The 72,089-nt window shown below is 48.8% G+C and overlaps 1 protein-coding gene across 1 annotated transcript; it reads right to left on the reverse strand.

Annotated features, from left to right (window-relative positions):
- Positions 1–24,912: 24,912 nt before the first annotated feature.
- On the reverse strand, positions 24,913–26,175 carry LOC307112498 (ubiquitin carboxyl-terminal hydrolase 17-like protein 6; the record flags this gene model as incomplete). Its single annotated transcript, XM_079793238.1, has 1 exon — positions 24,913–26,175. The coding sequence occupies one exon, from the start codon at positions 26,173–26,175 to the stop codon at positions 24,913–24,915; it is 1,263 nt and encodes a 420-aa protein (XP_079649364.1).
- Positions 26,176–72,089: the final 45,914 nt, after the last annotated feature.

The raw sequence follows: 72,089 nt of genomic DNA on the forward strand, positions 1-72,089 counted from the left end.
TTTCAGCACCAGGGACAGAGGCACAGCGTGTTATTCCTGAAATGGCCACAGGAGGGCAGCAAAGGAAAGCTTTTGCCTGACAGCTTCCTTGTGAGGTCCAGTGGAATAAGTATATGGTTCCATAGACAGACGTGTACAGTATAATCAGTAACTTACTTGAAAGAAAATGAAAACATTTACCTTATAAAACCACTGTATAACCCTGCTCTATGATTACATTCTGATAAATCACAAAATAAGGAGGACTTACTATTAGCACATTGCTATAGCTCCCTGCCAAGGGGACGGAGGCCTCCAAACCCCTGGCTGCCTCAGTAGAGGCGACCTGCACCTGACGGTCCACCTGCGTAAAGACCCTGGGCTCCGTACTGACTACGTTGTTAGGGGGCGGCCTTTGCCTTACGGAAGTTCTTAGTCATGGCAGCCTGCAGCGTAAGACATATGTCCAATAAGGCGACCTCTCGCGAGCACGCTGCGTCTCGCGGGACTCAGCACCACCTAGCTGCACGGACTGGCTGCCTCAACAATGGCGGCCTGTACCGTACCCACTGCCGCAGCCAGAGCGGGCTCCGTAAAACTGCCTGCCACGAGGACGGCCGCCTCCAACGCCCTGGCTGCATGAGTACAAGAGGCCTGCAACTGCCAGTCGGTCAGGGTAAAGGCCCCGGGCCCCATACTGGCTGCCTCGTGAGGGGGGGGGTGCCTACGCCGTGCGGAAAGTCTCAGTCATGGCGGCCTGCAGCGTATAGCTTGTGTCAATTAAGGCATACAGCATGCGTCAATTAATATTTCTCTCTCATCGATGTTTCTATCTCTCTATCCCTCTCAATTCCTCTGTGAAAAATCATTAAATATATTTTTTAAAAAGAAAAAGAAAATCTAATATATCTAATCAGTAAAAATCCCATATACTAATACCATCAGTAAAATCCCATCACCCTAATCCCATCACCATAAACCCATCACCCTAAAGCCATCTCCCTAAACCCATCAACCATAATCCCATCACACTCCTGGAGTGGGGGCCACGTCAGCCGGGTCATGACCCTCACAGCCCTGGGGCTGCCTGGCTCTGGCAAACTGGGAACACCCTGCCACTCACGTCCACGCGGCTCCACCCTCAGCCTCTCTGCACAGCGGTCACCGCAGGCTCTGGGTAACAGGTCTGTGTACCAGGAGGGCATTCGGTCCAGGGAAGGAGGTATGGGCCCCGGGGGGCGGTCTCTTACATCACCTGGACATCTGGGTTGTGGAATGTTGGTCTGGGTTACAGATAGAGAACTACACCTCTGATACAAGACTGGATTCTGTGTTAGAAACCTGGGCCCCGGGATAATCTCAGACCGGCCATGATGGTCTGGGACCCGGATGTACGTCTGAACCCCAGATAGAGGAATGTGTTCTGAGAGGATCATTCGGGCCAGGGTGGGAGGTCTGTGCCCCGGGGGGCAGTCTGGTACCTCACCTAGACATCTGGGTTATGGAATGGTGGTCTGGGTTACAGATAGAGAACTACACCCCTGAAACAAGACTGGATTATATCCGTAATCCCTTATATCCCTTATATCCCTATTTCCCTTATATCCCTTATATCCCTATATCCCTTATATCCCTATATCCCTTATATCACTATATTCCTATAACCCTATATCCCCTATATCCCTATATCCCTTATATCCCTATATCTCTTATATCCTTATATGCCATATACCTATATCCCTTTATCCATTATATCCCTTTATGCCTTTATCCCTTATAACCCTATATCCCTTATATCCCTATATTCCTATAACCCTATATCCCTTATATCCCTATATCCCTTACATCCCTTATATTTCTATATCCCTTATATCCCTATATGCCATATACCTATATCCCTTTATCCATTATATCCCTTTATCCCTTTATCCCTTATAACCCTATATCCCCATATTCCTTATATCACTTATATCCCTTATCCCTTTATCCCTATATCCCTGTATCCCTATATCCCTTATATATCAATATCCACATTTCCCATATCCCATATCCCATATCCCTTATGTCCCTTATATCCCTATCCCTGGTGAATATTAACCAAAAAAGAAAAAAAAGGCAGCACTCGCACCTGGGGTGGGTTGGGCCCCAGGGGCATGTGGCAGCCTCTGCAGCTCTGTTACTCCTCGAATGTGTTGGATACAGGCCACAGATGCTGCTCAACACCCTGCAAGGCACACAGAGGCCACAGTTCACAACCGGATTATATGTTAGAAACCTGGGCCCAGGGATAATCTTCTCGGACCCGACATGATGGTCTGGGACCCGTTGTAGGTCTGAGCCACGGATAGAGGAATGGGTTCTCAGAGGATCGTTCGGTCCAGGGAGGGAGGTCTGGGCCCCGGGGGGATTTCTGGTACCTAACATGGACATCTGGGTTATGTTATAATGGTCTGGGTTACAGATGGAGAACTACACCCCTGATACAAGACTGGATTCTGTGTTAGAGACCTGGGCCCCGGGATAATCTTCTCGGACCTACAATGATGGTCTGGGACCCGAATGGAGGTCTGAGCCACGGATGTAGGTCTGGGTCCTAGGAAGGCAGTTTGGGCCAGGGAAGGAAGTCTGGGCCCCAGGGAGCGGTCTGGTACCTCACCTGGACATCTGGATTATGGAATGGCGGTCTGGGTTGCAGAAAGAGACCTACACCCCTGATACAAGACTGGATTCTAAATGTTAGAGTCCTGGGCCCCCGGATAATCTCAGACCAGCCATAATGGTCAAGGACCCGGATATAGGTCTAAGCCCTGGATAGAGGAATGGGTTCTCAGAGGATCATTCAGGCCAGGGAGCAAACTCTGGGCCCCCGGGGGAAGTTCTGGTGACTCACCTGGACATGTGTTTATGGAATGGTGGTCTGGGTTACAGATAGAGAACTACACCACTAATACAAGATTGGATTCTGTGTTAGAAACCTGGGTCCAGGGATAATCTTCTCGGACCAGCCATGATGGTCTGGGACCCGGGTGTAGGTCTGAACCCCAGATTAAGGTCTGGGTACCAGGAGGGCATTTCGGGCCAGGGAGGGAAGTCTGGGCCCCGGGAGGCGGACTGGTACCTCACCTGGACATCTGGGTTATGGAATGGTGGTCTGTGTTACAGATAAAGAACTACACCTCTGATACAAGACTGGATTCTGTGTTAGAAACCTAGACCCCGGGATAATCTTCTTGGCCCTTTCATGATGGTCGAGGACCTGGATGTAGGTCTGAGCCCCGGATTGAAGTCTGTGTTCTAGAAGGACAATTCGGACCAGGGATGGAGGTCTGGGCCCCGAGGGGCGGTTTGCTTCCTCACCTGGACATCTGGGTTATAGAATGGTGGACTGGATTACAGATGGAGAACTACACCCCTGATACAAGACTGGATTCTGTGTTAGAAACCTGGGCCCCGGGATAATCTTCTCGGCCCCGTCATGATGGTCTGGGACCCAGATGTAGGTCTGAGCTCCGGATAGAGGAATGGGTTCTGAGAGGATCGTTTGGGCCAGGGAGTGAAGTCTGGGCCCCGGGGGAGGTCTGGTACCTCACATGGACATCTGGATTTCATTATGATGGTCTGGGTTACAGATGGAGAACTACACCCCTGATACAAGACTAGATTCTGTGTTAGAAACCTGGGCCCCTGGATAATATTCTCGGCCCCACCATGATGGTCTGGGACCCGGATGTAGGTTTGAGCCTCGGATAGAGTTCTGGGTCTTATGAGGGCAGTTCAGGCAAGGAAGGGAGGTCTGGGCCCCTGGGGGGCGGTCTGGGACCTCACTTGGACATCTGGGTTATGGAATGTTGGTCTGGGTTACAGATAGAGAACTATGCCCCTAATTCAAGACTGGATTCTGTGTTAGAATGCTGGGCCCCGGGATAATCTTGTCGGACCCGCCCTGATGGTCTGGGACCCAGATGTAGGTGTGAGCCCTGGATAGAGGAATGGGTTCTGAGAGGATCATTCAGGTCAGAGAGCGAAGTCTGGGCCCCGGACTCCATTTTTCTGACTGCCTCCAGGAAAGCAGCCTCCAACCTCTTGCCTGCCTCAATAGAGGAGGCCTGCACCTGCCTGCCTGCCAGGGTAAAGGCCCCGTGCTCTGTACTGGCTGCCTTGTTAGCAGGCGCCTCTGCTGTACTGAAGGTCTCAGTAATGTCAACCTACTGCATACGGACTGCCTCAATAATGGCGGCATCTCAAGAGGACTCTGTATCTCACAGTACTCAGCAACTCGCTGTATGGACTGGCTGCATCAATAATGGCGGCCTGCTGGGTACCACAGCAGAAACCCCAAAATGGCTGTGTCGAGGCCTGTGTCCTCCAATCTCCTGGCAGCCTCAGTAGAGTCAGCCTGCACCTGCCTGCCTACCAGTGTAAAGGCCCCGTGCCCCACACCGGATGCCTTGTTAGATGGGGGGCCTCTGCCATACGGAAGGTTTCAGTAATGTCGGCCTGCAGCATTTGGCCTGCTTCAACAATGGCGGCCTGCACGATACCCACTGCCACAGCCGAGTGGGCTCCGTAAAACTGCCTGCCACGAGGACGGTGTCCTCCCACCCCCTGGCTGCATGAGTAGAGGATGCCTGCACCTGCTGGCCTGACAGGGTAAAGGCTCTGTGCCCAATACTGGCTGCCTGGATAGCAGGGGCCTATGCCATAGGGAAGGTCTCAGTCATGGCGGCCTGCAGCGAATAACATGAGTCAATTAAGGCGGCCTCTCGCATCCACGCTGCATTTTCAGTCTTAGCACCTCGCTGTTGAGACTGGCTTCCTCAATATTGTTGGCTTCTAGGTTTCCAAAGGGTTCATGATGTCAGCGCAGCAACCGAGGCCTCCCTTTGCAGGGAGGGAGCAGGAAACGGTGAAGAACCCACAACTATGAATGCCGCCCTGCCAAGCCTCGCTGATCTTGTGACCCTATTTTCCTGGGTAGAATTTTCGGTAGAGTTCACAGGGCTTTAGCTGGAATGTCAGCACCAGGGACAGAGGCACAGCGTTTTATTTTTGAATGGACACAGGACAGCAGCAGAGGATAGTTTTTTGCCTGACAGATTCCTTTTGAGCTCCAGGGTAATAAGTATATAGTTCCATAGACAGATGTGTACAGTATAATCAGTAACTTACTTGAAAGAAAATGAAAGCGTTTATCTTATAAAACCAGTATATAACCCTGCTCTATGATTACATTGTGATAAATCACAAAAGAAGGAGTCCTTCCTCTTAGCACATTTCTACAGAATTATTTTATCTTTCATTCTAAAAGAGACAGGCATAGGTATCAAACAGAACCCCTTAAGTTACACGAACACGTTTCAAAATGACTGTATTGCAACACCAAACTATTAACTAGAATATTTTAATCAGAAAAAAAACTTGTTTACAACTAATTTACTAGAATAAACAAGTGCTCAGTAATAATAACTTTAATAACAAAGAAGTAACTTGAAAAAATATGGAGCAATGTTGGAATTTACTAGCATCCTGGAAAGAGCGACTCATTTGGATGCTTCTCAAATACAGAGTCATTCACATTTTGCAACACAAATTCCCCTTTTACCCTTCAAATTCATCTTTAGCAAATCAAAGTCATCTTTTATCAGGTCCAGCATGATGGGTTGAACTGGGCTGAGGTAGGGAGGTGGGATTTCAGAAAAGAAAGGAAGACAGGACAGCGGGATTCGGGAGGTGCACAAACTCTCGAGGAGCTCTGGCAACTTTTATTAGTAATACAGTGCTTTTTATACATAAGACACTAAGCAGGGAATCAATCACAAGGAAAACATTCTTTCTCACTAGTTGGATACATATTTCTTGGGAAGCCATGAAACTACCTCTTATCCTACTAATAGCAGTCATATAAACAAACCCTGGGAAAGCTCTGTAGGCAGGGGCTGCTCTCGTTATACTGATTAGTTGCCATACAAGCAGGCCTGGGAAATCTGTGTGGGTAGGGTGCCAGGCTTGCTAGCCCCTACAGATGCAAGGACCGTGTCACCTTACATCTCTTTCCCTACATGAAGCAAAACTTTCCAGTGGGGTCTGGCTTCCGCCTGCCCTTGCACACACACGTCACTGTCCATGCCCGGCCACCTGCCTTCTTTCCGGCTTGCTCTGCCCCAAGGCCTTTGCACATGCCACGGCCAGTTGTGGCGCTGCCTCTTCCTTCCTCCCACACCTGGTCACTGTATTCACCCTTTGTATCTGAGCTCACACAGGCCCCTGGGCCCCACTCAAGGCTCAGTGTCAGGTAGATGCCCACACCTCCAGTGGCAAAGCCTCCAGAGCACCTTCCCGGGCAAGTCTGTATGCCTCCCGGGACGCCCGGGTCTTGTTCACCATCCGGTGACACGGCCCCATGCTTCCACACCGGCTGCCGGAGGGCCTGCGACCAGTCGATGGTCCACCGGGTGTCAGGTGTCCCCGAAAGGGAACTTCAGGCTTCGCGTCCATTTTAAGGGCTGCCAATGCCTCCCAGGTGGACCAGGAGGTAAGTTCCAGACCCCGCAAAGCTCCCAGAATGTTCCTCAGTCGCTTTCCTCAAAAGGACTTTGTCCCAGACTTTTGGGCTGGCCTCCCAGGTCCAGATGGGGTGGGTCGGGGCGGGGGTGGGGCATCCCTGAGCTTCCCGTGAGGACATGACCATGGCCAGGAGGAAACTTGAGGTAAGGGACCGTCGCCTCGATCAAGTCCTGGGATGCAGGGCTACCCCGATGCGCTGCGCCCCTGTCCACACTCCCTAACTTACTTTTAAAAATGGTGTTGGCCCTGGCCGGTGTGGATCCGTGGTTAGAGCATCCTGTACATCGAAGAGTCTCCGGTTTGATTCCCGGGCCAGAGCATGTGCCTGGGCTGCAGGCTTGATCCCTGTCCTGGTTGGGGTGTGTGCAAGAGGCAAACAAACCATCTCTCTCTCTCTCTCTGTCACCCTCCCCGCTACCGCTGTCTCTCTAAAAATCAATGGAAAAACTATGCTCGTGTGAGGATTAACCAAATGTATCATTTAGCCCCATCACCTGGCCCCATCATTTGTCCCCATTATTTGTCCCCATCGTATGGCACTATCATTTGGCACCATCATATGGCCCCATCATATGGCACCATCACCTGGCCCCATCATTTGCCACCATCATTTAAATTAGGTTGATGGGTTCATGCTGATAGGATTAGGTTGATGGATTTATGGTGATGGGGTTAGGGTGATGGGCTTTGGTTGATGGGTTTAGGGTGATGGGATTTTATCGATGGGATCAATATATGGGATTTTGAATGATAGGATTACATATATCTGCTTTTATTTTTTTATTTTTTAAAAAATATATTTTATTGATTTTTCACAGAGAGGACTGGAGAGGGATAGACAGATAGAAACATAGATAAGAGAGAAACATTAATTGACGCTTGCCATACGCTGCAATTCGCCATGACTGAGACCTTCCCTACGGCGTAGCCCGCCCCACCCCCCCACGAGGCAGCCAGTAGGGGGCCCGGGGCCTTTACCCTGACCGACCGGCAGTTGCAAGCCTCCTCTACTCATGCAGCCAGGGGGTTGGAGGCCGCCGTCCTCTTGGTAGGCAGTTATTGGCAGCCCTTTCGGGATGCGGTAGTGGGTACGGCGCAAGCCGCCATTTTTCAGGCAGCCAGTCTGCCCAGCGAGGTATTGAGGCCCGGGAGACACAGGATGCTCGCGAGAGGCTGCCTTAATGGACGCATGCCATCTGCCACTGGCCGCCATGACTGAGACCTTCCGTATGGCGCAGGCCTCTTCTACCCAGGCAGCCAGTCCTGGGCACAGAACCTTTCCCCTGGCAGGCCGGCAGATGCAGGCCTCCTCTACTCATGCAGCCAGGGGGTGGGAGGCCGCCGTCCTCGTGGCAGGCAGTTTTAAGGAGCCCGCTTGGGCTGCGGTACAGGCCGCCATTGTTGAGGCAGCCAGTCTGTGCAGCGAGGTGCTGAGTCCCGCAAGACGCAGCGTCGTCATCGGGAGAGCCGCCTTAATGGACGCATGCGCTATGCCACAGGCCGCCATGAATGAGACCTTCTATACAGCGCAAGTCCCCGCTATCCAGGAAGCCAGTACTGGGCACAGAGCTTTTACCCTGTCAGGCAGGCAGGTGCAGGCCGCCTCCACTGAGGCAGCCAGGGGGTTGGAGGCTGACGTACCCTTGGCAGGGAGTTATAGCAATATGCTAATAGTAAGTCCTCCTTATTTTGTGATTTATCAGAATGTAATCATAGAGCATGATTATATAGTGGTTTTATAAGATAAATGTTTTCATTTTCTTTCAAGTAAGTTACTGATTATACTGTACACGTCTGTCTATGGAACTATATTCTTATTACACTGGCCCTCAGAAGGAAGCTGTAAGGCAAATACTATCCTTTGTTGCCCTCTATTGGCCTTTCCAGGAATAACATGCTGTGCCTCTGTCCCTGATGCTGAAATTCCAACTAAAGCCCTGTGAACTGGACCAAAAATTGTACCCAGGAAAAAAGAATCACAAGATGAGAGAGGCTGGGCAAAGCGGCATTCATTCCATGCCTGGATGGACCGAAGTCACCGTTATGGGTTCTTCACCGCTTCCTCCTCCGTCCCTGTAAAGGGAGGCCTGGGCTGCTGCGCTGACATCATGAACCCTTTGGAAACCTAGAAGCCAGCAATATTGAGGCAGCCATTGCGAACAGCGAGGTCCTGAGACCCGCGAAAAGCATCGTGTATACAAGAGGCCAATTTAATTGAATCTTGATATTCGCTTCAGGCCGCCATGAGTGATACCTGGGATTAGATATATGGGATTATATATATTGGATTTCACAGATAGAATTACTATATTGGATTTTACTGATGGTATAAATATATGGGATTTTTTACTGATGGGATTAGCATGTGAGAGATTTTTTACTGATGGGATTAATATATGTGGTTTTTACTGATGGGATTAGTATATTGGGATTTACTGATGGGATTAAATATATGGGATTTTCTTTTATATTTTTTTAAAATATATTTTATTGATTTTTCAGAGAGGAAATGAGAGGGATAGAGAGTTACAAACATCTATGATACAGAAACATTAATTAATGCATGACATACGCCACAGGCCGCTGTGACTGCGACCTTTCGTATGCCGTAGGCTGCCCCCTCACGAGGTGACCATTACGGGACCTGAGGCCTCTACCCTGCCAGGCAGGCAGGTGTGGGCCTCCTCTACTGAGGCAGCCAGGTGGTTGGAGGCCGCTTTCCTGGAGGCAGACAGAAAAACAGAGGCCGCTCAGGTTGCGGCAATGGGTACTGGGCAGGCCGCTAGGAGGTTGGAGGCTGCTTTCCTGGAGGCAGGTAGAAAAACGGAGGCCGCTCAGGTTGAGGCAATGGGTACTGTGCAGGCCGCCATTATTCAGGCAGCCAGTAAGTACAGCAAGGTACTGAGTACTGCAAGATGCAGCGCCCTCCCGAGATACCAATGTAATTGAGGCACGCCATACTCAGCATGCCGTCATTACTGAGACCTTCTGTACGTCGAAGGCCCCGCCACCACCCCTGCTAACCTTTTACCGGGTCACTACTTATTGGTTTACTACTTACCAGTTGACTGGTTACCAGGTGACTGGTTACTGGTTACCAGGTTACTGGTTCCTCGTTACCAAGTTACTGTTATGGCCATTCAAGAAATAGCATCGTGTGCTTCTGTCCATGGTGCTGAAATCCCAGCTAATGCCCTGTGAACGCAAAAAATAATTCTACCCCCAAACAAACAAACAAACACCCAGAAAAAAAGAAAATCCCTCAAAATCATCAAGTCTGTCCAGGGCGGGAGTCATTCCTTCCCTGGATGCACTAAAGTCACTAGCCTGGAGTTTGCACTCGATCACAGCCCAGCCCTGCAAAAGGCTGCTGCACTGACATGGTGAACGTGTGCGTTCACTACGTCAGTCCATACCCTAAAGGCAGCCATTTTTGAAGCACCCAGAACCGGTGAGGTCACCGTCCTCGAGGAATCCAATTACACGGAGCCCGATAGCATTGCAGCAGTTGGTACATTGCAGGCCGTGATTATTGAGGCAGTCAGTCCTTACAGCGAGGTACTGAGTACCAAGACAGGCTGCCATTATTGAGGCAAGCCGAATGCTGCAGCCCGCTCAGGCTGCGGCAGTGGGTACGGTACAGGCCGCCATTGTTGAGGAAGCTAGTCTGTGCAGCCAGGTGCTGATTCCCGCGAGACGCAGCGTGCTCGCCAGAGGCCGCCTTCATGGATGCATGCCTTACACATTAGGCCGCCATGACTGAGAATTTCCGTAAGGCGAAGGCCGCCCCCTAACGAGGCAACTAGTACGGGGTTCGTGTTCTTTACCCTGGCAGGCACGCAGGTACAAGCGGCCTCTACTGAGGCTGCCAGCAGGTTGGAGGCCACAGGGCTCTAGGCAGCCAGTTATTCGAAGTTTTATCAGGTTGCTGCTGTGGTACCCAGACGGGCGCCATTATTGAAGCAGCCAGTCTATACAGCGAGGTGCTGAATTCTGCGAGACGCAAAGTGCTCGTGAGAGCCTGCCATTATTGAGGCAGGCCATCTGCTGCAGGCCTACCTTATTGAGACCTTCAGTACAGCAGAAGCCCCTGCTAACAAGGCAGCCAGTATGGGGCACGGGGCCGTTACCCTAGCAGGCAGGCAGGTGCACGCCGCCTCTACTGAGGCAGCCAGGAGGTTGGAGGCTACAGTCCTCCCGGCAGGCAGTTATACGAAGCCCGCTCTTATTTTGGCAGTGGGTATCGTGCAGGCCGCCATAATTGAGTCAGCCAGTTCGTACAGCAAGATGCTGAGTACTATGAGACACAGCATCCTCGCCAGAGGCCGCCATTATTGAGGGAGGCCGAATGCTGCATGCCGACATTACTGAGACCTGCCGCACCACAGAGGCCCCCACTAACGAGACAGCCAGTACGGGGCACGGGGCCTTTACCCTGGCAGGCAGGCAGCTGCAGGCCTCCTCTACTCAGGCATCCAAGAGATTGGAGGCCGCTTTCCTGGAGGCAGCAGAAAAACTGAGCCACTCAGGTTGCAGCAATGGGTACGGTGCAGGCCGCCATTATTCAGGCTGGCAGTCTGTACAGCGAGGTGCTGAGTACTGCGAGATACAGCGTCCTCATGAGAGGTTGCCATTATTGAAGCAGGCCGAATGCTGCTGGCCGACATTACTGAGACCTGCCGTACGACAGAGGCACCTGCTAACGAGACAGCCAGTACGGGGCAGGGGGCCTTTACCCTGGTAGGCAGGCAGGTGTAGGCCGCCTCGACTGAGGCAGCTAGGAGGTTGGAGGCTGCTTTCCTGGAGGCAGGTAGAAAAACGGAGGCCGCTCAGGTTGAGGCAATGGGTACTGTGCAGGCCGCCATTATTCAGGCAGCCAGTCAGTACAGCGAGGTACTGAGTACTGCAAGATGCAGCACCCTCGCGAGATGCCGCTGTAATTGAGGCACACCATACTCAGCATGCCGTCATTACTGAGACGTTCTGTACGGCGAAGGCCCCGCCACCAGCCTTGCTAACCTTTTACCGGGTCACTAGTTATTGGTTTACTACTTACCAGTTGACTGGTTACCAGGTGACTGGTTACCAGGTTACTGGTTCCTAGTCACCAAGTTACTGTTGAGGCCATTCAAGATATAACACCGTGTACTTCTGTCCATGGTGCTTGAATTTCCAGCTAATGCCCTGTGAACGCAACAAATAATTCTACCCCAAAACAAACAAACAAACACCCAGAAAAAAAGAAAATCCCTCAAAATCATCAAGTCTGTCCTGGGCGGGAGTCATTCCTTCCCTGGATGGACTAAAGTCACTAGCCTGGATTTTGCACCCCTTCACAGCCCAGCTGTGCAAAGGGCTGTTGCACTGACATTGTGAACCTGTGCGTTCACTATGTCAGTCCATACCCTAAAGGCAGCCATTTTTGAAGCACCCAGAACCGATGAGGTCACCGTCCTCGAGGAATGCAATTACACGAAGCCCTATAGCATTGCGGCAATGGGTACGGTGCAGGCCGTCATTATTGAGGCAGTCAGTCCTTACAGCGAGGTGCTGAGTACCAAGAGAGGCTGCCATTATTGAGGCAAGCCGAATGCTGCAGGCCGAGATTACTAAGGCCTGCCGTACAGCAGAGGCCCCTGCTAACAAGGCAGCCAGTACGGGGCACGGGGCCTTTACCCTAGCAGGCAGGCAGGTGCAGGCCACCTCTACCCAGGCAGCCAGGAGGTTGGAGCTTGCAGTCTTCCAGGCAGGAAGTTATAGGAAGCCCGCTATTGTTTTGGCAGTGGGTATCGTGCAGGCCGCCATAATTGAGTCAGCCAGTTCGTACAGCAAGATGCTGAGTACTATGAGACACAGCATCCTCGCCAGAGGCCGCCATTATTGAGGGAGGCCGAATGCTGCATGCCGACATTACAGAGACCTGCCACACCACAGAGGCCCCCGCTAACGAGACAGCCAGTACGGGGCACGGGGCCTTTACCCTGGCAGGCAGGCAGGTGCAGGCCTCCTCTTCTCAGGCATCCAAGAGGTTGGAGGCCGCTTTCCTGGAGGCAGGCTGAAAAACGGAGCCCGCTCAGGTTGTAGCAATGGGTACGGTGCAGGCCGCCATTATTCAGGCAGCCAGTCTGTACAGCGAGGTGCTGAGTACTGCGAGATACAGCGTCCTCACGAGAGGTTGCCATTATTGAGGCAGGCCAAATGCTGCAGGCCAACATTACTGAGACCTTTCATGCGGCAGAGGCTCCCGCTAACGACCCAGTTAGCAGAGGGCACGGGGCCTTTAACCTGGCAGGCAGGCAGGTGTACGCCGCCTCGACTGAGGCAGCTAGGATGTTGGAGGCAGCTTTCCTGGAGGAAGGCAGAAAAACGAAGGCCGCTCAGGTTGCGACAATGGGTACTGTGCAGGCCGCCATTATTCAGGCAGCCAGTCAGTACAGCGAGGTACTGAGTACTGCAAGATGCAGCACCCTCGCGAGATGCCGCTGTAATTGAGGCACGCCATACTCAGCATGCCGTCATTACTGAGACCTTCTGTACAGCGAAGGCCCCGCCACCGCCCCTGCTAACCTTTTACCGGGTCACTAGTTATTGGTTTACTACTTACCAGTTAACTGGTTACAAGGTGACTGGTTACTGGTTACCAGGTTACTGGTTCCTAGTTACCAAGTTACTGTTGTGGCCATTCAAGAAATAACACCGTGTGCTTCTGTCCATGGTGCTGGATTTCCAGCTAATGCCCTATGAACGCAACAAATAATTCTACCCCCAAACAAACAAACAAACACCCAGAAAAAAAAGAAAATCCCTCAAAATCATCAAGTCTGTCCAGGGCGGGAGTCATTCCTTCCCTGGATGCACTAAAGTCACTAGCCTGGAGTTTGCACCCGTTCATAGCCCAGCCCTGCAAAGGGCTGCTGCACTGAAATGGTGAACGTGTGCGTTCACTATGACAGTCCATACCCTAAAGGGAGCCATTTTTGAAGCACCCAGAACCGATGAGGTCACCATCCTCGAGGAATGCAATTACACGAAGCCCTATAGCATTGCGGCAGTGGGTACGGTGCAGGCCGTCATTATTGAGGCAGTCAGTCCTTACAGCGAGGTGCTGAGTACCAAGAGAGGCTGCCATTATTGAGGCAAGCCGAATGCTGCAGGCCGAGATTACTAAGGCCTGCCGTACAGCAGAGGCCCCTGCTAACAAGGCAGCCAGTACGGGGCACGGGGCCTTTACCCTAGCAGGCAGGCAGGTGCAGGCCACCTCTACCCAGGAAGCCAGGAGGTTGGAGCTTGCAGTCTTCCAGGCAGGCAGTTATACGAAGCCTGCTCTTGTTTTGGCAGTGGGTATCGTGCAGGCCGCCATAATTGAGTCAGCCAGTTCGTACAGCAAGATGCTGAGTACCGTGAGACACAGCATCCTCGCGAGAGGCCGCGATTATTGAGGAAGGCCGAATGCTGCATGCCGACATTACTGAGACCTGCCGCACCACAGAGGCCCCCGCTAACGAGACAGCCAGTACGGGGCACGGGGCCTTTACCCTGGCAGGCAGGCAGGTGCAGGCCTCCTCTTCTCAGGCATCCAAGAGGTTGGAGGCAGCTTTCCTGGAGGCAGGCTGAAAAACGGAGCCCGCTCAGGTTGTACCAATGGGTACTGTGCAGGCCGCCATTATTGAGGCAGCCAGTCAGTACAGCGAGGTACTGAGTACTGCAAGATGCAGCACCCTCGCGAGATGCCGCTGTAATTGAGGCACGCCATACTCAGCATGCCGTCATTACTGAGACGTTCTGTACGGCGAAGGCCCCGCCACCAGCCTTGCTAACCTTTTACCGGGTCACTAGTTATTGGTTTACTACTTACCAGTTAACTGGTTACAAGGTGACTGGTTACTGGTTACCAGGTTACTGGTTCCTCGTTACCAAGTTACTGTTGTGGCCATTCAAGAAATAACACCGTGTGCTTCTGTCCATGGTGCTGAATTTCCAGCTAATGCCCTGTGAACGCAACAAATAATTCTACCCCAAAACAAACAAACAAACACCCAGAAAAAAAAAGAAAATCCCTCAAAATCATCAAGTCTGTCCAGGGCGGGAGTCATTCCTTCCCTGGGTGTACTAAAGTCACTAGCCTGGAGTTTGCACCCGTTCACAGCCCAGCCCTGCAAAGGGCTGCTGCACTGACATGGTGAACGTGTGCGTTCACTATGTCAGTCCATACCCTAAAGGGAGCCATTTTTGAAGCACCCAGAACCGATGAGGTCACCATCCTCGAGGAATGCAATTACACGAAGCCCTATAGCATTGCGGCAGTGGGTATGGTGCAGGCCGTCATTATTGAGGCAGTCAGTCCTTACAGCGAGGTGCTGAGTACCATGAGAGGCTGCCATTATTGAGGCAGGCCATAGCGGACAGGCCGACATTACTGAGACCTTTCGTACAGCAGAGGCCCCTGCTAACAAGGCAGCCAGTACGGGACACGGGACCTTTACCCTAGCAGGCAGGCAGGTGCAGGCCTCCTCTTCTCAGGCATCCAAGAGGTTGGAGGCAGCTTTCCTGGAGGCAGGCTGAAAAACGGAGCCCGCTCAGGTTGTACCAATGGGTACTGTGCAGGCCGCCATTATTGAGGCAGCCAGTCAGTACAGCGAGGTACTGAGTACTGCGAGATGCAGCACCCTCTCGAGATGCCGCTGTAATTGAGGCACGCCATACTCAGCATGCCGTCATTACTGAGACCTTCTGTACGGCGAAGGCCCCACCACCGCCCCTGCTAACCTTTTACCGGGTCACTAGTTATTGGTTTACTACTTACCAGTTAACTGGTTACAAGGTGACTGGTTACTGGTTACCAGGTTACTGGTTCCTCGTTACCAAGTTACTGTTGTGGCCATTCAAGAAATAACACCGTGTGCTTCTGTCCATGGTGCTGAATTTCCAGCTAATGCCCTGTGAACTCAACAAATAATTCTACCCCAAAACAAACAAACACCCAGAAAAAAAGAAAATCCCTCAAAATCATCAAGTCTGTCCAGGGCGGGAGTCATTCCTTCCCTGGGTGTACTAAAGTCACTAGCCTGGAGTTTGCACCCGTTCATAGCCCAGCCCTGCAAAGGGCTGCTGCACTGACATGGTGAACGTGTGCGTTCACTATGTCAGTCCATACCCTAAAGGGAGCCATTTTTGAAGCACCCAGAACCGATGAGGTCACCATCCTCGAGGAATGCAATTACACGAAGCCCTATAGCATTGCGGCAGTGGGTATGGTGCAGGCCGTCATTATTGAGGCAGTCAGTCCTTACAGCGAGGTGCTGAGTACCATGAGAGGCTGCCATTATTGAGGCAGGCCATAGCGGACAGGCCGACATTACTGAGACCTTTCGTACAGCAGAGGCCCCTGCTAACAAGGCAGCCAGTACGGGGCACGGGACCTTTAGCCTAGCAGGCAGGCATGTGCAGGCCTCCTCTATTCAGGCAGCCAAGAGGTTGGAGGCCGCTTTCCTGGAAGAAGGCAGAAAAATGGATCCCGCTCAGGTTGCAGCAATTGGTACGGTGCAGACCGCCATTATTCAGGCAGCCAGTCCGTACAGCGAGGTGCTGAGTACTGGGAGATACAGCGTCCTCGCGAGAGGCTACCATTATTGAGGCAGGCCGAATGCTGCAGGCCGACATTACTGAGACCTGCCGTACGGCAGACGCCCCTGCTAATGAGACAGCCAGTACGGATCACGGGGCCTTTTTCCTGGCAGGAAGGCAGATGCAGGCCACCTCTACTGAGGCAGCCAGAAGTTTGGAAGCTGCAGTCCTCGAGGCAGGCAGTTATACGAAGCATGCTCTGGTTTCAGCATTGGGTATCGTGCAGGCCGCCATAAATGAGTCAGCAGGTTCGTACAGCAAGGTGCTGAGTACCATGAGACACAGCGTCCTCGCGAGAGGCCACCATTATTGAGGAAGGCCGAATGCTGCAGGCCGACATTACTGAGACCTTCCGTACAGCAGAGGCCCTCCCCACACCCCTTCCCGCGAACGACACAGCCAGTACGGGCACGGGGTCTTTTTGTTTGTTTGTTTGTGTGTTTTTTTAAATCTAATTTTAGACGTAATCCTAATCCTAAACCTACCCCTAACACTACCCTAACCATAAACCTAACCCTAAATCTAAACATAACACTACCCATAAATCGAGCCCTCTTCGTAACAATAGCCCTAAATCTAACCCTAGCCCTAGCCCTAGTCCTAAACCTAACCTTAACCATAACACTAGCCCGAACACTAACCCAAACATTAATCATAGCCCTAAACCTAATACTAACCCTATGCATAGTCATTACCCTAGCCCTAGCCCTAACACTAACTTTAAGGCTAACCCAAGCCCTAACCATAAACCTAACCCTAACCCTAGCACTATCCATAACCCCAACCATAACCCTAGCCCTAACCCTAAAAATAACCCCAACCCTAACCCTAACCCTAGCACTAGCCTTAGTCCTGACCCTAGCCCTAACCCTAACCCTAATCTAAACTTAGGCCTAAACCCAGCCCCAACAATAGCCTTAACCCTAACCCTAACCCTAAACCTACCCCTATCCCAAGCCCTAAACCTAACCCTAAACCCAACCCTTACCCTAGGCCTAACCTTAACCCTAAAACTAGCCATAACCCTAGACCTAAACTAAATTTTATTTATGTATTTATTTTAATTTCTTTATTGATTGAGGTATCACATATTTCTCCTCATCCCCCCATTCCCAGCCCACACCCCTCCCCACAAATGTCCCCACCCCCCTGTTGTGGGCACAAGGTCTTTACACTGGCGGGCCGGCAGGTGCAGGCCGCCTCTACTGAGGCAACCAGGGGTGTGGAGGCTGCTGTCCCCTTGGCAGGGAGTTATAGAAATGTGCTAATAGTAAGTACACCCTATTTTGTGATTTATCATAATGTTTATGATTATAGACCAGGGTTAAGCACGACTTTTATCAGATAAATGTTTTCATTTTCTTTCAAGTAAGTTACTGATTATACTGTACACGTCTGTCTATGGAACCATATACTTATTCCACTGGACCTCAAAAGGAAGCTGTCAGGCAAAAACTATCCTTTGCTGCCCTCCTGTGGCCATTTCAGGAATAACACGCTGTGCCTCTGTCCCTGGTGCTGACATTCCCGCTAAAGCCCTGTGAACTCCACCGAAAATTCTACCCAGGAAAAAAGGGTGACAAGATCAGAGAGGCTGGGCAGGGCGGCATGCATTCCGTCCCTGGATGGAGCAAAGTCACAGTTGTGGGTACTTCACCGCTTCCTGCTCCCTCTTTGCAAAGGGAGGCCTCGGCTGCTGCGCTGACATCATGAACCCTTTGGAAACCTAGAAGCCACCAATATTGAGGCAGCCAGTCTGAACTGAGAGGTGGTGAGACCCGCGAAATGCAGCGTGGATGCGAGAGGCCGCCTTAATTGACTCAAGGTATTCGCTGCAGGCCGCCATGACTGAGACCTTCCTTACGGCGCAGGCCCCCACCATCCACGCAGCCAGTACTGGGCACAGGGCCTTTACCCTGGCAGGCCGCCAGGTGCAGGCCTCCTCTACTCATGCAGCCAGGGGGTAGCAGGCAGTTTTACAGAGCCCGCTCGGGCTGCGGCATTGTGTACGGTACAGGCCGCCATTGTTGAGGAAGCTAGTCCATGCAGCGAGGTGCTGAGTCCCGCGAGACGCAGCGTGCTCACCAGAGGCCGCCTTAATGGATGCATGCCTTACGCCGCAGGCCTCCATGACTGAGAATTTCCGTGAGGCGAAGGCCGCCCCCTAATGAGGCAGCCGGTACGGGGCCTGGGGCCTTTACCGTGGCAGGCAGGCAGGTGCAAGCGGCCTCTACTGAGGCTGCCAGCAGGTTGCAGAACACAGGGCTCGAGGCAACCAGTTATCCGGAGTTTTATCGGGTTGCTGCTGTGGTACCCAGAAGGCCACCATTATTGAGGCAGCCAGTCTATAAGGCGAAGTGCTGAATTCTGCCAGACGCAGAGTCCTCGCGAGAGCCTGCCATTATTGAGGCAGGCCGTCTGTTGCAGGCCGACATTACTGAGACCTGCCGTACAGCAGACTCCCCCGCTAATGAGACTGCCAGTTGAGGTCACGGGGCCTTTACCCTGGGAGGCAGGCAGGTGCAGGTTCACTCTACTAAGGCTGCCAGGAGTTTGGAGGCCACAGGCCTCGACACAGCCAGTTATACAGAGTTTTATTGGGTTGCTGCTGTGGTACCGAGCAGGCCGACATTATTCAGGCAGCAATTCCGTACAGTGAGGTGCTGAATAACGTGAGACACAGCGTCCTCGCGAGAGGCCGCCATTATTGAGGCAGGCCGAATGCTGCAGGCCGACATTACTGAGACCTGCCATACAGTAGAGTCCCCTGCTAACAAGGCAGCCAGTACGGGGCATGGGGTCTTTACCCTAGCAGGCAGGCAGGTGCAGGCCGCCTCTACTGAGGCAGCCAGAAGTTTGGAGGCTGCAGTCCTCAAGGCAGGCAATTATAAGAAGCCCACTCTGGTTTTGCTAGTGGGTATCGTGCTGGCGCCATAATTGGGTCAGGCAGTTCGTACAGCAAGGTGTTGAGTACCACGAGAAGCACTGTCCTCACGAGAAGCCGCGATTATTGAGGCAGGACGAATGTGGCAGGCCTACATTACTGAGACCTTTCATGCGGAAGAGGCCCCCTGCTAATGACACAGTCAGTAAAGGGCACGGGGTCTTCATCCTGGCAGGCAGGCGGGTGCAGGCCTCCTCTACTGAGGCAGCCAAGAGTTTGGAGGCCGCTTTCCTGGAGGCAGGCAGAAAAAAGGATGCCACTCAGGTTTTGGTAATTGGTACTGTGCTAGCTGCCATTATTCAGGCAGCCAGTCCGTACAGCTAGGTACTGAGTACTGCAAGATGCAGCGCCCTCCCGAGATGCTGCTGTAATTGAGGCACGCCATATTCAGCATGCCGTCATTACAGAGACCTTCTGTAAGGCGAAGGCCCCGCCACCGCCCCTGCTAACCTTTTACCGGGTCACTAGTTATTGGTTTACTACTTACCAGTTAACTGGTTACCAGGTGACTGGTTATTGGCTACCAGGTTACTGGTTCCTAGTTACTGTTGTGGCCATTCACGAAATAACACTGTGTGCTTCTGTCCATGGTGCTGAAATTCCAGCTAATGCCCCGTGAACGCAACAAATAATTCTACCTCAAAACAAACAAACACCCAGAAAAAAAGAAAATCCCTCAAAATCATCAAGTCTGTCCAGGGCGGGAGTCATTCCTTCCCTGGATGGACTAAAGTTACTAGCCTGGATTTTGCACCCGTTCACAGCCCAGCCCTGCAAAGGGCTGCTGCACTGACATGGTGAACCTGTGCGTTCAGTATGTCACTCCATACCCTAAAGGCAGCCGTTTTTGAAGCACCCAGAACCGGTGAGGTCACTGTCCTCGAGGAATGCAATTACACGGAGCCCGATAGCATTGCAGCAGTGGGTACGGTGCAGGCCGTCATTATTGAGGCAGTCAATCCTTACAGCGAGGTGCTGAGTACCACGAGAGGCTGCCATTATTGAGGCAGGCCATAGCGGGCAGGCCGACATTACTGGGACATTCCGTACAGCAGAGGCCCCTGCTAACAAGGCAGCCAGTACTGGGCACGGGGCCTTTACCCTGGCAGGCAGGCAGGTGCCGGCCGCCTCTACTGAGACAGCCAGGAGGTTGGAGGCTGCAGTCCTCGAGGCAGGCAGTTATACGTATTCCGCTCTTTTTTCGACAGTGGGTATCGTGCAGCCTCTGCAGTTGTGTTGCTCCCCACACTTGTTGTATACAGGCCACAGATGCTGCTCAACACCCTGCAAGGCACACAGAGGCCCCAGTTCCCAACCGGATTATGTGTTAGAAACCTGGGCCCCGGGATAATCTTCTTGGACCCGCCATGATGGACTGGGACATGGATGTAGGTCTGAGCCCCGGATAGAGGAATGGGTTCTGAGAGGATAGTTTGGGCCAGGGAGCAAAGTCTGGCCCCGGGGGGAGTTTTGGTACCTCACCTGGACAACTGGGTTATGGAATGATGGTCTGGGTTACAGATAGAGAACTACACCCCTGATACAAGACTGGATTTTGTGTTAGAGACCTGGGCCCCGGGATAATCTTCTCGGACCTGCCCTGATGGTCTGGGACCCGGATGTAGTTCTGAGTCCCGGATAGAGGAATAGGTCCTAGGAGGGCAATTCGGGACAGGGAGGGAGGTCTGGGCCCCTGGGGCGGTCTGGTACCTCACCTGGACATCTGGGTTATGGAATGGTGGTCTGGGTTAGAGAACTACACCCCTGATACAAGACTGGATTATATCCCTAATTTCTTATATCCCTATTTCCTCTATACCTCTTTATCCCTTTACCCTTGTATCCGTTATATCCCTTTATCCGTATATACCTATATACCTATATTTCTATATCCCTATATTCCTTATATCCCTTATATACCTTATATCCCTATATCCCCTATATCCCTATCTCTGGTGAGGATTAACCAAAAAAGAAAAAAATGGCAGCACTCGAACATGGGGTGGGTTTGGCCCCGGGAGTGTGTGGCAGCCTCTGCAGCTGTGTTTCTCCCCACACATGTTGTGTACAGGCCACAGATGCTGCTCAACACCCTGCAAGGCACACAGAGGCCCCAGTTCCCAACCGGATTATGTGTTAGAAACCAGGGCCCCTGGGTAATCTTCTGATGGTCTGAGACCAGGATGTAGGTCTGAGCCCCAGATAGAGGAATGGGTCCCAGGAGGGCAGTTCGGGCCAGGGAGGGAGGTCTGGGCCCCAGGGCGTGGTTTTTTACCTCACCTGGACATCTGGGTTATGGAATGGTGGTCTGGGTTACAGATAGAGAAGTACACCCCTGATACAAGACTGGATTTTGTGTTAGAGACCTGGGCCCCGGGATAATCTTCTCGGACCTGCCCTGATGGTCTGGGACCCGGATGTAGTTCTGAGCCCCAGATAGAGGAATGTGTTCTGAGAGGATACTTCGGGCCAGGGAGCGAAGTCTAGGCCCCAGGGGGAGGTCTGGTACCGCACATGGACATCTGGGTTATGTTATGATGGTCTGGGTTACAGATGGAGAACTATATCCCTATATTTCTTACATCCCTTATATACCGTATATTACTTTTATCCCTTATATCCCTATATTTCTACATCCCTATATCCCTTATATTCCTTATATCCCTATATTCCTTTATCGCTATATCTCTATATCCTTATATCCCTATATTCCTTATATCCCATATATACCTTATATCCCTTATATTCCTCATATCCCATATATACCTTATATCCCTTATATTCCTTATATCCCTATATCCCTTATATTGCTATATCCCTTTATTGCTATATCCCTATATCCCTTTTATCCCCATTTCCCATGATCTTTATATCTATTATATCCCCTATATCCCTATCCCTGGTGAGGATTAAACAAAAAAGAAAAAAATGGCAGGACTAGCACCTGGGGTGGGTTGGCCCCCGGGGGTGTGTGGCAGCCTCTGCAGTTGTGTTGCTCCCCACACGTGTTGTATACAGGCCACAGATGCTGCTCAACACCCTGCAAGGCACACAGAGGCCCCAGTTCCCAACCGGATTATGTGTTAGAAACCTGGGCCCCGGGATAATCTTCTTGGACCCGCCATGATGGACTGGGACATGGATGTAGGTCTGAGCCCTGGATAGAGGAATGGGTTCTGAGAGGATAGTTCGGGCCAGGGAGCAAAGTCTGGCTCCGGGGGGAGTTCTGGTACCTCACCTGGACATCTGGGTTATGGAATGGTGGTCTGGGTTACAGATAGAGAAGTACACCCCTGATACAAGACTGGATTTTGTGTTAGAGACCTGGGCCCCGGGATAATCTTCTCGGACCTGCCCTGATGGTCTGAGTCCCTTATAGAGGAATAGGTCCTAGGAGGGCAATTCGGGACAGGGAGGGAGGTCTGGGCCCCTGGGGCGGTCTGGTACCTCACCTGGACATCTGGGTTATGGAATGGTGGTCTGGGTTACAGATAGAGAACTACACCCCTGATACAAGACTGGATTTTGTGTTAGAGACCTGGGCCCCGGGATAATCTTCTCGGACCTGCCCTGATGGTCTGGGACCCAGATGTAGTTCTGAGCCCCGGATAGAGGAATAGGTCCTAGGAGGGCAATTCGGGACAGGGAGGGAGGTCTGGGCCCCTGGGGCGGTCTGGTACCTCACCTGGACATCTGGGTTATGGAATGGTGGTCTGGGTTACAGATAGAGAAGTACACCCCTGATACAAGACTGGATTTTGTGTTAGAGACCTGGGCCCCGGGATAATCTTCTCGGACCTGCCCTGATGGTCTGGGACCCGGATGTAGTTCTGAGCCCCAGATAGAGGAATGTGTTCTGAGAGGATACTTCGGGCCAGGGAGCGAAGTCTAGGCCCCAGGGGGAGGTCTGGTACCGCACATGGACATCTGGGTTATGTTATGATGGTCTGGGTTACAGATGGAGAACTACACCCCTGATACAAGATTCTGTGTTTGAGGCCTTACCCCAGGATAATCTTCTTGGCCCAGCCATGATGGTCTGGGACCCAGATGGAGGTCTGGGTCCTAGGAGGGCAGTTCGGGCCAGGGAGAGAGGTCTGGTACCTCACCTGGACATCTGGGTTTTGGAATGGTGGTCTGGGTAACAGATAGAGAAGTACACCCCTGATACAAGACTGGATTCTGTGTTTGAGACCTTGCCCCAGGATAATCTTCTCGGCCCCATCATGAATCTAGTCTTGTATTGGGGGTGTAGTTCTCTACTGGATTCTGTGTTAGAGACCTGGGCCCTGTGATAATCTTCTCGGCCCCGCCATGATGGTCTGGGACTCGGATGGAGGTCTTGGTCCTAGGATGGTAGTTCAGACAAGGGAGGGAGGTCTGGGTCCCAGGGGGCGGTCTGGTACCTCACCTGGACATCTGGGTTATGGAATGGTGGTCTGGGTTACAGATAGAGAACTACATCCCTGATACAAGACTGTATTATATCCCTAATCCCTTAAATCCCTATATCCCTTATATCCCCTATATCCCTTATATCCCCTATATCTCTATATCCCCTATATCCCTATCCCCAGTGAGGATTAACCAAAAAATTATAAAATGGCAGCACTAGCACCTGGGGTGGGTTGGCCCCCAGGGGTGTGTGACAGCCTCTGCAGTTGTGTTGCTCCCCGCACGTGTTGTATAGAGGCCACAGATGCTGCTCAACACCCTGCAAGGCACACAGAGGCCCCAGTTCCCAACTGGATTATGTGTTAGAAACCTGGGAACCGGGATAATCTTCTCGGACCCGCCATGATGGTCTGGGACCCGGATGGAGGTCTGGGTCCTAGGACGGCAGTTCAGACCAGGGAGGGAGGTCTGGGTCCCTGATACAAGACTGGATTATATCCCTAGTCCCTTATAGCCCCATATCCCTATATCTTTTATATCCCCTATATCCCTATATCCCTTATATCCCTTTATACATTTACCCTTATATACCTATATTCCTATATCCCTTATATCTCTATATCCCATTATCCCTTATATCCCTTTATCCCTTATATCGCTATATCCCTTTATCCCTTATATGCCTTGATCCCTTATATCCCTATATCCCTTATATCGCTATATCCCTTATATCTCTATATCACTTTATCCCTATATCCCTATGTCGATTATATCCCCATATCCCCATTTCCAATATCCCTTATATCCGTTATATCCCCTATATCCCTATACGTGGTGGGGATTAACCAAAAAAAAAAAGGCAGCACCAGGTCCTGGGGTGGGTTGGGCCCCGGGAGTGTGTGGCAGCCTCTGCAGCTGTGTTGCTCCCCACACATGTTGTATACAGGACACAGATGCTGCTCAACACCCTTGATCTGGCCCCTTGAAAAGTGTACCCGCCCCCCACTTCCACACACCCTCCCAATCGCCCCTGCACCACGCCCACCACGCCCGCCCTCTCCCCCCCCCCCCCACCCTTCAGCGCTCAGCCCAAGGCTCTCCTGCAGGCTCCTGGGCCACTCCTGCTGCTGGCATCACTGGCACGCGGGCACGGACCTGTGCCCCTGCTTCTTCTTCTTCTTCCTGTTCGCCTTGGCTCCCCCTCTGGGACCAGGGCCTTGGCCAGTGCCCTTGGCCCCCCCGGGGAGGAAGTCCCCGGCTGGATGGTTGAGCAGGCAGTCCGCCGTGCCCCCTCGGTCCCGGGACTGGTGAATGAGGACGGCTTCGGCGGGCACCGCACACGCGACCTCCCTGAGGTTGGACTGAGGCTTGGGCCGGGATGGCTCCTGGGGCCGTCGCCGCTGCTCTCACACGGGCTCCTCGGACCCGGGACCCGTGAAGTTGGGGGCACTCTCGGGACCCCGTTGGGTCGACGCCGCGACCTTGTGCTCGGTCCCGGGGCATGTGGGTTTCCCACTGTCTCCTTCCAGTTCACTGGTCTGGACGTAAAAGAGCACATAGGCGCGTTGGCTCAGGGCCTCAGAAGCGTCGCAGGCGGTCACCTGGGCGTCGTCCATCTTAAACCACCGGCCGCCCGCGGTTCGGACGTAGCAGAAGTAGTGGCCGCTGTGGCAGGTGCGGCCCGAGTGGACCAGCACGGCGTAGAGCCGGTACAGCAGCGGGCCCGCGTGGCGCCCCTGGGACAGGTAGGGCCGCAGGTCCAGGTGCTCCGGGTAGCGCACGTCCCGCTCCACCTTGCTGTCCGCGAGCGCCGAGAACCGCTTCAGCACGAGCGTGAGCACCCTGGAGGCCGCGTGCAGGCGCAGCGTCTTGGTGGCCGGCACCTTCCGGCGGCACTTGCCGCACTGGTAGCCGTCGGCCCCGCCCAGCCGCTCGGGCCTCACCAGCAGCTCCAGGGCCTGGGTCACGCTCTGCGCCGCCTGGATGTCCAGGCCAATGTCCAGGTAAGGGTCCAGGGTGTCGGACACGCCCTGGCAGCGGAGGCACTGGATCCGAGATCTCCAGTGGCCTCCAAAGACCCGACGGATCAGGGTGGCGTCCTCCTGGGAGGGCCGGCCCGGCGGCGACGGCGGCCGCTCCTCAGGCACACAGGCCCGCTGCAGGGCGTCCAGCGTGAACAGGAGGAACTCGTGGGCGTCCTCCTGCCGGTACGCGTGGAAGCCCGCGAGCAGCTCCCCCTCGGGCACGATGACGTCCCCGGGGCGCAGGAGGGCCCGGGTCACGTGAGCCTGCAGGGCGCACAGGGCGCAGGACGCCCGCCGCCCGCAGGCCCCCGAGTGCCGCCCGGACAGCAGGTAGCGGGCCAGGGGCGGGGTGTAGCTGAGGCACTGCAGGGCCGCGTTCGCGTAGCAGGTGTTGCCCAGGTTCTGAAGCCCGGCCCCCACCGCGTGGGGTCTCCCCGGGCTCCAGCTCCCACTCGGAGGAGGGGTGTCGGCGGGAGCCAGTGGGCCCCGCGGGGCGCACCCGCTCTCCCGGGGCAGTGGTGGTTCCTGAGGCCCGCGGGGGCCACAGTGGACTTCCGCGGCCCCATCACCGAATCCAGCGGATTCGACCTTCGGGGGGTGCCTGAGCTGAAGCTCCTCTTCCCGGTGCGCAGAAGCGGCCTCCATGTCCGCGGACAGGGCCTTCGCGAGCTCTCTCCCCTGAAAGCTCCCTTGGAGAACGAAGCGTCCGGGGCAGAGGAGGTCTGAGAATGAAGGCCCTGGCCGCCCCACCCGCCCTTTTATAGGCCCAGAGCGTGCTGGGAGGAGCCACGAGCTCCACCAATCAGTGGCCCCCAGGCTTGATGGAATCAACTTTAGGGTGTGGGCCCTCCTGCCCCAGGCGGACCCAGGCACACCTTTCAGGTGGGATTAACGCAAGGGTCTCGAGAAAAGGTGCTCCTGAACAGAGGCTGGTCTCCGCGCCCCACGCCTGGTGTTCCTCGAAGAAAGGGGAGGGAGACGGGAGACGCAGACACACCGAAGCTGGCCTTGGAGGTCGTGGGAGGCGGACGCTGGAGTTGAAGGCACTGGGCCAGCGACACCAGAGGCCACCAGCGGCCCCGCCCAGCGACCTCAGAGACCTCAGACGGAAAGGGGTCCCGCTGGCACCTTGATTTTTGACTTCTGCCATCTGGACTCTCGGGGAATGCCTTTCTCTTCTGGTACGCCACCTCGTTGGTGGTAGCGGGACATGGCGAATCTAGGAAAGGCATAGGATGCCGTCCTTAAGACGGGCTGCACGACGTCTGTCTCTCAAAACCATTTAATCGAATGAGGTCAGTTTTCCTGTACATGTGATCACAATCTCGCGTGAGCGCCAAATATCATACGCAGGCCCAAGCCACGAGGAAAACAGCCACGGTGAATCTCCCAGACGTGGATCACTCGGCAGAAATCTTGGTAGCCGTCCTTGTGCTGCCACGTGTTCGCGTGTTCGTCAGCGGTCTCCCAGGCACACTCGCTGATTGAGTGCTCTGAACGCATCCATGAGCACGCCCCTCCCCCCACCTACCACCAGTCGCCTCGCGCCAAACACCCCCCCGCCCCCCCCCCCCTGTCCCCGCAAGTCCCTGCATTCTCATAGACAGCGCTCCTTGCAGGACGTTCGCTCGTCCCCCTCCAGCCCCCCCACCCCACCCCCGCCACCCCCTCGGGTCTCCCCAGACCTGGAGAGGTCCAGGCACCTGGCTCTGCCTCCCCCAGAGGAGGCTGCGGGGCGGACACACACACACACACACACACACACACACACACACACACACGCATTAGCGCTCATCGACCAGCAGAGGGCGCCACGGGCCTGCCGAAGCGTTTCCCGGGCTTAGAGAGGACTTGGGAGATTCCGCAGGTGCCCGAGGACCCCCGCAGGACACCTTCTCCACGTCTTGCAGGGCGGCACCACCGTTTGCTGGGTCGGAGAGGCGACCACACATGTTTAGACAGGATCGGGTGGGCCCAGGACAACCCTCTTTGGCAATGGCGGACGGACCCGGGGGCTGGGGGCTGCGGTGCAAAACCTGGAGGACTCTGGGGCAGCTGGTCACACATTTCCCGGCCTCTCCAGGGTGGCAAGAGCAGTGACAGCCCACCAGGGAGGGGTTAGAAATGTTTTGGGGGCTCTCGTGAGCCACACAAGCCTCCCCGGCTGTGCTGGGCTGCCGATCCTGGGATCCTGGGAGGGCGCCGGGACGTTTGCCTGCAGTCGTGGCCACCCTGCGGGCATGATCCACCCGGGTTCACATCAGCACAGCTGGGCATGCGCCTCGGGAGGGGGACATCGAGCCATTCCAGTGATTAGTCACAGGAGTGGAGACCCAGCTCCCCCACGGGGCAGAACTGGGGCCTGGGAGTGCAGGCAGATCTGGGAAGCGGACGTCAAGGGCTGATGGGCTGATGGGCTAATGGGCTTCAGGACGCGGGGCACGTGAACAGAGAGACTAAAATCAATGCGCACAACCACGCCCCTTCCTCCTCCTTCCACCTTCCTCCTGTCGCCCCCTTTCTCTCGCCCCTCACCCCCCTACATGGGTTCAGGAGTATCCAACTTTGCCAAAATTGCGATTTTGTGCCGCCCATCACTGACCCTTGACCCGGCACCCTGGAAAGTAGCACACACACACACACACACACACACACACTTCCACACACCCTCCCAATCCCCCCGCACCACGCCCACCACGCCCGCCCTCCCCCCCCCCCAACCCCAACCCCTCAGCGCTCAGCTCAAGGCACTCCCACAGGCTCCTGGGCCACTCCTGCTGCTGGCATCACTGGCACGCGGGCACGGACCTGTGCCCCTGCTTCTTCTTCTTCTTCCTGTTCGCCTTGGCTCCCCCTCTGGGACCAGGGCCTTGGCCAGTGCCCTTGGCCCCCCCGGGGAGGACGTCCCCGGCTGCATGGTTGAGCAGGCGGTCGGCCGTGCCCCCTCGGTCCCGGGACTGGTGAATGAGGACGGCTTCGGCGGGCACCGCACACGCGACCTCCCTGAGGTTGGACTGAGGCTTGGGCCGGGATGGCTCCTGGGGCCGTCGCCGCTGCTCTCGCGCAGGCTCCTCGGACCCGAGACCCGTGAAGTTGGGGGCACTCTCGGGGCCCCGTTGGGTCGACGCCGCGACCTTGTGCTCGGTCCTTGTACCAACATGTACACTTGTCTCTCCACTGTTGTACAGTTGAATGCTACTTTGCAGTGAATTCTATTGGTTTCAAAGACTGGTTTAATGTGCACTTTCTCTATTTCAAGGATTTCTGCAGTGTACAACATCCTTTCTAGACTATAGACCTACATTTTGATGTCTTTTCAACTTGTTCTCTCACAATTCTTTTATATTCATTATTATTTGCTCTGAATTACTACTGGTTTTTTGCAGTGTCCTATAATTGGCCTTCTACTCTACTTATGAGACTTCACCACATGTACAAACAACTGTATACACTCTTCTTTGAACTTGAGAAGCTATATACACTTGTCTCTAAACTGTTTTACAGTTTAATGCTACTTTGAGTGGATTCTAGTTGTTTCCAAAGCTGCTTAAATGTGCTCTTTGTTCTATTCTAGAATATCCCGCATTGTATGAAACACTTTCATTACTGTATGCTAACATGGTGATCTCTTTTCCCCTTGCTCTGTCACTATTCTGTTCAATTTATTGCTATTTTGCTCTTAGTTCCTAGTCTTTCTTAAAATGTCTTACAATTGGCTTTCTGCTGTAATTAGAGGACTTACCTGCATTGTACAAACACCTTTCTATACTCTTCTCTGAAGTTGAGAAGCAATATACACTTGTTTCCCAGGTATGATTTACAGTTTAATGCTACTTTTCAGTGAATTATAGTGGTTTCTAAAGCTGCTTAATTTTGCTAACTGCTCTATTTCAAGGATATCCCACATGTACGAAACACTTTCATTACTATACCCAGAAATTGTGATGTATTTTCCCTTTATAATCTAACTATTTTGTTCAATTTACTGCTATTTTACAGTTAGTTCTTAGTCTTTCTTACAATGTCTTACAATTGGCTTTCTGCTGTACTTACCCGACTTACCTGCATTGTAGAAACAGCTTTCTACACTCTTCTCTGAAGTTGAGAAGCATTGTACACTTGTCCCTTAACTATGTTTTACAGATTAATGCTACTTTTCTTTGAATTCTAGTGGTTACAAAGACTGGTTTTATGTGCACTGGTTCTATTTCAAGGATTTCTGCAGTGTACAACATACTTTCTAGACTTTAGACTTACATTTTGATGTCTTTTCCTCTTTTTCTCTCACAATTCTGTTATATTCATTATTATATGCTCTGAATTACTACTGGTTTCTTGTAGTGTCCTACAACTGGCCTTTTTATCTACTTATGGGACTTCCCCACATGTACAAACAGCTTTGTACACTCCTCTGTGAACTGTAGAAGCTTTATACACTTGTCTCTCAACTGTTGTACAGTTTAATGCTACCTATCAGTGAATTCTAGTGGTTTCAAAGACTTGTTTAATGTGCACTTTGCTCTATTTAAAGGGTTTTCTGCAGTGTACAAAGACGTTTCTAGACTATAGACTTACATTTTGATATTTTTCTACTTGTATTCTCACAATTCTGTTCAATTCACTATTATTTGCTCTGAATTACTAGTGGTTCCTTGCAGTGTCCTATAATTGGACTTGTGCTCTAATTATAGGATGTCCCCACATGTACAAACAACTTTGTATGCTCTTCTATGTACTTGAGAAGTTATAAACACTTGTCTCTCAACTGTTTTACATTTTAATGCTACTTCGAGTGAATTCTAGTGTTTTCCAAAGCTGCTTAAATGTGCTCTTTGCTCTATTCTAGGATTTCCCGCATTGTATCAAACACTTTCATTACTGTATCCTAACATGGTGATCTCTTTTCCACTTGCTCTGTCATTATTCTGTTCAATTTATTGCTATTTTGCTCTTAGTTCCTCCTTTCTTACATGTCTTACAATTGGCTTTCTGCTGTAATTAGTGGACTTACCTGCATTGTACAAACACCTTTCTATACTCTTCTCTGAAGTTGAGCAGCAATATACACTTGTTTCCCAGGTATGATTTACACTTTAATGCTACTTTTCAGTGAATTATAGTGGTTTCTAAAGCTGCTTAATTTTGCTTACTGCTCTATTTCAAGAATATCCCACATGAACAAAACCCTTTCATTACTACACCCAGAAATTGTGATGTATTTTCCCTTTATACTCTAACTATTTTGTTCAATTTACTGCTATTTTATAGTTAATTTCTAGTCTTTCTTACAATGTCTTACAGTTGGCTTTCTGCTGTACTTACCGGACTTACCTGCATTGTACAAACAGATTTCTACACTCTTCTCTGAAGTTGAGAAGCATTATACACTTATCCCTTAACTATGTTTTACAGATTAATGCTACTTTTCTTTGAATTCTAGTGGTTACAAAGACTGGTTTAATGTGCACTTGCTGTATTTCAAGGATTTCTGCAGTGTACAACATCCATTCTAGACATTAGACTTACATTTCGATGTCTTTTCCACTTGTTCTCTCACAATTCTGTTATGTTCATTATTATTTACTCTGAATTACTACTGGTTTCTTGAAGTGTCCTATAACTGGCCTTTTGCTCTTCTTATGGGACTTACCCACATGTACAAACAACTTTGTACACTCCTCTGTGAACTGCCGAAGCTATATCCACTTGTCTCTCAACTGTTGTACAGTTTAATGCTACCTTTCAGTGAATTCTAGTGGTTTCAAAGACTGGTTTAATGTGCACTTTGCTCTATTTAAAGTGTTTTCTGCAGTGTACAAAGACCTTTCTAGACTATAGACTTACATTTTGATGTCTTTTCCACTTGTATTCTCACAATTCTGTTCTATTCATTATTATTTGCTCTGAATTACTACTGGTTTCTTGTAGTGTCCTATAACTGGCCTTTTGCTCTACTTATGGGACTTCCCCACATGTACAAACCACTTTGTACACTCTTCTGTGAACTTGATAAGCTATATTCAATTGTCTCGCAACTGCTTTACAGTCTAATGCTACTTTAAGTGAATTCTAGTGGTTTCCAAAGTTGCTTAAATGTGCTCTTTGCTCTATTCTAGGATTTCCCGCATTGTATGAAACACTTTCAATAGTGTATCCTCAGAGCAGACACCATCCAGAACCACCGGAGGGCTGGCTGAGCAGATGCTCTACAACTAGAATAAAAGAGAGGGGTACGCGGGATGATGCTGATGCCGGTGACCCAAAGATCACACTTTAAAAACTACGGCTCAGGCGACACAATGGCGGCCTGGAACGTGCTCGGCGCAGTTCCCCCGGCGTTCTCCGGCTGAGGGGACGGCTCCACTCGCTGCCGAGCACGGACAGACGAGCCCATGGGAGACATGGGGTGGGAGACTCCCCACTTGCTGACCTCCGAGTCCTTCAACAATCTCAACGCCCCGGAAGCGGCCAGGTGCGCACGCTCGGCGACCGGCCACCGCTGCAGACCCAAGGGTCGACGCAGCCACCCCGGAACAGCCCGCCGCCACGCACCGGGCACACCGGAGCTTCACCGAGCCCGCCACCCAACGAGTTCTGCGGAGGCTGCCCTGAAGCTCAGAAAATGGCCGAAGGAATTGGTGAGAGGGAATTGACCAAGAGGAATTGGGATCAAGAAGACGAAACCTCGCTGGGTCCCGGATCCGGGTGAAGCCGTGCGCCCCTGGATTCGGGTGAGGACACGCAACCCTGGGTCTGGGAGAGGCCACGCGCCCCTGGGTCCGGGTGAGGCCACGCGCCCCTGGGTCCGGGGGAAGCTATATCCCGGGTCCGGGCGAGACCGTGTGCCCCTGGATCTGGGTGAGGCTGGGTCCCGGGCCCGGGAGAGGCCACGCGCCCCTGGGTCCGGGTGAGGCCATGCGCCCCTGGGAACAGGTGAAGCTGAATCCTGGGTCTGGGTGAGGCTGTGTGCCCCTGGATCCGGGTGAGGCTGGGTCCCGGGCCCGGGTGAGGCCGTGCGCCCTGGATCCGGGTGAGGCCATGCGACCCTGGGTCTGGGAGAGGCCACACGACCCTGGGTCCGGGGGAAGCTAGATCCCGGGTCCGGGCGAGGCCATGTGCCCCTGGATCATGGTGAGGCTGGGTCCCGTGCCCGGGAGAGGCCACGCGCCCCTGGGTCCGGGGGAAGCTAAATACCAGGTCTGGGCGAGGCCGTGTGCCCCTGGATCCGGGTGAGGATGGGTCCTGGGCCCGGGTGAGGCCACGCGCCCCTGGGCCCGGGTGAAGCTGAATCCTGGGTCTGGGTGAGGTCGTGTGCCCCTGGATCCAGGTGAGGCCAGGTCCCGGGTCCAGGTGAGGCCATGGGCCCCTGGATCAGGGTGAGGCCACGCGCCCCTGGGTCCGGGTGAAGCAAGATCCCGGGTCCGGGTGAGGCCGTGTGCCCCTGGATCCGGGTGAGGCTGGGTCCTGGGTCCGGGTGAGGCCATGGGCCCCTGAATCCGGGTGAGGCCACGCGCCCCTGGGTCTGGGAGAGGCCACGTGCCCCTGGGTCCGATGAGGCCGCGCTCCCCTGGGTCCGGGTGAGGCCATGTGCCCCTGGGGCCGGGTAAAGCTGGATCCTGGGTCCAGCTGAGGCCGTGTGCCCTGGATCCGGTTGAGGCTGGGTCCCAGGCTCGGGAGAGGCCACGGGGCCCTGTGTCCGGGGGAAGCTAGATCCCGGGTCCGGCCGAGGCCGTGTGTCCCTGGATCTGGGTGAGGCTGGGTCCCGGGCTCGGGAGAGGCCACGCACCCCTGGGTCCAGGTGAGGCGATGCGCCCCTGGGTCCGGGTGAAGCTGAATCCTGGGTCCGGGTGAGGCCGTGTGCCCCTGGATCCGGGTGAGGCCACACGACTCTGGGTCTGGGAGAGGTCACGCACCCCTGGGTCCGGGTGAGGCCACGCGCCCCTGGGTCTGGGGGAAGCTAGATCCCGGGTCCGGGCGAGGACGTGTGCCCCTGGATCCGGGTGAGCTGAGTTCCGGGTCCGGGTAAGGCCGTGGGCTCCTGGATCCGGGTGAGGCCACACGACTCTGGGTCTGGGAGAGGCCACGCGCCCCTGGGTCCGGGTGAAGCTGAATCCTGGGTCTGGGTGAGGTCGTGTGCCCCTGGATCCAGGTGAGGCTGGGTCCCGGGTCCGGCTGAGGCCACGCGCCCCTGGATCAGGGAGATGCCACGCGCCCCTGGGTCCGGGTGTGGCCACGCGCCCTGGGTCCGGGGGAAGCTATATCCCGGGTCCGGGTGAGGCCGTGTGCCCCTGGATCCGGGTGACGCTGGGTCCCAAGTCCGGGTGAGGCCATGTGCCCCTGGGTCCGGGTAAGGCCACACGCCCCTGGGTCCGGGTGAAGCTGGATTCCGGGTCCGGGTGAAGCCGTGTGCCCCTGGATCCGGGTGAGGCTGGGTCCGGGTCTGGGTGAGGCCGCGCACACCTAGGTCCGGGTGAGGCCACGTGCCCCTGGGTTTGGGTGAGGCTGTGTGACCCTGGATCCGGGTGAGGCCACGTGCCCCTGGGTCTGGGAGAGGCCACACGCCCCTGGGTCCAGGTGAGACCACGCACCCCTGGGTCTGGGAGAGGCCACGCGCCCCTGGGTATGGGAGAGGCCACGCGCCCCTGGGTCCGGGTGAGGCCACGCGCTCCTGACTCCAGGTGAAGCTGGATGCCGGGTCCGGGTGAGGCCGTGTACTCCCGAATCCGGGTGAGGCTGGGTCACGGGTCCGGGTGAAGCCACGCGCACCTGGGTCCAGGTTAGGCCACTCACCCCCTGGGTCCGGGTGAGGCCACGTGCCCCTGGGTCCGGGTGAAGCTGTGCCCCTGGGTCCGGCTAAGACCAAACCAGAGGGAGTCGGACATGCATTACCACCATTTGTCCACCATCCAGAGCTGAGGGGTCAGTGCCAACATGTACACATAAGGAACTGGTGGACATTGATATTGGGTCTCAAAAGAACTGTTGGTCCAGAAAGAAACTCACTACAGACTAATTCATTTCCCTGTCAGCATAACTATTATTGCTCTTCTCACATTCAGTTCTTATAAGTATATCTCTAGTGACACATGATCTCGCTCATCTCGGGAAATGATGAACAACATAGACTGATGAACAAGAACAGAACCAGAAACAAGGAGGCATCGATCGGACTATCGGGCCGCAGAGGGAGGATAGGGGAGGGTGGGGGGAGGGGGGAGAGATCAACCAAAGGTTTTGTGTGCATGCATATGAGCCTAACCAATGGTTTAGTTCAACAGGGGGTTGGGGCATCCGTGGGGAGGGGTGTGGGATGGGAATGGGGGGATGAGGACAAATATGTGACACCTTAATCAGCAAAGAAATTTTGAAAAATAAATAAATAAACAAACAAACAAAAATACTGTATTCTAACATGGTGATTTCTTTTACACTTGCTCTGTCACTATTCTGTTAAATTTATTGCTATTTTACAGTTAGTTCTTAGTCTTTCTTACAATGTCTTACAATTGGTTTCTACTGTACTTAGCGGACTTACCTGCATTGTACAAACACCTTTCTATACTCTTCTCTGAAGTTGAGCAACAATATACAGTTGTTTCCCAGGTATGATTTACAGTTTAATGCTACTTTTCAGTGAATTATAGTGGTTTCTAAAGCTGCTTAATTTTGCTTACTGCTCTATTTCAATGATATCCCACATGAACGAAACCCTTTCATTACTAGACCCAGAAATTGTGATGTATTTTACCTTTATACTCTAACTATTTTGTTCAATTTACTGCTATTTTATAGTTAATTTCTAGTCTTTCTTACAATGTCTTACAGTTGGCTTTCTGCTGTACTTACCGGACTTACCTGCATTGTACAAACAGCTTTCTACACTCTTCTCTGAAGTTGAGAAGCATTATACACTTGTCCCTTAACTATGTTTTACAGACTAATGCTACTTTTCTTTGAATTCTAGTGGCTACAAAGACTGGTTTAATGTGCACTTGCTGTATTTCAAGGATTTCTGCAGTGTACAACATCCATTCTAGACATTAGACTTACATTTCGATGTCTTTTCCACTTGTTCTCTCACAATTCTGTTATGTTCATTATTATTTACTCTGAATTACTACTGGTTTCTTGAAGTGTCCTATAACTGGCCTTTTGCTCTACTTATGGGACTTCCCCACATGTACAAACCACTTTGTACACTCTTCTGTGAACTTGATAAGCTATATACACTTGTCTCGCAACTGTTTTACATTTTAATGCTACTTTGAGTGAATTCTAGTGGTTTCCAAAGGTGCTTAAATGCGCTCTGCTCTATTCTAAGATTTCCAGCATTGTATGAAACACTTTCAATACTGTATTCTAACGTGGTGATCTCTTTTCCACTTGCTCTCTCACTATTCTCTTCAATTTATTGCTATTTTGCTCTTAGTTCCTCCTATTTCTTACATGTCTTACAATTGGCTTTTTGCTGTAATAGCGGACTTACCTGCATTGTACAAACAACTTTCTACACTCTTCTCTGAAGTATATAAGCAATATACACTTGTCTCCGAATATGATTTACAGTTTAATGCTACACTTCAGTGAATTGTAGTGGTTTCTAAAGCTGCTTAAATGCACTCTTTGCTCTATTCTAGGATTTCCCGCATTGTATGAAACACTTTCATTACTGTATCCTAACGTGGTCATCTCTTTTCCACTTGCTCTCTCACTATTCTGTTCAATTTATTGCTATTTTGCTCTTAGTTCCTAGTCTTTCTAACAATGTCTTACAATTGTCTTTCTGCTGTAATTAGCGGACTTACCTGCATTGTACAAACACCTTACTATACTCTTCTCTGCAGTTGAGCAGCAATATACACTTGTTTCCCAGGTATGATTTACAGTTTAATGCTACTTTTCAGTGAATTATAGTGGTTTCTAAAGCTGCTTAATTTTGCATACTGCTCTATTTCAAGAATATCCCACATGAACGAAACCCTTTCATTACTACACCCAGAAATTGTGATGTATTTTCCCTTTATACTCTAACTATTTTGTTCCATTTACTGCTATTTTATGGTTAATTTCTAGTCTTTCTTACAATGTCTTACAGTTGGCTTTCTGCTGTACTTACCGGACTTACCTGCATTGTACAAACAGCTTTCTACACTCTTCTCTGAAGTTGAGAAGCATTATACACTTGTCCCTTAACTATGTTTTACAGACTAATGCTACTCTTCTTTGAATTCTAGTGGTTACAAAGACTGGTTTAATGTGCACTTGCTGTATTTCAAGGATTTCTGCAGTGTACAACATCCATTCTAGACATTAGACTTACATTTGGATGTCTTTTCCACTTGTTCTCTCACAATTCTGTTATGTTCATTATTATTTACTCTGAATTACTACTGGTTCCTTGAAGTGTCCTATAACTGGCCTTTTGCTCTACTTATGGGACTTGCCCACATGTACAAACAACTTTGTACACTCCTCTGTGAACTGCCGAAGCTATATCCACTTGTCTCTCAACTGTTGTACAGTTTAATGCTACCTTTCAGTGAATTCTAGTGGTTTCAAAGACTGGTTTAATGTGCACTTTGCTCTATTTAAAGTGTTTTCTGCAGTGTACAAAGACCTTTCTAGACTATAGACTTACATTTTGATGTCTTTTCCACTTGTATTCTCACAATTCTGTTCTATTCATTATTATTTGCTCTGAATTACTACTGGTTTCTTGTAGTGTCCTATAACTGGCCTTTTGCTCTACTTATGGGACTTCCCCACATGTACAAACCACTTTGTACACTCTTCTGTGAACTTGATAAGCTATATTCAATTGTCTCACAACTGCTTTACAGTCTAATGCTACTTTAAGTGAATTCTAGTGGTTTCCAAAGTTGCTAAAATGTGCTCTTTGCTCTATTCTAGGATTTCCCGCATTGTATGAAACACTTTCAATAGTGTATCCTCAGAGCAGACACCATCCAGAACCACCGGAGGGCTGGCTGAGCAGATGCTCTACAACTAGAAAAAAGAGAGGGGTACGCGGGATGATGCTGATGCCGGTGACCCAAAGATCACACTTTAAAAACTACAGTTCAGGCGACACAAGGGCGGCCTGGAACGTGCTCGGCGCAGTTCCCCCGGCGGTCTCCGGCTGAGGGGACGGCTCCACTCGCTGCCGAGCACGGACAGACGAGCCCCTGGGAGACATGGGGTGGGAGACTCCCCGCTTGCTGACCTCCGAGTCCTTCAACAATCTCAACGCCCCGGAAGCGGCCAGGTGCGCACTCTCGGCGACCGGCCACCGCTGCAGACCCAAGGGTCGACGCAGGCACCCCAGAACAGCCCGCCCCCACGCACCGGGCACACCGGAGCTTCGCCGAGCCCGCCGCCTAACGAGTTCTGCGGCGGCTGCCCTGGAGCTCTGAGAAAATGGCCGAAGGAAAAGCTGAGAGGGAATTGACCAACAGGAATTGTGATCAAGAAGATGAAACCCCGCTGGGTCCCGGATCCGGGTGTAGCCGTGCGCCCCTGGATCCGGCAGAGGACACGCAACCCTGGGTCTGGGAGAGGCCACGCGCCCCTGGGTCCGGGTGAGGCCACGCGCCCCTGGGTCCGGGTGAGGCCACGCGCACCTGGGTCCTGGGGAAGCTAGATCCCGGGTCCGGGCGAGGCCGTGGGCCCCTGGATCCGGGTGAGGCTGGGTCCCGGGCCCGGGTGAGGCCGTGTGCCCCTGGATCCGGGTGAGGCCACGCGACCCGGGGTCCGGGTGAGGCCACCCACCCCTGGGTCCGGGGGAAGCCAGATCCCGGGTCAGGGCGAGGCCGTGTGCCCCTGGATCCGGGTGAGGCTGGGTCCCGGGTCCGGGAAAGGCCACGCGCCCCCGGGTCCGGGGGAAGCTAAATCCCGGGTCTGGGCGAGGCCGTGTGCCCCTGGATCAGGGTGAGGCTTGGTCCCGGGCCTGGGTGAGGCCACGCGCCCCTAGGTCCGGGTGAAGCTGAATCCTGGGTCTGGGCGAGGTCGTGTGCCCCTGGATCCGGGTGAGGCTGGGTCCCGGGTCCGGGTGAGGCCATGGGCCCCTGGATCAGGATGAGGCCACGCACCCCTGGGTCCGGGTGAAGCTAGATCCCGTTTCCGGGTGAGGCCGTGTACCCCTGGAACCGGGTGAGGCTGGGTCCTGGGTCCGGGTGAGGCCATGGGCCCCTGAATCCGGCTGAGGCCACGCGCCCCTGGGTCTGAGAGAGGCCACGCTCCCCTGGGTCCGGGTGAGGCCGCGCTCCCCTGGGTCCGGGTCAGGCCATGCGCCCCTGGGTCCGGGTGAAGCTGGATCCCAGGTCCAGGTGAGGCCCTGTGCCCCTGGATCTGGGTGAGGCTGGGTCCCGGGCCCGGTAGAGGCCACGCGCCCCTGGGTCCGGGGGAAGCTAGATCCCCGGTCCGGACGAGGCCGTGTGCCCCTGGATCCGGGTAACGCTGGGTCCCAGGCCCAGGAGAGGCCACTCTCCCCTGTGTCCAGGTGAGGCCATGCACCCCTGGGTCCAGGTGAAGCTGAATCCTGGGTCCGGGTGAGGCCGTGCGCCCCTGGATCCGGGTGAGGCCACGCGACCCTGGGTCTGGGAGAGGCCACGCGCCCCTGGGTCTGGGGGAAGCTAGATCCCGGGTCCGGGCGAGGCCGTGTGCCCCTGGATCCGGGTGAGCTGGGTTCCGGGTCTGGGTGAGGCCGTGGGCTCCTGGATCCGGGTGAGGCCACACGACTCTGGGTCTGGGAGAGGCCACGCGCCCCTGGGTCAGGGTGAAGCAGAATCCTGGGTCTGGGCGAGGTCGTGTGCCCCTGGATCCGGGTGAGGCTGGGTTCTGGGTCCGGGTGAGGCCATGGGCCCCTGGATCAGGTTGAGGCCACGTTCCCCTGGGTCTGGGAGAGGCCACGCGCCCCTGCGTCCGGGTGAGGCCACGCGCCCTGGGTCCGGGGGAAGCTAGATCCCGGGTCCCGGTGAGGCCGTGTGCCCCTGGATCCAGGTGACGCTGGGTCCCGGGCCTGGGTGAGGCCATGCGCCCCTGGGTCCGGGTAGGCCATGCGCCCCTGTGTCCGGGTGAAGCTGTATGACCCTGGATCTGGGTGAGGCCACGCGCCCCTTTGTCCAGGTGAGGCCACGCGCCTCTGGGTCTGGGAGAGGCCATGCGCCCCTGGGTCCCAGTGAGGCCATGCTCCCCTGGGTCCAGGTGAGGCCATGCGCCCCTGGGGCCGGGTGAAGCTGGATCCCGGGTCCAGGTGAGGCCATGTGCCCCTGGATCCGGGTAAGGCTGGGTCCCAGGCCCGGGTGAGGCCACACGCCCCTTGGTCTGGGCTAGACCATGCGCCTCTGGGTCCGGGTGAGGCCACGCGCTCCTGAGTCCGGGTGAAGCTGGATCCCGGGTCCAAATGAGGCCGTGTACCCCTGGATCCGGGTGAGGCTGGGTCCCGGGTCCGGGTGAAGCCACGCGCACCTGGGTCCAGGTGAGGCCACGCACCCCCTGGGTCTGGGTGAGGCCACGTGCCCCTGGGTCCGGGTGAAGCCGTGCCCCCGGGGCCGGCGGAGACCAAACCAGAGGGAGTCGGACATGCATTACCACCATTTGTCCACCATCCAGAGCTGAGGGGTCAGTGCCAACATGTACACATAATGAACTGATGGACATTGATATTGGGTCTCAAAAGAACTGTTGGTCCAGAAAGAAACTCACTACAGACTAATTCATTTGCCTGTCAGCATAACTATTATTGCTCTTCTCACATTCAGTTCTTATAAGTATATCTCTAGTGACACATGATCTCGCTCATCTAGGGAAAATGATGAACAACATAGACTGATGAACAAGAACAGAACCAGAAACAAGGAGGCATCGATCGGACTATCGGGCCTCAGAGGGAGGATAGGGGAGGGTGGGGGGAGGGGGGAGAAATCAACCAAAGGTTTTGTGTGCATGCATATGAGCCTAACAATGGTTAAGTTCAACAGGGGGTTGGGGCATCCGTGGGGAGGGGTGTGGGATGGGATGGGAGGATAAGGACAAGGATGTGACACCTTAATCAATAAAGAAATTAAAAAATAAATAAATAAATAAACAAACAAACAAACAAAAAAACTGTATCCTAACATGGTGATTTCTTTTACACTTGCTCTGTCACTATTCTGTTCAATTTATTGCTATTTTACAGTTAGTTCTTAGGCTTTCTTACAATGTCTTACAATTGGCTTTTTACTGTACTTTGCGGACTTACCTGCATTGTACAAACACCTTTCTATACTCTTCTCTGAAGTTGAGCCGCAATATACAGTTGATTCCCAGGTATGATTTACAGTTCAATGCTACTTTTCAGTGAATTATAGTGGTTTCTAAAGCTGCTTAATTTTGCTTACTGCTCTATTTCAATGATATCCCACATGTACGAAACCCTTTCATTACTAGACCCAGAAATTGTGATGTATTTTACCTTTATACTCTAACTATTTTGTTCAATTTACTGCTATTTTATAGTTAATTCCTAGTCTTTCTTACAATGTCTTACAGTTGGCTTTCTGCTGTACTACCGGACTTACCTGCATTGTACAAACAGCTTTCTACACTCTTCTCTGAAGTTGAGAAGCATTATACACTTGTCCCTTAACTATGTTTTACAGATTAATGCTACTTTTCTTTGAATTCTAGTGGTTACAAAGACTGGTTTAATGTGCACTTGCTGTATTTCAAGGATTTCTGCAGTGTACAACATCCATTCTAGACATTAGACTTACATTTGGATGTCTTTTCCACTTGTTCTCTCACAATTCTGTTATGTTCATTATTATTTACTCTGAATTACTACTGGTTTCTTGAAGTGTCCTGTAACTGGCCTTTTGCTCTACTTATGGGACTTGCCCACATGTACAAACAACTTTGTACACTCCTCTGTGAACTGCCGAAGTTATATACACTTGTCTCTCAACTGTTGTACCGTTTAATGCTACCTTTCAGTGAATTCTAGTGGTTTCAAAGACCGGTTTAATGTGCACTTTGCTCTATTTAAAGTGTTTTCTGCAGTGTACAAAGACCTTTCTAGACTATAGACTTACATTTTGATGTCTTTTCCACTTGTATTCTCACAATTCTGTTCTATTCATTATTATTTGCTCTGAATTACTACTGGTTTCTTGTAGTGTCCTATAACTGGCCTTTTGCTCTACTTATGGGACTTCCCCACATGTACAAACCACTTTGTGCACTCTTCTGTGAACTTGATAAGCTATATTCAATTGTCTCGCAACTGCTTTACACTCTAATGCTACTTTAAGTGAATTCTAGTGGTTTCCAAAGTTGCTTAAATGTGCTCTTTGCTCTATTCTAGGATTTCCCGCATTGTATGAAACACTTTCAATAGTGTATCCTCAGAGCAGACACCATCCAGAACCACCGGAGGGCTGGCTGAGCAGATGCTCTACAACTAGAATAAAAGAGAGGGGTACACGGGATGATGCTGATGCCGGTGACCCAAAGATCACACTTTAAAAACTACGGCTCAGGCGACACAATGGCGGCCTGGAACGTGCTCGGCGCAGTTCCCCCGGCGTTCTCCGGCTGAGGGGACGGCTCCACTCGCTGCCGAGCACGGACAGACGAGCCCCTGGGAGACATGGGGTGGGAGACTCCCCGCTTGCTGACCTCCGAGTCCTTCAACAATCTCAACGCCCCGGAAGCGGCCAGGTGCGCACTCTCGGCGACCGGCCACCGCTGCAGACCCAAGGGTCGACGCAGCCACCCCGGAACAACCCGCCGCCAAGCAACGGACACACCGGAGCTTCCCCGAGCCTGCCGCCCAATGAGTTCTGCAGAGGCTGCCCTGAAGCTCTGAGAAAATGGCCCAAGGAATTGCTGAGAGGGAATTGACCAACAGGAATTGGGATCAAGAAGACGAAACCCCGCTGGGTCCCGGATCCGGGTGAAGCCGTGCGCCCCTGGATCCGGGTGAGGACACGCACCCTGGGTCTGGGAGAGGCCACACGCCCCTGGGTCCTGGGGAAGCTAGATCCCGGGTCCGGGCGAGACCGTGTGCCCCTGGATCCGGGTGAGGCTGGGTCCCGAGCCGGGGAGAGGCCACACGCCCCTGGGTCCGGGTGAGGACATGCGCCCCTGGGAACAGGTGAAGCTGAATCCTGGGTCTGGGTGAGGCTGTGTGCCCCTGGATCCGGGTGAGGCTGGGTCCCGGGCCCGGGTGAGGCCGTGTGTCCCTGGATCTGGGTGTGGCCACGCAATCCTGGGTCTGGGAGAGGCCACGTGCCCCTGGGTCCCGGTGAGTCCATACGCCCCTGGGGCCGGGTAAAGCTGGATCCCGGGTCCAGGTGAGGCTGTGTGCCCCTGGATCCGGGTGAGGCTGGGTACCGGGCCCGGGTGAGGCCACGCGCCCCTGGGTCTGGGAGAGGCCACGCGCCCCTGGGTCCGGGTGAGGCCACGTGCTCCTGAGTCCGGGTGAAGCTGGATCCCGGGTCCGGGTGAGGCTGTGTACCCCTGGATCCGGGTGAGGCTGGGTCCCGGGTCCGGGTGAAGCCACGCGCACCTCGGTCCAGGTGAGGCCACGCAACCCGGGGTCCGGGTGAGGCCACGTGCCCCTGGGTCCGGGTGAGGCCACGTGCCCCTGGGTCCGGGTGAAGCTGTGCCCCTGGGTCCGGCTAAGACCAAACCTGAGGGAGTCGGACCTGCATTACCACCATTTGTCCACCATCCAGAGCTGAGGGGTCAGTGCCAACATGTACACATAAGGAACTGGTGGACATTGATATTGGGTCTCAAAAGAACTGTTGGTCCAGAAAGAAACTCACTACAGACTGATTCATTTCCCTGTCAGCATAACTATTATTGCTCTTCTCACATTCAGTTCTTATAAGTATATCTCTAGTGACACATGATCTCGCTCATCTGGGGAAATGATGAACAACATAGACTGATGAACAAGAACAGAACCAGAAACAAGGAGGCATCGATCGGACTATCGGGCCTCAGAGGGAGGATAGGGGAGGGTGGGGGGAGGGGGGAGAGATCAACCAAAGGTTTTGTGTGCATGCATATGAGCCTAACCAATGGTTTAGTTCAACAGGGGGTTGGGGCATCCGTGGGGAGGGGTGTGGGATGGGAATGGGGGGATGAGGACAAATATGTGACACCTTAATCAATAAAGAAATTTAAAAATAAATAAATAAATAAAGAAACAAACAAAAAATACTGTATCCTAACATGGTGATTTCTTTTACACTTGCTCTGACACTATTCTGTTAAATTTATTGCTATTTTACAGTTAGTTCTTAGTCTTTCTTACAATGTCTTACAAATGGCTTTCTACTGTACTTAGCGGACTTACCCGCATTGTACAAACACCTTTCTATACTCTTCTCTGAAGTTGAGCAGCAATATACAGTTGTTTCCCAGGTATGATTTACAGTTTAATGCTACTTTTCAGTGAATTATAGTGGTTTCTAAAGCTGCTTAATTTTGCTTACTGCTCTATTTCAAGAATATCCCACATGTACGAAACCCTTTCATTACTAGACCCAGAAATTGTGATGTATTTTACCTTTATACTCTAACTATTTTGTTCAATTTACTGCTATTTTATAGTTAATTCCTAGTCTTTCTTACAATGTCTTACAGTTGGCTTTCTGCTGTACTTACCGGACTTACCTGCATTGTACAAACAGCTTTCTACACTCTTCTCTGAAGTTGAGAAGCATTATACACTTGTCCCTTAACTATGTTTTACAGATTAATGCTACTTTTCTTTGAATTCTAGTGGTTACAAAGACTGGTTTAATGTGCACTTGCTGTATTTCAAGGATTTCTGCAGTGTACAACATCCATTCTAGACATTAGACTTACATTTGGATGTCTTTTCCACTTGTTCTCTCACAATTCTGTTATGTTCATTATTATTTACTCTGAATTACTACTGGTTTCTCTAAGTGTCCTATAACTAGCCTTTTGCTCTACTTATGGGACTTCCCCACATGTACAAACAACTTTGTACACTCCTCTGTGAACTGCCGAAGCTATATCCACTTGTCTCTCAACTGTTGTACAGTTTAATGCTACCTTTCAGTGAATTCTAGTGGTTTCAAAGACTGGTTTAATGTGCACTTTGCTCTATTTAAAGTGTTTTCTGCAGTGTACAAAGACCTTTCTAGTCTATAGACTTACATTTTGATGTCTTTTCCACTTGTATTCTCACAATTCTGTTCTATTCACTATTATTTGCTCTGAATTATTAGTGGTTCCTTGCAGTGCCCTATAATTTGCCTTGTGCTCTAATTATGGGACTTCCGCACATGTACAAACATCTTTGTACACTCTTCTATGTACTTGAGAAGCTATAAACACTTGTCTCTCAACTGTTTTACATTTTAATACTACTTCGAGTGAATTCTAGTGTTTTCCAAAGCTGCTTAAATGTGCTCTTTCCTCTATTCTAGGATTTCCCGCATTGTAGGAAACACTTTCATTGCTGTTTGCCAACATGCTGATCTCTTTTCCACTTGCTCTGTCACTATTCTGTTCAATTTATTGCTATTTTGCTCTTAGTTCCTTCTCTTTCTTACATGTCTTACAATTGGCTTTTTGCTGTAATTAGCGGACTTACCTGCATTGTACAAACACCTTTCTACACTCTTCTCTGAAGTATATAAGCAATATACACTTGTCTCCGAATATGATTTACAGTTTAATGCTACTCTTCAGTGAATTGTCGTGGTTTCTAAAGCTGCTTAAATGTGCTTACTGCTCGATTTCAAGGATATCCCGCATATACGAAACACTTTCATTACTATACCCATAAATTGTGATGTATTGTACAGTTATAATCGAACCATTCTGTTCAATTTACTGCTATTTTGCACTTAGTTCCTAGTCTTTCTTACAAGGTATTACAATTGGCTTTTTGCTACAGTTATCAGACTTACCTGCATTGTACAAACAGCTTTCTACACTCTTCTCTGAAGTTGAGAAGCATTATACACTTGTCCCTTAACTATGTTTTACAGATTAAGGCTACTTTTCAGTGAATTCTACTGGTTCAAAGACCGGTTTAATGTGCACTTGCTCTATTTCAAGGATTTCTGCAGTGTACAACATCCTTTCTAGACTTTAGACTTACATTATGATGTCATTTCCACTTGTTCTCCCACAATTCTGTTATATGCATTATTATTTCCTCTGAAATGCTACTGGTTTCTTATAATGTCCTATAACTGGCCTTTGGCTCTACTTATGGGACTTCCCCACATGTACAAACCACTTTGTACACTCTTCTGTGAACTTGATAAGTTATATACACTTGTCTCGCAACTGATTTACAGTTTAATGCTACTTTGAGTGAATTCTAGTGGTTTCCAAAGCTGCTTAAATGCGCTCTTTGCTCTATTCTAGGATTTCTCGCATTGTATGAAACACTTTCATTACTGTATCCTAACATGGTGATCTCTTTTCCACTTGCTCTCTCACTATTCTGTTCAATTTATTGCTATTTTGCTCTTAGTTCCTAGTCTTTCTTACAATGTCTTACAATTGGCTTTCTGGTGTAATTAGCAGACTTACCTGCATTGTACAAACACCTTTCTATACTCTTCTCTGAAGTTGAGCAGCAATATACACTTGTTTCCCAGGTATGATTTACACTTTAATGCTACTTTTCAGTGAATTATAGTGGTTTCTAAAGCTGCTTAATTTTGCTTACTGCTCTATTTCAAGAATATCCCACATGAACGAAACCCTTTCATTACTACACCCAGAAATTGTGATGTATTTTCCCTTTATACTCTAACTATTTTGGTCAATTTACTGCTATTTTATAGTTAATTTCTAGTCTTTCTTACAATGTCTTACAGTTGGCTTTCTGCTGTACTTACCGGACTTACCTGCATTGTACAAACAGCTTTCTACACACTTCTCTAAAGTTGAGAAGCATTATACACTTGTCCCTTAACGATGTTTTACAGACTAATGCTACTCTTCTTTGAATTCTAGTGGCTACAAAGACTGGTTTAATGTGCACTTGCTGTATTTCAAGGATTTCTGCAGTGTACAACATCCATTCTAGACATTAGGCTTACATTTGGATGTCTTTTCCACTTGTTCTCTCACAATTCTGTTATGTTCATTATTATTTACTCTGAATTACTACTGGTTCCTTGAAGTGTCCTATAACTGGCCTTTTGCTCTACTTATGGGACTTCCCCAAATGTACAAACAACTTTGTACACTCCTCTGTGAACTGCCGAAGCTATATCCACTTGTCTCTCAACTGTTGTACAGTTTAATGCTACCTTTCCGTGAATTCTAGTGGTATCAAAGACCGGTTTAATGTGCACTTTGCTCTATTTAAAGTGTTTTCTGCAGTGTACAAAGACCTTTCTAGACTATAGACTTACATTTTGATGTCTTTTCCACTTGTATTCTCACAATTCTGTTCTATTCATTATTATTTGCTCTGAATTACTACTGGTTTCTTGTAGTGTCCTATAACTGGCCTTTTGCTCTACTTATGGGACTTCCCCACATGTACAAACCACTTTGTACACTCTTCTGTGAACTTGATAAGCTATATTCAATTGCCTCGCAACTGCTTTACAGTCTAATGCTACTTTAAGTGAATTCTAGTGGTTTCCAAAGTTGCTTAAATGTGCTCTTTGCTCTATTCTAGGATTTCCCGCATTGTATGAAACACTTTCAATAGTGTATCCTCAGAGCAGACACCATCCAGAACCACCTGAGGGCTGGCTGAGCAGATGGTCTACAACTAGAATAAAAGAGAGGGGTACGCGGGATGATGCTGATGCCAGTGACCCAAAGATCACACTTTAAAAACTATGGCTCAGGCGACACAATGGCGGCCTGGAACGTGCTCGGCGCAGTTCCCCCGGCGTTCTCCGGCTGAGGGGACGGCTCCACTCGCTGCCGAGCACGGACAGACGAGCCCCTGGGAGACATGGGGTGGGAGACTCCCCGCTTGCTGACCTCCGATTCCTTCAACAATCTTAACGCCCCGGAAGCGGCCAGGTGCGCACTCTCGGCGACCGGCCACCGCTGCAGACCCAAGGGTCTACGCAGCCACCCCGGAACAGCCCACCGCCACGCACCGGGCACACCGGAGCTTCGCCGAGCCCGCCGCCCAATGAGTTCTGTGGCGGCTGCCCTGGAGCTCTGAGAAAATGGCCGAAGGAATTGCTGAGAGGGAATTGACCAACAGGAATTGGGATCAAGAAGACGAAACCCCGCTGAGTCCTGGATCCGGGTGAAGCCGTGCGCCCCTGGGTCTGGGTGAAGCTGAATCCTGGGTCTAGGCGAGGCCGTGTGCCCCTGGATCCGAGTGAGGCAGGGTCCCGGGTCCGGGTGAGGCCGTGGGACCCTGGATCTGGGTGAGGCCACGCGACCCTGGGTCTGGGAGAGGCCACGGGCCCCTGGGTCCGGGTGAGGCCACGCGCCCCTGGGTCCGGGGGAAGCTAGATCCCGGGTCTGGGCGAGGCCGTGTGCCCCTGTATCTGGGTGAGGCTGGGTCCCGGGCCCGGGAGAGGCCACGCGCCCCTGGGTCCGGGTGAGGCCATGCGCCCCTGGGAACAGGTGAAGCTGAATCCTGGGTCTGGGCGAGGCTGTGTGCCCCTGGATCCGGGTGAGGCAGTGTCTCGGGTCCGGGTGAGGCCGTGGGCCCCTGGATCCGGGTGAAGCCACGCGACCCTGGGTCTGGGAGAGGCCACGCGCCCCTGGGTCTGGGTGAGGCCACTCGCCCCTGGGTCCGGGGGAAGCTAGATCCCAGGTCCGGATGAGGCCGTGTGCTCCTGGATCCGGGTGAGGCTGGGTTCCGGGCCCGGGTGAGGCCACGCGCCCCTGGGTCCGGGTGAAGCTGAATCCTGGGTCTGGGTGAGGTCGTGTGCCCCTAAATCTTGGTGAGGCTGGGTCCCGGGTCCAGGTGAGGCCATGGGCCCTTCGATCAGGGTGAGGCCACGCGCCCCTGGGTCCGGGTGAAGCTAGATCCCGGGTCCGGGTGAGGCCCTGTGCCCCTGGATCCGGGTGAGGCTGGGTCCCGGGTCCGGGTGAGGCCATGGGCCCCTCAATCCGGGAGAGGCCACGCGCCCCTCGGTCTGGGAGAGGCCACGCACCCCTGGGTCCGGGTGAGGCCTGGCTCCCCTGGGTCCGGGTGAGGCCACGCGCCCCTGGGTCTGGGAGAGGCCACGCGCCCCTGGGTCCTGGTGAGGCCATGCTCCCCTGGGTCCAGGTGAGGCCATGCACTTCTGGGGCCGGGTGAAGCTGGATCCCGGGTCCAGGTGAGGCCGTGTGCCCCTGCATCCGGGTGAGGCTGGGTCCCGGGCCCGGGTGAGGCCACGCGCCCATGGGTCTGGGAGAGGGCATGCGCCCCTGGGTCCGGGTGAGGCCACGCGCTCCTGAGTTCGGGTGAAGCTGGATCCTGGGTCCGGGTGAGGCCGTGTACCCCTGGATCTGGGTGAGGCTGGGTCCCGGGTCCGGGTGAAACCACGCGCACCTGGGTCCAGGTGAGGCCACGCACCCCCTGGGTCTGGGTGAGGCCACGTGCCCCTGGGTCCGGGTGAAGCCGTGCCCCTGGGTCCGGCCGAGACCAAGCCAGAGGGATTCGGACCTGCATTACCACCATTTGTCCACCATCCAGAACTGAGGCGTCAGTGCCAACATGTACACATAAGGAACTGGTGGACATTGATATTGGGTCTCAAAAGAACTGTTGGTCCAGAAAGAAACTCACTACAGACTGATTCATTTGCCTGTCAGCATAACTATTATTGCTCTTCTCACATTCAGTTCTTATAAGTATATCTCTAGTGACACATGATCTTGCTCATCTAGGGGATATGATGAACAACATAGACTGATGAACAAGAACAGAACCAGAAACAAGGAGGCATCGATCGGACTATCGGGCCTCAGAGGGAGGATAGGGGAGGGTGGGGGGAGGGGGGAGAGATCAACCAAAGGTTTTGTGTGCATGCATATGAGCCTAACCAATGGTTTAGTTCAACAGGGGGTTGGGGCATCCGTGGGGAGGGGTGTGGGATGGGAATGGGGGGATGAGGACAAATATGTGACACCTTAATCAATAAAGAAATTAAATAAATAAATAAATAAATAAATAAACAAACAAACAAAAAAAAAAAACTGTATCCTAACATGGTGATTTCTTTTACACTTGCTCTGTCACTATTCTGTTAAATTTATTGCTATTTTACAGTTAGTTCTTAGTCTTTCTTACAATGTCTTACAATTGGCTTTTTACTGTACTTAGCGGACTTACCTGTATTGTACAAACACCTTTCTATACTCTTCTCTGAAGTTGAGCAGCAATATACAGTTGTTTCCCAGGTATGATTTACAGTTTAATGCTCCTTTTCAGTGAATTGTCGTGGTTTCTAAAGCTGCTTAATTGTGCTTACTCTTCTATTTCAAGGATATCCCGCATGTACCAAGCACTTTCATTACTATACCCAGAAATTGTGATGTATTTTCCGTTTATAATCTATTTTGTTCAATTTACTGCTATTTTACAGTTAGTTCTTAGTCTTTCTTACAATGTTTTACAATTGGCTTTCTGCTGTACTTACCGGATATACCTGCATTGTACAAACAGCTATCTACACTCTTCTCTGAAGTTGAGACGAATTATACACTTGTCCCTTAACTATGTTTTACAGATTAATGCTACTTTTCTTTGAATTCTAGTGGTTACAAAGACTGGTTTAATGTGCACTTGTCCTATTTCAAGGATTTCTGCAGTGTACAACATCCTTTCTAGACTTTAGATGTACATTTTGATGTCTTTTACTCTTTTTCTCACACAATTCTGTTATATTCATTATTATTTGCTCTGAATTACTATTGGTTTCTTGTAGTGTCCTATAACTGGCCTTTGCTCTACTTATGGGACTTCCCCACATGTACAAACCACTTTGTACACTCTTCTGTGAACTTGATAAGCTATATTCAATTGTCTCACAACTGCTTTACAGTCTAATGCTACTTTAAGTGAATTCTAGTGGTTTCCAAAGTTGCTTAAATGTGCTCTTTGCTCTATTCTAGGATTTCCCACATTGTATGAAACACTTTCAATACTGTATCCTAACATGGTGATTTATTATACACTTGCTCTGTCACTATTCTGTTAAATTTATTGCTATTTTACAGTTAGTTCTTAGTCTTTCTTACAATGTCTTACAATTGGCATTCTGCTGTACTTACCGGACTTACCTGCATTGTACAAACACCTTTCTACACTCTTCTCTGAAGTTGAAAAGCAATATACAGTTGTTTCCCAGGTATGATTTACAGTTTAATGCTACTTTTCAGTGAATTATAGTGGTTTCTAAAGCTGCTTAATTGTGCTCACTGCTCTATTTCAATGATATCCCACATGTACGAAACCCTTTCATTACTAGACCCAGAAATTGTGATGTATTTTCCCTTTATACTCTAACCATTTTTTTTCAATTTACTGCTATTTTATCGTTAAGTCCTAGTCTTTCTTACAATGTCTTACAGTTGGCTTTCTGCTGTCCTTCCGGACTTACCTGCATTGTACAAACAGCTTTCTACACTATTCTCTGAAGTTGAGAAGCAATATACACTTGTCTCCCAAGTATGATTTAAAATTTAATGCTACCTTTCAGTGAATTCTACTGGTTTCAAAGACCGGTTAAATGTGCACTTGCTCTATTTCAAGGATTTCTGCAGTGTACAACATCCTTTCTAGACTTTAGACTTACATTTTGATGTCATTTCCACTTGTTCTCCCACAATTCTGTTATATGCATTATTATTTCCTCTGAAATGCTACTGGTTTCTTATAATGTCCTATAACTGGCCTTTTGCTCTACTTATGGGACTTCCCCACATGTACAAACCACTTTGTACACTCTTCTGTGAACTTGATAAGCTATATACACTTGTCTCGCAACTCTTTTACAGTTTAATGCTACTTTAAGTGAATTCTAGTGGTTTCCACAGTTGCTTAAATGTGCTTTTGCTCTATTCTAGGATTTCCCGCATTGTATGAAACACTTTCAATACTGTATTCTAACATGGTGATCTCTTTTCCACTTGCTCTGTCACTATTCTGTTCAATTTATTGCTATTTTACAGTTAGTTCTTAGTCTTTCTTACAATGTCTTACAATTGGCTTTCTGCTATACTTACCGGACTTACCTACATTGTACAAACACCTTTCTACACTCTTTTCTGAAGTTGAGAAGCAATATACACTTGTCTTCCAAGTATGATTTACAGTTTAATGCTACTTTTCAGTGAATTGTCGCGATTTCTAAAGCTGCCTAAATGTGCTTACTGCTCGATTTCAAGGATATCCCACAAGTACGAACCACTTTCATTACTATACCCATAAATTGTGATGTATTTTCCCTTTATAATCTAATTATTCTGTTCAATTTACTGCTATTTTGCAGTTAGTTGCTAGTCTTTCTTACAATGTATTACAATTGGCTTTCTGCTACAGTTATCAGACTTACCTGAATTGTACAATCACTTTTCTACACTCTTCTCTGAAGTGGAGAAGCAATATACACTTTTCTCCCAAGTATGATTTACAGTTTAATGCTACTTTTCAGTGAATTCTACTGGTTTCAAAGACCGGTTAAGTGTGCACTTGCTCTATTTCAAGGATTTCTGCAGTGTACAACATCCTTTCTATACTATAGACTTACATTTTGATGTCTTTTCCACTTGTTCTCCCACAATTCTGTTATATTCATTATTATCTCCTCTGAAATGCTAGTGGTTTCTTGCAGTGTCTTATAACTGGCCTTTTGCTCTACTTATGGGACTTCCGCACATGTACAAACCACTTTGTACACTCTTCTGTGAACTTGATAAGCTATATACACTTGTCTCGCAACTGTTTTACAGTTCAATGCTACTTTGAGTGAATTCTAGTGGTTTCCAAAGTTGCTTAAATGTGCTCTTTGCTCTATTGTAGGATTTCCCGCATTGTATGAAACACTTTCCATACTGTATGCTAACATGGTGATCTCTTTTCCACTTGCTCTGTCACTATTCTGTTCAATTTATTGCTATTTTGCTCTTAGTTCCTTCTCTTTCTTACATGTCTTACAATTGGCTTTTTGCTGTAATTAGCGGACTTACCTGCATTGTACAAACACCTTTCTACACTCTTCTCTGAAGTATATAAGCAATATACACTTGTCTCCGAATATGATTTACAGTTTAATGCTACTCTTCAGTGAATTGTCGTGGTTTCTAAAGCTGCTTAAATGTGCTTACTGCTCGATTTCAAGGATATCCCGCATATACGAAACACTTTCATTACTATACCCATAAATTGTGATGTATTGTACAGTTATAATCGAACCATTCTGTTCAATTTACTGCTATTTTGCACTTAGTTCCTAGTCTTTCTTACAAGGTATTACAATTGGCTTTTTGCTACAGTTATCAGACTTACCTGCATTGTACAAACAGCTTTCTACACTCTTCTCTGAAGTTGAGAAGCATTATTAACTTGTCCCTTAACTATGTTTTACAGATTAATGCTACTTTTCAGTGAATTCTACTGGTTCAAAGACCGGTTTAATGTGCACTTGCTCTATTTCAAGGATTTCTGCAGTGTACAACATCCTTTCTAGACTTTAGACTTACATTTTCATGTCATTTCCACTTGTTCTCCCTCAATTCTGTTATATTCATTTTTATTTGCTCTGAATTGCTACTGGTTTCTTGCAGTGTCTTATAACTGGCCTTTTGCTCTACTTATGGGACTTCCCCACATGTACAAACAACTTTGTACACTCCTCTGTGAACTGCAAAAGCTATATACACTTATCTCTCAACTGTTTTACCGTTTAATGCTACCTTTCAGTGAATTCTTGTGGTTTCAAAGACTGGTTTAATGTGCACTTTGCTCTATTTAAAGGCTTTTCTGACTTATGAAAAGATGGTGACCAGCAGGAAGGTATGGAGAGAGAGAGTGTGATTTAGGAACCCATAGAGGAGAGTGTAGACATCTGTGGTGTGTGTGTGTGTATGAGCTAGGGTCAGTTAGATTCTGCAGGTCTTCCAAGGGGCTGCCTATTTGGGCAGTCCTAGATGGCGGAGCTCCGTGCACAAAGGGGACACATCTTGGAGGCTGGTGAGGACGTGGAGACCATGCCATCTTGAGAAACAGAGCTGCCTGAAACTAGTGGCTTCAGACACAAACCAGGTCCCTGCATCCACTGGGAACAGAGAACTGCTATCACAGCTTCAGACCAACAGACAACAAGAATCCAGACTTCAAGGCCGCTGATTTTCATGAGTCAAAGAGCCTATTCTCCCCACAGGCTCGCGGATAGCGCCATAGTAACTGATAGACCCGCCCCTCTCCCAAGCTGCAGAGCACCTGCACACTGACACACTCCCCTTTATGGAATTTGGCGCGAGTTATAGATGTAGCTCCCCTTAGGGGAAATCTGACAGCGCTCCCAGAGGGCTCCCCGTCAGGGAATTTGGGGGAATTTTGCTTGTGGGACACAGCTCCCCTTCGGGGAATCTTAGAGCATGCACAGATGGGCTCCCCTTTGGGGAATTTGGCGCACAGGAGTACTCTGCCCCCCTTCAGGGAATCTGGGAGAGTGCATGGAGGCAGCTCCCCTTCAGGAATTTGAGAGTATGCGAAGCCCTAGCTGATTTGGCTCAGTAGAGAGAGCACACACAGGACGCAGCTCCACTTCATGGAATTTGGCATGCTGGACATAGCTGCCTGGGATCCCTGACTCACAGCACATTCACACTAAGAGCCAGTGACTCCAATTGTGGTGCATGCACACACAGGGACCCTGATTCTCAATGAGAAACTGCACAATGCAACAGAGACTCTGACACTTGATTCTTGGTGCAGACACAGGGAAACTCTGACTCCTGGCACATGCTAAGGATCTCATTTTAGGCACATACCAACAGTGTGGTGCAGACAGGGCCCCTGATTCTGAGTGTGCACACGAGACCACATGGAACACCGGGGACACTGACCCTGGGCAAGCCTGGTTCCCACCAACCAACGGCAGCCACACATCCTAGTATCAGAGCACTTCAGTGAAACTCGGGTGGAGCTAAGTCCCCACAGCACATGGCCCAGGTCCACGCAAACTGAAGCTTGAGCTTTCTGGTGATAGTCAGAATGGGGAGACAAAACAATTCACAGAAGAAGGAAAATGAGGAGTCGCCAAGAAAGGAAATTAGTGAAACAGAAGCTTGCAACATGACCGAAAAGAGTTCAGAGTAATGGTCGTGGAATTTATACATCAGATGGATGAGAAAATCAACAACTTATGCAAGAATCAGGAAGAAATGAAAAGTGATATAGCTACAATCAAAAACACCATGGAAAGTTTCAACAGTAGACTACAAGAAGCAGAGGACCGAATTAGTGAGTTAGAAGATCAGGTACAGAAACAAGCTCAATCTGAACAGCAATTGGAGAAAAAAATTAAAAAGCAGGAGGAAAGCCTAAGGGAGCTTTGGGACAACATGAAACGAAGTAACATGCGTATAATAGGGCTGCCAGAAGGACAAGAAGAGCAGCAGGGATTAGAAAATCTATTTGAAGAAATAATGACAGTTACAGAGGGGGGAGCGAGATGGCGACCGGCAGGTAGGTAGGGAGGGTGAGCGTGTGATCGAGTGAAGGAGTGACAGAGGTGTGTGTGGACCTGTGTGGGTGTGTGTGTGAATGAAATAGGGACAGTTAGACCCTGCAGTTCTTCCAGGGGGCATCCAATCCAGACAATCTTGGTTGGCAAAACCCCGAGACTGCTGCAAACACTCCAGGGAGGACACCAGTGGCACAGAGACCCCGCCATCTTTAAGAACGGAACTGCTAGAGACTAGAATCCTAACCTTACCACCACCTAGTCTGGTCTTGGAAGCAAACCTGGGCACTACAGCCACTCTGGTAGAAGACCTGCCACCCCAGCTGCAGAAACGAGAACCCTGAGACCTCCATCTCCAAAAGTGCGCCGCTGAAAGCAGTAAGTGCAACCTCCCCCTCCCCAGCGCCGGAACTCAGGACTTGCTGCGTCCCCAGCCCATAGGCACCCGGGCACTCCACTACCCAGGCAGTGCTTGGGAACCACTGAGAGCCCCTGAGGGGGTTATTCTGCAAAGTCAAGGGTGCACGGCCCTAAGTAGAATCTCTGAACTGCCTCTTCCTAAATAGCTGCCCAGGGACACCCCTGCGGTGCAACTTCAGTGCCAGGGGGCTTCGGAGCTTTGCGCCGGCGGGCGCGCCACCAGTTCGCGCGCACTGGGGGGCTGGCAAACTCAAGGGCTGGCAAGCTCGTGGCCACAGCGGGGGAAGGCGCCCTGAGCCCATATATCCACAGGGTTCTCTGGAAAGCTGCTCTGGGCCCCTGCTGGGCGTGATTCTGTGCGGGCAAGGGCGCGCTGCCCCACAGCAGAAAATCTGAACTCCTTTCTCCCAAATACCTTCCCACATACATCCTAGCTGTTTAACTTCAGTACCAGAGTCTCTCAAATTGCGTCAGAGGTGTGCGCCGGCGGGCTAGCCACCAGTTCGCGCACACCCAAGGGCTGGCAAACTCACGGCCACGGCTGGGGAAGGCACCCTGAGCCCATATATCCACAAGGTTCTCTGGAAAGCTGCTCTGAGCCCCTGCTGGGCGTGATTCTGTGCGGGCAAGGGCGCGCTGCCCCACAGCAGAGAATCTGAGCTCCTATCTCCCAAATACCTTCCCACATACACCCTAGCTGTTTAACTTCAGTGCCAGAGTCTCTCAAATTGCGTCAGAGGTGTGCGCCAGCGGGTGCGCCACAAGTTCGCGCACACTCCAGGGCTGGCAAACTCTCAGCCACAGCAAAGGAAGGCGCCCCGAGCCCATATATCCACAGTGTTCTCTGGGGAGCTGCTGTGAGCCCCTGCTGGGAGTGATTCTGTACATCCAAGGACTCGCTGCCCCACAGCAAAAACTCTGAACTCCTTTCTCCTGAATACCTTCCCACATACACCCTAGCTGTTTAACTTCAGTGCCAGAGTCTCTCAAATTGAGTCAGAGGTGTGCGCCGGCGGGTGCGCCACCAGTTCGTGCACACCCCAGAGCTGGCAAACTCACAGCCACAGCAAAGGAAGGCGCCCCAAGCCCATATATCCACAGTGTTCTCTGGGGAGCTGCTGTGAGCCCCTGCTGGGAGTTATTCTGTACAGCCAAGGACGCGCTGCCCCACAGCAAAAACTCTGAATTCCTTTCTCCTGAATAACTTCCCACATACACCCTAGCTGCTTAACTTCAGTGCCAGAGTCCCTCAAAGTGCGTCAGAGCTGTGCACCTGCAAACACACCTTCACAGAAGGGAATTTACAATAGGTAGGCACCCTGAGCCCATCTACACACAGGGTGCTAGTGGGAGCCACTGGGAGCTCTCCCAACAGACGGTTCCTGGGTGCCACTGTGAGTTCCCACTGGACACGCGCGATTTCAACTAAGGGTGCAAGACAGCAAAAACTGGGACACCCCACTCCATAGCTGCTGACTTTTAGACACCATAGTTGTGCCTCTCAAGCTTCCAGGCCTACATCAAGAGAACCCAAGTAGCTCAAGTAGGGAGCTACACTAGATTGCCAAGCCCAGGAGAACTGAGAGATTATACCAGTAGCACCATCACCAAAAGATCCTGGGTAGCAAAGCAATTGGAACTACAATTAAAACATTACAGGAAAACATGGGAAGACAGAAAGGAAATTCTCAAAGGAAGGAACAGGAAGAAACACCAGAAAGCGAGTTAAATGAACTTGAGGCTAGCAGCTTAACAGAGAAAGAATTCAGAGTATTCGTTATAAGGATGTTCAAACGGATGGATGAGAAATACACACAACTCAATGAGAGCTATAAGGAGCTGAATGAAAATGTCACCAACATGAAAAGAAACCAAGAGAAGATGAAGAACGACATAGCTGAAATAAAGAACACAATGGAAGGCTTAAAGAGTAGAGTAGAAGAGGCTGAGGACCGCATCAGCGAATTAGAAGACAAGGTAGGAAAAAACACACAAACACAGCAGCAAATGGAAAGAAGACTTAAAAAGCAAGAGGAGAGCCTAAGGGAGCTTCGGGACAACGCAAAACGAAACAACCTTCGAATAATAGGGATAAAAGAAGGAGAGGAAGAGAAGCAAGGAATAGAAAACCTGTTAGAAGAAATAATGACAGAAAACTTCCCTGATATTGGCAAGAAAAAAACTATCCAAGTCCAAGAAGTACACAGAGTCCCAAACAAGTTCAACCCCAAAAGACCGACACCAAGACACATCATAATTAAATTGACGAACACCAACGACAAAGCAAGAATCTTAAAGGCTGCCAGAGAGAAACAGAAAGTTACCTACAAGGGATCTCCTATCAGAATATCAACTGATTTCTCAACAGAAACACACCAGGCCAGAAGGGAATGGAATGAAATATACAAAGTGATGCAAAACAAGGGACTGAATCCAAGAATACTATACCCAGCAAGGCTATCATTCAAAATTGAAGGTGGAAAAAAAAAAAAAAACAAAACAAAATTGAAGGTGGAATCAGAAGCTTCACAGACAAAAAAGGGCTAAGAGAGTTCATCACTACCAAACCAGCAATGCAAGAAATGCTAAAGGGGCTGCTGTAAAAAGAAGAAAGAGAAAGGCAAGAAGAAACACAAACACTAAGGAAAAATATGTCAACAAACAGATACTTATCAATAATAACAGTAAACGTAAATGGATTAAATGCACCAATCAAAAGACATAGGGTAGCTGAATGGATAAGAAAACATGACCCATATATTTGCTGTCTACAAGAGACCCACCTTAGAGCAAAAGACTCACACAGACTGAGAGTGAAGGGATGGAAAAACATTTTTCAGGCAAATGGAAATGAGAAAAAAGCTGGGGTTGCAATACTTATATCAGATAAAATAGACCTCAAAGTAAAGGCCTTAATAAGAGATAAGGAAGGCCACTACATAATACTAAAGGGAGCAATCCAGCAAGAAGATATAACTCTGGTAAACGTATATGCACCCAACGCAGGAGCGCCCAAATACATAAAAAATCTGCTGGAAGATATCAAGGGAGAGATCGACATCAATACAATCATAGTAGGGGACTTTAATACACCACTGACATCAATGGATAAATCCTCTGGACAAAAAATCAGCAAAGAAACAGCAATTCTAAATGACACACTAGATCAGATGGACCTAATTGACATCTTCAGAGTATTTCACCCCAAAGCCATGGAATATACGTTCTTCTCAAGTGCACATGGGACATTCTCAAAAATAGACCACGTATTGGGTAACAAGCAAAGTCTCCCCAAATTCAAAAAGATTGAAATCATATCAAGCATTTTCTCAGACCACAATGGCATAATATTAGAAATAAACTACAATAAAAACATTCCAAAAAAACTCAAACACTTGGAAACTGAATAGCATGCTACTAAACAATGATTGGGTCATCAATGAGATCAAAGAAGAAATTAAAAACATCCTGGAGACGAATGACAATAAAAACACAACATTGCAAATCCTATGGGACACAATGAAAGCAGTCCTGAGAGGCAAATGTATAGCTCTACAGGCCTACCTCAAAAAACAAGAAAAAATGGTAATAGATCATCTATCTCAACAACTCAAAGAATTAGAAAGGGAGCAACAAGAAAAGCCCACAGTGAGCAGAAGAAAGGAAATAATAAAGATCAGAGCAGAAATAAATGACATAGAGACCAAAAAAACAATACACAAGATCAACAAAACCAAGAGCTGGTTCTTTGAAAGGATAAACAAGATTGATGAACCTCTAGCCAGGCTCACCAAGAAACAAAGAGAGAGGACCCAAATAAACAAAATCAGAAATGAAAGAGGTGAAATAACAACAGACCCCACAGAAATACAAAGGATTGTCAAAAAATACTATGAACAACTCTACTCCAACAAACTAGACAACCTGGAGGAAATGGACTCATTCCTAGAAAAACACAACCTTCCAAAACTTACTCAGGAAGAGACTAAAAATCTCAATAGGCTGATAACTATGGAAGAAATAGAAGAAGTTATCAAAAAGCTTCCAGCAAACAAAAGCCCGGGGCCAGACGGCTTCACAGGGGAGTTTTATAAAACATTCAAGGAAGAGCTAAAACCTATCCTCCTCAGACTATTCCAGAAAATTCAAGAAGAAGGAACACTTCCAAGCTCCTTCTATGAAGCCAGCATCACCCTAATACCAAAACCAGGTAAAGATAACACAATGAAGGAGAATTACAGGCCAATATCCCTCATGAACATAGATGCCAAAATCCTCAACAAAATTCTAGCAAATCGGCTCCAGCAGTACATCAGAAAGATCATACACCACGACCAAGTAGGATTTATCCCTGGGATGCAAGGATGGTACAATATTCGCAAATCAATAAACGTGATACATCACATAAACAAATTGAGAGATAAAAACCATATAGTCATATCAATTGATGCAGAAAAAGCATTTGACAAAATCCAACACCCTTTCCTGATAAAAACTCTCAGCAAGCTGGGAATAGAAGGATCATACCTCAACATAATAAAAGCCATATATGACAAACCCACAGCCAACATCATACTCAATGGGCAAAAACTAAAACCATTTCCCCTAAGAACAGGAACAAGACAGGGATGCCCACTCTCACCACTCCTGTTCAACATAGTGTTGGAAATACTAGCCATTGCAATCAGACAAGAAGAAGAAATAAAAGGCATCCAAATTGGAAAAGAACAAGTAAAACTGTCCTTATTTGCAGATGACATGATACTGTACATAGAAAACCCTAAAGACTCCATCAAAAAACTACTAGACTTAATAAATGAATTTGGCAGAGTAGCAGGATACAAAATAAATGCTAAGAAATCTATGGCATTTCTATACACCAATAATGAACTTACAGAAAGAGAGACTAAAAAAGCAATCCCATTTACCATCGCACCAAAAAAAATTAAGATACCTAGGAATAAACTTAACTAAGGAGGTAAAAGACCTATATGCGGAAAACTACACAACACTGAAAAAAGAGATAGAGGAAGACATAAACAGATGGAAGAACATACCATGTTCATGGATTGGTAGAATCAACATCATCAAAATGTCCATATTACCCAAAGCAATCTATAATTTCAATGCACTTCCCATTAAAATACCAACGGCATACTTCACAGACCTAGAACGAACTTTCCAAAAATTCATCTGGAATAAAAAAAGACCCCGAATAGCCACAGCAATCCTGAGAAAGAAGAACAAAGTAGGTGGGATCTCCATACCAGATTTCAAGCTGTATTACAAAGCCACTGTTCTCAAAACTGCCTGGTATTGGCACAAGAACAGACATATAGATCAATGGAATAGAATAGAGAACCCAGAAATTGATCCAAATCACTATGCTCAATTAATATTTGACAAAGGAGGCATGAACATACAATGGAGTCAAGACAGTCTCTTCAACAAATGGTGTTGGGAAAATTGGACAGATACATGCAAAAAAATGAAACTAGACCACCATCTTACACCATACACAAAAATAAACTCAAAATGGATCAAGGACTTAAACATAAGACAGGAAACCATAAAAATACTAGAGGAATCTACAGGCAAAAAAATCTCTGACATATGCCAAAAGAACTTCTTTGCTGATACTGCTCCTAGGGCAATGGAAGCTAAAGAGAAAATAAACAAATGGGACTACATCAAAATAAAAAGCTTTTGCACAGCAAAGGAAACCATCAATAAAACAACAAGAAAGCCCACTACATGGGAGAACATATTTGCCAATGATATCAACGATAAGGGTTTAATCTCCAACATTTACAGGGAACTCATGCAGCTTAACAAAAAGAAGATAAACAACCCAATCAAAAAATGGGCAACTGATCTAAATAGACACTTTTCGAAAGAAGACAGAAGGAAGGCCAAGAGACATATGAAAACCTGCTCTAAATCACTAATCATTAGAGAGATGCAAATCAAAACAACAATGCGGTACCATCTCACACCTGTCAGAATGGCCATTATCAACAAGTCAACAAATGACAAGTGCTGGAGAGGATGTGGAGAAAAAGGAACCCTCGTGCACTGCTGGTGGGAATGCAGACTGGTGCAACCACTGTGGAGAACAGTATGGAGTTTCCTTAAAAAACTAAAAATAGAACTCCCATTTGACCCAGTGATCCCACTTCTAGGAATATATCCCAAGAAACTGGAAACATCAATCAGAAAAGATATATGCACCCGTATGTTCATAGCAGCACAATTCACCATAGCTAAGATTTGGAAACAGCCTAAGTGCCCATCAGCAGATGAGTGGATTAAAAAACTGTGGTACATCTACACAATGGAATACTACGCTGCAGTAAAAAAGAAGGAGCTCTTACCATTTGCAACAATATGGATGGAGATGGAGAACATTATGCTTAGTGAAATAAGCCAGGCAGAGAAAGATAAATATCACATGATCTCACTCATTTGTGGAATATAATGAACAACATAAACAGATGGGGGGGAAAACAGATCCAGAAACAGAGAAACATCAATCAGAACGTCAAACCGCAGGGAAGAAATTGTGAGGTAACCAGAAACCCAAAAATGCCTGAGAACGCCTCTCTAGCCACGCTAGCAATCATCAGATGTACGGTAATTTTACCGGGGACAAGAGGGTAAGTATTTTGATCTTACGCTACTGACCCTTCATGGGTAAGACCCATTACGTGGGCTGATCCTCTGACTAATGTAGGTACCAATAATACCAAACACGCTGGACATCAAGGAGGTCCATGGGTGGGGCAAGAAAGTATAAATACATAGGGGTCCCCACCCAGCTTCCCTTTTGTATGATACGAAATCAAAACAATGCCCCTTTGTGTGTACAATTAAAGAGAGGTTTCTGGCTTGTGTGGACACCAAAGAAAGGGTGTCACTACTATCATTACGTGCCCCCGGTGGAGGTGCAGAAAATGTAACTAAGACCTTGTCTATATAAAAAGAAATGGACAGCCAGTCTGAAAGGGAATTCCCATGGACTAGAACAAAGAATATCCTTACATGATATTATCCTACACTGTCATTAAAAATTATTCCCAGATTTGGAACACCCCCTGTACTTATAATAGTTCCTCGCACCCTTGGGGATAAAAAATAAATAAAATAAAAAAAGTCATATGTTTGGTGCTTGGAGACAAACTTAACACATCTCTTGATACTTTAGAATTACTACAGCATAATATACAATTATCCCAAGCAAACATACAAACTAATTCTTTGAATGTCTGGCAGCAATTTAAAAAGGACATGTAAGGATTTAACCCTTTTCATTGGGTAGAGGGCCTCCTGGGAGGGTACCTGAGCATTCTATATGGGTCCCTCTTACCCTTTAGGCCAAGAGAGACCCTCTTCTCACAATTCAATTGCTCACAGCTGTTGCATGAGCTATCAGTTCATGTCGAGGTTGAAGTCTCGTGACGACTGGTGCCATGGATCTGTCTATCACCCAGTAGGGCGAACTGAGCCCTCCCTGGAGAAGAAACCCGGGTTCCAAAAGATATGTGATCAGTGCTGGGGCCCCGCCAGCAGGCGAGGGGATCCCAAGGCAGGTGCTGGGCATGGAGGCCACGGGGGCATAGGCTACCAAGGAGACAAAACTGAACCTCACATCACCCTGCTTGGCCCCGGAGGATGGCTGGTTAGTCAATGACGGGTAAGATTCCTCAAGGAAGGAACAACCTAAGACAGGCACAGTCGCAGAGGGGCCATCAGGAGAGAATTTGGGGATCAACAGAGGTGGGGCACAGACCCTCACCCCCCCCAACATTGCAGGGGCCTGAATCCTAGCCCCTTCTGAGGGAGGTCTCCTGCCCCCATGGCTGCTTTGTGCTTCCCATGCCCAGCTCAGATCAGGACCCAGGTGACCGACAGAGACTTGGCCGACAGCAGCTGCCCTCTCACTCCAACAAGAATTGTTTGAGTTGCCCTGTACCCATGGTGTGGGGAAGGGGGTTTACGATATCTAAATCCAGCCTACCACCAGGAATGCTCAGGACCTACTCAAGAAGGCAAATAATCCCTTCCACCAATATTTACAGGGTAAAACAAGATTATTGTTAGAGTAATAAATTTGACAGTAAAATAGTAGTCAAGTTTTCAGACAAATTTAAATTGGCTAGTTGAAACAAGTGAATATTCTAGAAAAATTAATTGTACCAGACAAAAAGGTGTTCCTAAAGAGTCAACTAAAATTTTTATTGGTACTTCATCTCATGATAAAAGTGTGCACCATATAATGAACCTAAAACAGCTATATTATAGTGCAAAAAATTAAAATTTAAAAGCCACCAAGAATACATTATAAAATTTTCAAAAGCCTCCTAACATTTAAATCAAAAAAGGAGGGGATAGTAGAGGAATATCATGTAAGGAAAAATATCCTGTAAGTAAATTACATCTAGAAAATTAATACATTAGAAAATTAATTGTAAGGCTAAAAGCAAGACACCCATGAAAAACACACAAGGTGACAAAACAAGCCAGAGGAAAATCATTTGGGCAAAAATTGAAAAAGGATCCCCAGTCAAATTTATAGAAAATATTCTTTTATTAACCTTTGGTCGAGAATATGTTTGTATATTTTCAGAAAACAACTCTGAGACCATGTGGATTCCAGCAAGAGAGGAATCGACAGGACTACTCCAGCCATGAAGACAGAAGAGAAGCAGTCCAGAGACGGAAGACGCTGATGTGGCCTTCCCATACTAGCAGTTAGCAGCTGTGCATCACTGCAGATTGCCCAGGACCAAACCGGACAGAGTCGGACCTGCATTACCACCATTTGTCCACCATCCAGAACTGAAATGTCAGTGCTGACATGTACACATAAGGAACTGTTGGACATTGAAATTGGGTCTCAAAAGAAATGTTGGCCCAGAAAGAAACTCACTACACACTGATTCATTTGCCTGTCACCATAACCATTATTGCTTGTCTCATTTTCGGTTCTTATAAGTGTATTTCTAATAGCACATGATCTCACTCATCTAGGGAAAATAATGAACAACATAGACTGATGAACAAGAACAGACCCAGAAACAAGGAGGCATGGATCAGACTGTCGGGCCTCAGGGGGAGGGTAGGGAAGGGTGGGGGTAAAGGGGGAGACCAACCAAAGGACTTGCGTGCAGGCATATGAGCCTAACCAGCGGTTAAGGACAACAGGGGGGTGGGGGCATGTGTGGGGAGGGGTGTGGGATGGGAATGGGGGGACGAGGACAAATATGTGATACCTTCATCAATAAAGAAATAAAAAAAAAGAAAAAAAAAAGAAAAAAAAGAAATAATGACAGAAAACTTCCCGGATATGGGAAAGATAAAAGTTACGCAAGTACAGAGAGTCCCAAGCAAGATCAACCCCAAAAGACCCACTCCAAGACATGTCATAATTTCAATGGCAAATATAAATGATAAAGAGAGAATCCTAAAGGCGGCAAGAGAGAGACAGAGAGTTACCTACAAAGGAACACCCATCAGATTGTCAAATGATTACTCAACAGAAACACAACAAGCTAGAAGTGAATGGAAGGAGGTATACAAAGTGTTGCAAAGCAAAGGACTGAATCCAAGAATACTATATCCAGCAAGACTATCAATCAAAATTGAAGGGGAAATCAGGAGCTTTGCAGACAAAAAAAGCCTCAGGGAGTTTATGACCACCAAACCAGCAATGCAAGAATTGCTAAAGGGAATACTGTAAAAAGAAGAAATAAACAGGTAAGAAGGAATACAGACACAAAAATAGATATGACTACAAACAAATACCTTTCAGTAATAACTTTAAATGTAAACGGACTAAATGCTCCAATCAAAAGACATCGAGTAGCTGAATGGATAAAAAAACACGACCCATATATATGCTGTCTACAAGAGACCCACCTCAGAACAAGAGACTCACACAGATTGAAAGTGAAGGGATGGAAAAATATCTTTCAGGCAAATGGAAATGAAAAAAAAGCTGGGGTAGCAATACTTACATCTGACAAAATAGACCTCAAAGTAAATGCCATCACAAGAGATAAGGAAGGCCACTTCATAATACTAAAGGGAGAAATCCAACAAGAAGAAATAATTCTGGTAAACATATACGCTCCCAATATAGGAGCACCCAAATACATAAAAAAAAACTCCTGGAGGATATCAAGGGAGAGATTAATAGCAATACAATCATAGTAGGAGACTTTAATACCCCACTATCACCACTGGACAAATCCTCTAAACAAAAAATCAGCAAAGAAACAGCAATCCTAAATGACTCACTAGACCAGATGGAATTAATTGAAATCTTCAGAACATTTCACCCCAAAGCCACAGAATATACATTCTTCTCAAGTGCACATGGGTCATTTTCAAAGATAGACCATATGCTGGGTCACAGGCAAAGTCTCTTCAAATTCAAGAAGATAGAAATTATATCAAGCATCTTCTCAGATCACAGTGGCATAAAACTGGAAATCAACTACAATAAATACAATCCAAAGAAATCAAACACATGGAGACTAAACAGCATGCTATTAAACAAGGACTGGGTCACCAGAGAGATCAAGGAAGAAATAAAAAACATCATGGCAACAAATGACAATGAAAACACAACAATCCAAAATCTATGGGACACAGCGAAAGCAGTCTTGAGAGGGAAGTTCATAGCTCTACAAGCCTATTGCAAAAAACAAGAAACAATGGTAATAAATTACTTAACCCTACAACTCAAAGAGCTAGAAAAAGAGCAGCAAGAAAAGCCCAGTGTAACCAGAAGGAAGGAAATAGCAAAGATCAGAGCGGAGATAAATGACATAGAGACCAAAGAAACAATACATAAGATCAACAAAACCAAGAGCTGGTTCTTTGAAAGGATAAACAAGATTGATGGACCTCTAGCCAGGCTCACCAAGAAGCAAAGAGAGAGGACCCAAATAAACAAAATCAGAAATGAAAGAGGTGAAATAACAACAGACCCCGCTGAGATACAAAGGATTGTTACAAAATACTACGAACAACTCTATTCCAACAAACTGGACAACCTGGAGGAAATGGACAGATTCCTAGAAAAATATAACCTTCCAAAAATCAATCAAGAAGAATCTAAACAGCTCAATAGGCCAATAACTATGGATGAAATTGAAGCAGTCATCAAAAAGCTTCCGGCAAACAAAAGCCCGGGGCCTGATGGCTTCACAGGAGAGTTTTACCAAACATTCAAGGAAGAAATAAAACCTATCCTCCTCAGACTATTCCAAAAAATTCAAGTGGAAGGAACACTTCCAAGCTCCTTCTATGAAGCCAGCATCACCCTAATACCAAAACCAGATAAAGACAACACAATGAAAGAGAATTACAGACCAATATCCCTCATGAACATAGATGCCAAAATCCTCAACAAAATTCTAGCAAATCGGCTCCAGCAGTACATCAGAAAGATCATACACCACGACCAAGTAGGATTTATCCCAGGAATGCAAGGATGGTACAATATCCGCAAATCAATAAACGTGATACATCACATAAACAAATTGAAAGATAAAAATCACATAGTCATATCAATTGATGCAGAAAAAGCATTTGACAAAATCCAACACCCTTTCTTGATAAAAACTCTCAACAAGGTGGGAATAGAAGGCTCATACCTCAACATAATAAAAGCTATATATGATAAACCCACAGCAAACATCATACTCAATGGACAAAAACTAAAAACATTTCCCCTAAAAACAGGAACAAGACAGGGATGCCCACTCTCACCACTCCTGTTTGACATAGTACTGGAAGTATTAGCCATTGCAATTAGACAAGAAGAAGAAATAAAAGGCATCCATATTGGAAAAGAACAAGTAAAGCTGTCTTTATTTGCAGACGACATGATATTGTACATAAAAAATCCGAAAGACTCCGTCAAAAAACTAATAGACTTAATAAATGAATTTGGCAATGTAGCAGGATACAAAATTAACGCCAAGAAATCTATGGCCTTTCTATACACCAAAAGTGAACTTACAGACAGAGAGACTAAAAAGGCAATCCCATTTACCATCGCACCAAAAAAATTAAGATACCTAGGAATAAACTTAACTAAGGAGGTAAAAGACCTATACACGGAAAACTACAGGACACTGAAAAAAGAGATAGAGGAAGACGTAAACAGATGGAAGAACATACCATGTTCATGGATTGGTAGAATCAACATCATTAAAATGTCCATACTACCCAAAGCAATCTATAGATTCAATGCACTCCCCATTAAAATACCAACGGCATATTTCACAGACCTTGAATGAACTCTCCAAAAATTCATCTGGAATAAAAAAAGACCCCGAATAGCCACAGCAATCCTGAGAAAGAAGAATAAAGTAGGAGGGATCTCAATACCAGATTTCAAGCTGTATTACAAAGCCACTGTTCTCAAAACAGCCTGGTACTGGCACAAGAACAGACATATAGATCAATGGAACAGAATAGAGAATCCAGATATTGACCCAAACCACTATGCTCAATTAATATTTGACAAAGGAGGCATGAACATACAATGGAATAAAGACAGTCTCTTCAATAAATGGTGTTTGGAAAATTGGACAGATACATGCAAAAAAATGAAGCTTGATCACCAACTTACGCCATACACAAAAATAAACTCAAAATGGATACAGGACTTAAACATAAGACGGGAAACCATAAAAATACTAGAGCAATCCACAGGCAGCAAAATGTCAGACATATGCCAAAAGAAATTCTTCACTGACACTGCCCCTAGGGCAATGGAAGCTAAAGAGAAAATTAACAAATGGGACTACATCAAAATAAAAAGCTTTTTCACAGCAAAAGAAACCATCAATAAAACAACAAGAAGGCCCACTGCATGGGAGAACATATTTGCAAATGGCATCACTGATAAAGGTTTAATCTCCAACATCTACAGGCAGCTTATACAACTTAATAAAAGGAAGATAAATGATCCAATAAAAAAATGGGCAACAGACCTAAATAGAATCTTTTCAAAAGAAGACAGAAGGAAGGCCAAGAGACACATGAAAACATCCTCAACGTCACTAATTATCCGAGAGATGCAAATCAAAACAACAATGCGGTGCCATCTCACACCTGTCAGAATGGCTATCATCAACAAATCAACAAACGACAAGTGTTGGTGAGGATGCGGAGAAAAAGGAACCCTCGTGCACTGCTGGTGGGAATGCAGACTGGTGCAGCCACTGTGGAGAACAGTATGGAGTTTCCTCAAAAAACTGAAAATGGAACTCCCATTTGACCCAGTAATCCCACTCCTGGGAATATATCCAAAGAAACTAGAAACACCAATCAGAAAGGATATATGCACCCCTATGTTCATAGCAGCACAATTCACCATAGCTAAGATTTGGAAACAGCCTAGGTGCCCGTCAGCAGATGACTGGATCAGAAAACTGTGGTACATCTACACAATGGAATACTATGCTGCCATAAAAAGGAAGGAATTCTCATCATTTGCAGCAACCTGGGAGGAATTGGAGAACATTATGTTAAGTGAAATAAGTCAGTCAATGAAAGAAAAATACCACATGATCTCACTCATTTATGGATGATAAAGAACATTATAAACTTGAACAAAAAGATAGATACAGAGACAGTAAAGCATCAAACAGACTGTCAAATTTCAAGGGGAAGGTTAGGGAGAGGTGGGGGAGATAAGAGATCAATCAAAGGACTTGTATGCATGCATATAAGCATAACCAATGGATGCAAAACTCTGGGGGTGGGGGCATATATGGGAGTGGGGTGTGGGGGGGGCAATGGTAAGATATGTACACATATAATACCTTAATAAAAAAATTGAAAAAAAAATAATAAAATAATAAAAAATGGGCAACGGACCTAAATAGAATCTTTTCTCTTTTTTTAATATATTTTATTGATTTTTTACAGAGAGGAAGGGAGAGGGATAGAGAGCTAGAAACATCGATGAGAGAGAAATATCGACCAGCTGCCTCCTGCACACCCCCCACCGGGGATGTGCCCGCAACCAATGTACATGCCCTTGACCAGAATCGAACCTGGGACCCTTCAGTCCGCAGACCGACGCTCTATCCACTGAGCCAAACCGGTTTCGGCCTAAATAGAATCTTTTCAAAAGAAGACAGAAGGAAGGCCAAGAGACACATGAAAACATCCTCAACGTCACTAATTATCCGAGAGATGCAAATCAAAACAACAATGCGGTGCCATCTCACACCTGTCAGAATGGCTATCATCAACAAATCAACAAACGACAAGTGTTGGTGAGGATGCGGAGAAAAAGGAACCCTCGTGCACTGCTGGTGGGAATGCAGACTGGTGCAGCCACTGTGGAGAACAGTATGGAGTTTCCTCAAAAAACTGAAAATGGAACTCCCATTTGACCCAGTAATCCCACTCCTAGGAATATATCCTAAGAAACTGGGAACACCAATGAGAAAGGATATATGCACCACTATGTTCATAGCAGCACAATTTACAATAGCTAAGATCTGGAAACAGCCTAGGTGCCCATCAGCTGATGACTGGATCAGAAAACTGTGGTACATCTACACAATGGAATACTATGCTGCCACAAAAAAGAAGGAATTCTTACCATTTGCAGCAACCTGGATGGAATTGGAGAACATTATGCTGAGTGAAATAAGCCAGTTAATGAAAGAAAAATACCACATGATCTCACTCATTTATGGATAATAAAGAACATTATAAACTGTTGAACAAAAAGATAGATACAGAGGCAGTAAAGCATCAAACAGTCTGTCAAATTACAGCAGGAAGGTTAGGAAGAGGTGGGGAAGATAAGAGATCAACCGAAGGACTTGTATGCATGCCTATAAGCATAACCAATGGACGCAAATCTCTGGGGGGTGAGGGCATATATGGGAGTGGGGTGGGGGGGCATACCATTGTAAGATATGTACACATATAATACCTTAATAAAAATAAATAAATAAATAAATAAAGGGTTTTCTGCAGTGTACAAAGACCTATTTATACTATAGACTTATATTTTGTTGTCTTTTCCACTTCTATTCTCACAATTTTGTTCTATGCACTATTATTTGCTCTGAATTACTAGTGGTTCCTTGCAGTGCCTTATAATTGGCCTTCTGCTCTAATTATGGGACTTCCCCACATGTACAAACAACTTTGTACACTCTTCTCTTAACTTGAGAAGATATATACACTTGTCTCTCCACTGTTGTACAGTTGAATGCTACTTTGCAGTGAATTCTATTGGATTCAAAGACTGGTTTAATGTGCACTTGCTCTATTTCAAGGATTTCTGCAGTGTACAACATCCTTTCTAGACTATAGACCTACATTTTGATGTCTTTTTAACTTGTTCTCTCACAATTCTTTTATATTCATTACTAGAGGCCCAGTGCATGATTGAATCATGCACGGGTCCCCCTACACGCTTTCGCTTTTCGGTGGAGTTGGGTGCCTGTCCGCTGGTGCACCAGGCCTTTCAGAAGCCTCTGGCGGCCTGGTGCCGGAGCAGACAGGCACCCAGCTCCCACACTTTTGATGGTCCGCGGCCGCTGAGGGGGCGACCCTGCTGTTGAGAGGCGCAGGGGGCGGGAGTCCCGCCCCCTGCGCCTCTCAACAGCAGGGTAGCCCCCCTCAGTGGCAGCGGATCCGTGCCTCTCAATGGCCGGATAGGCCACCCCGAGTCCCGCCCCCCAGCCTCCCGCTGCCCAATAGTGGGCGTAGCGGAGTGATGGTAATTTACATGTTACTCTATTATTAGATAGGATTATTTGCTCTGAATTACTACTGGTTTTTTGCAGTGTCCTATAATTGGCCTTCTACTCTACTTATGAGACTTCACCACATGTACAAACAACTGTATACACTCTTCTTTGAATTTGAGAAGCTATATACACTTGTCTCTAAACTGTTTTACAGTTTAATGCTACTTTGAGTGGATTCTAGTGGTTTCCAAAGCTGCTTAAATGTGCTCTTTGTTCTATTCTAGAATATCCCGCATTGTATGAAACACTTTCATTACTGTATTCTAACATGGTGATCTCTTTTCCCCTTGCTCTGTCACTATTCTGTTCAATTTATTGCTATTTTGCTCTTAGTTCCTCCTCTTTCTTACAATGTCTTACAATTGGCTTTCTAATGTAATTATCAGACTTACCTGCATTGTACAAACACCTTTCCACACTCTTCTCTGAAGTATACAAGCAATATACACTTGTCTCCCAAGTATGATTTACAGTTTAAAGCTACTTTTCAGTGAATTATAGTGGTTTTTAAAGCTGCTTATATGTGCTTATTGCTCTATTTCAAGGATATCCCGCACGTACAAAACACTTTCATTACTATACCCAAAAAATTGTGATGTATTTTCCCTTTATAATCTAACTATTCTGTTCAATTTACTGCTATTTTGCAGTTAGTTGCTAGTCTTTCTTACAAGGTCTTTAAATT

Source organism: Cnephaeus nilssonii (genome assembly GCF_951640355.1).
Source record: "Cnephaeus nilssonii genome assembly, chromosome: 16".
Classification (NCBI taxonomy): domain Eukaryota; kingdom Metazoa; phylum Chordata; class Mammalia; order Chiroptera; family Vespertilionidae; genus Cnephaeus; species Cnephaeus nilssonii.